Source organism: Pinus tabuliformis, chromosome J (assembly GCF_031772625.1).
Source record: "Pinus tabuliformis cultivar Carrire ecotype Pingquan chromosome J, CPIR1, whole genome shotgun sequence".
Lineage (NCBI taxonomy): Eukaryota > Viridiplantae > Streptophyta > Pinopsida > Pinales > Pinaceae > Pinus > Pinus tabuliformis.
The window spans coordinates 1,445,157,278-1,445,229,366 of NC_142295.1; positions in this window are offsets into that span (position 1 = coordinate 1,445,157,278).

The window sequence follows — 72,089 nt, forward strand, 5'->3', positions numbered from 1 at the left end:
TCTGAAATTGATCGATTTCGTAGCTGTCGAGTTCTTGTTTCTGTGACTGCTTCCGGTTCCAATATAATTTTTCCTTCCTCGTCAAGTTCTGGCAATATTGTTTGAACTGGGAGCTTGTCACCTATAACCTTCTTTAAACATGAAACATGGAAAACTGGGTGCAATCGAGAAGCTGCAGGAAGCTCCAATTTGTATGCCATAGTACCAATCTTTTGCAACACCTTGTACGGACCATAATACTTTGGTGATAATTTATTATCCTTCTTAGCTTGCTTGAGGGACATTTGCTTATATGGTTGTAGCCGTAGGAATACCCAATCACCTACATCAAAACTTCTTTCACTGCGATGTTGATCTGCCTGTTGTTTCATTCTATTCTGTGCCAACACGAGGTTATCCTTTAAGAGTTGGAGGACTTGTTGTTGATGTTCGATGTGATGTTCCACTGCCTGAACCTTAGAATTTTCTCTTAAATATGATGTGATGGATGGTGGTTGATACCCATAAAGTGCCATAAATGGGGTCATTTTTGTTGCTGTATGGAAGGAAGTGTTATACCACCATTCAGCCAGAGGCAACCATTTGACCCATTGTGTCTGTTTATCAGATACAAAGCAACGAAGATATCCTTCCAAACATTTGTTTACTATCTCAGTTTGCCCATCAGATTGAGGATGATAAGATGAGCTATGAGCTAACTGAGTACCAAGACAAGAAAATAATTCTGTCCAAAAATTTCCAGTGAAAATGGGATCTCTGTCACTTACAATAATCTTTGGGTTTCCATGTAGCTTTTGAATTGTTTCCATAAATGCAGTAGAAACTGTACTGGCTTTAAATGGATGTGATAATGCACAAAAGTGTGCATACTTGGTAAGTCTGTCAACTACCACCATGATGACACTCTTTCCCTCAGACTTGGGTAAACCTGTGATAAAATCCATTGAAACCTCCTCCCAACATTGGCTTGGAATGGATAAAGGTTGTAATAGACCCGGTGTCTTAATTGTTTCAACTTTATTTTGTTGGCAAACCAAACATTCCGCCACAAACTTTTGAATATCTGATTTAAGGCCATCCCAAAAAAATTCCTTCTTAACCCTGTGGTAAGTTTTTAAAAATCCTGAGTGCCCTCCTAAGGGAGAAGTGTGCAATTCCATAAGAATCTTTTGTTTTAGCTGGGAATTCTTACAGAGGTATAAGTGATCTTTGTACCATAACGAATCATTTAGCCAGCTAAATGTATCAGATGTACTGGAATCTTGTTGTAACTTTCGAATAAGTGCCCACACTTCTTCGTCATTCTTCCAATCTGGTTGGATAATAGAAATGGCGCTCAACAATGCTTCCACATCCTCATCCTTTCTTGAGAGTGCATCTGCCACCACATTTTGCTTCCCTTTTTTGTAGATGATTTCAAAGTCATAACCCAACATCTTTGTGACCCACTTTTGTTGCTCTTCAGAGGATAATCTTTGTTCTAAAAAGTATTTAAGGCTATCATGATCCGTTTTTACCTTGAAGTGTCTTCCCATTAGGTAGGGTCGCCATTTCTTAAGTGCATGGAGTATTGCCAACATTTCCTTCTCATAAATAGCTTTGCTTAAAAACTTTCCCTTGATTGGACGACTTTCAAAAGCAATGGGTCTTTCATCTTGCATTAGAACAACACCAATTCCATTTCCTGAAGCATCACATTCCACAATAAAGGTTTTTGTGAAGTCCGGTGTAGCTAAGACCAGTGCTTGGCACATTGCCTCTTTAAGATGTTCAAAGGCCTTTGTTGCTTCCGGAGTCCATGAAAATGCATCTTTCTTCAATAATGTTGTTAGAGGTGCTGCTATTCTCCCATAATTCTTAACAAACTTGCGATAATACCCTGTCAACCCGAGAAATCCTCGCAGATGCTTTATGGATGTGGGGATTTTCCATTCCTTAATGGCTTTAATTTTGCTAGGGTCTACCTTAACTCCTTCATGAGATACAATATGACCCAGATATTCCACCTCCTGGACTCCAAAGAAACATTTGGATCTTTTTGCATATAATTGTTTCTCCTCCAATAGTTGTAGCACCCTGTCAACATGTTCAACATGATCCTTCCAAGACTTGTTGTAGATTAGTATATCATCAAAAAATACTAACACAAATTTTCTAAGGAATGGTTTGAAAATTGAATTCATCAAACCTTGAAATGTTGAAGGTGCATTGGTAAGGCCAAAAGGCATGACCAAAAATTCATAATGACCCTCATGAGTTCTAAATGCTGTTTTCGGAATGTCTTCAGTCTTCATTCTGATTTGATGATATCCTGAACGAAGATCCAACTTGGTGAAGTAAATTGATCCATGCAATTCATCCAGTAATTCATCAATGACAGGAATGGGGAACTTATCTTTAATAGTGAGCTTGTTGAGCTCCCTATAATCCGGACACATGCGCCATGATCCATCCTTCTTGTGCACCAATACTACTGGAGCAGAGAAAGAACTTTGACTCGGTTGAATTATACCAGCCTCTAGCATTTCTGCAACCATACGTTCAATTTCACTCTTTTGGACATAGGGATATCTGTACGGCCTGATGTTTGGAGGAACACTTCCTGGAATCAGATGAATAGCATGATCATGATCACGCATAGGTGGGAGACCTTTGGGAGTCTCAAATACCTTGGAATGATTGTCCAGGACTTTTTGGAGATCTGGAGAAATAGATGATTCCGATGTGGAAACATCTAGCGAACATAATTGTGCAATTACACCTCTTTGCTCCTTTTTTAGAAGCTTTGTCATACCATTAGAGCTGATTATCTTTCCTGGTTTCCCTGCAATACCCCTTAATTCAACTTCCTTTCCTTCCGTAGAAAATTTGATGAAAAGTTCTTGAAAATTAAAAGCTATTGTACCCAAGGATTGTAGCCATTGGACTCCTAGTACAACATCAGCACCTCCCATTGGAATGGAAAGCATTGGGCTAGTCAATACATATTCTCCCATGGATAGCTTGATATTATGGCACTTTCCAAAGCAATTTATTGTTCCTCCATTTGCAATCATCACTTGACACTCTGGTGCTGGATATAGGAAGCAATTCAATTCTTTTGCTACCTTACAATGAATAAAATTGTGGGTGCTTCCTGAATCAATCAACACTATTACCTTTTTCTTCTTGATTTGTCCTTCTATCTTGATGGTTTGAGGAGTGGTAATTCTCGCAAATGCATTACAAGATATGGTTGGATTTATTTGTTCTTCATCTAGGCTTTGTTCCTGGAGTATATCCTCTTCTTTTGACCTTTCTTGCTCCTTTTCTTCTTCCTCTTCACAATCTATGTAGAATAATTTCTTCTCAGCACACTTATGACCTTTAGTGTATTTTCTATCACAACTGTAACAAAGCCCTTTTGCTCTTTTTTCTTCCAATTGTTGTGGTGTCAACCTTATAGGTTGTGGAAGACTAGGGGCAACAACACTTCCGTCTTTATAGTTGTGAGTGGTATGCTTCCTGGTTGCCATAATTTTGCTTTCCATTTTTCTTGCTAACCTGAATGCCTTCTCTAATGAATCAGGTTCCCAAAGGCGAACATCATGTTGGATATTATCCTTTAAAGACCCTATGAACACATCAATCCTATGCTCCTCTGGAATATCTTTTACCCTTATGTTCAATTTTTGGAACTCCTCAATGTGCTCCATTATTGAACCCTTTTGTTTGAGACTTATCAATTGGCTAAAAAAAGTGTTGCTTTTTGTATCCTCATAATGTGCTATCAATTCTTCCATAAAAATTGCCCAAGTGATAAATTGTTTACGAGAGCAAAGCCATTGATACCATACAAACTGATTTGGTTCCAAATATAAAGTTGCCATACGTACCTTTTGTGTGTTTTGCACATTATTGAGATCGAAGAATTGCTCCATCTGTAATATCCATGTGGCGGGATCCTTGCCATCAAACTTACTCATATCGATTTTTGGAATATGGTGAGTCTTCGATCCAACATTAGAGTCTATGGAATCATGATTAACATTTCTTTTGTTCTCATCATGAGTTTCCTTTAGTACCCTTTCACCCTTAGTGACCATTTCTTGTAGCAACTTATTCATATTTATCTTCAATTCGTCCATGTCTGTCTTCAGATCTATCTTCAAATCGTCCATCTTAGCTTTTACGCCTTTCTTTAAACCATCCATCTTATCTTCTACATCTTTCTTTAAACCATCCATCTTAGATTCTGTTCCTTTTTGTGCAAGTGACAATTGTTGCACTTGGTCTCGTAATTTTGATATATCATGTTGCATTTCTTCTTCTTCTTCATGGGTCATGCTAGAGCTTTCAGGTTGCCCACTAGGTGTTTGCATTTTCTTTCCTTAGGGCATCAATTACCAATAATAATGCTTTACTATGCCCTTTGAATTCCTTCAAACTAATTTTTCAAACCAATCCTATGCAAAAATTTTAAAAAACTACACACCTTTTTTTCACTTTGTAGGAGCTCGATATTGCCTCTGATGTATCTCTGTACTTTCCGATCATCTAGTTCTGAATTTGTGGCCTGCAGTAGCCCTTTGTGTCCTCTTTCAAATTCCACAAGTCTGACCCAAATTGGATTCTCCAAGGAAGAGTTATGCGAAATCTCCCACAGTGACTTGATTATAGACTAGTTCAGTAGAGCGAACTTGTATGACATGCCACGAGTCACCGTTTCGACCTTTGGATCTGAAAAATGCATACAAGAAACTACAGTCCATCCTCTTTCTATACCTTCTTACGAAATTTCAATCTGATCCCCAGAGAGAAAGTTATGACGATTTTCCCCAAGTCACCTGTTTGGAATGTAATTCAGGAGTCTGCAAAAAGACCAACTTCCTCAGATCATATTTCCGCAAATATAGTGCGAAAAGCTCTGAAATTCAGACCCGAGGTTCAGCGCGATTTCTTCTCAAATGGGTTTTTTTTTTCAACTTCTGAAACGTCGCAGAAAAAAAGTTATAGTGAAAATGCCACGAAGACCTGTTTGGAGCAGCGAAACCCTAGAATCCAAAGCTCTGATACCAAATGTTATGAAACCAGCTCAAGAAAAGATAGAAAAGATAGATCAATGCCTTAGAATTCAGCCTCTTTGAGGGGGAAACCTCCTTTACATTACATAAATGAACAATTCTTGGATGATTCAAATGACAAAACCTCCTTTCTATATATAGGAGTCTAAGGAGTCACAATATAATCCGGCCGACCTAACAATAATAATATAAAGCCACAAAAATAACAATAGAGGGATTCTATGGGGCACATTAATAACAATATGGGGGCAATAGGGGCACAACAATATTAATAAGGGGTATAACTATAATAGTAATGGGGTAATCACTAGTATTATAGGGACCCAACAGCCACATGTTGGAGGCTCCATCCAGAGAAACATCTTAAGGACAAAGTACCCATGCATGAACCAATTGAAAAGGTCGTTCGAAAAGCGAATCCACCATAGGGAAATGACCATTCAATTTTATAAGTGAGAGATGGTTTTTGTAGATTTGTTAGCTTGTCATGGCCATATTTTGTAAATCATGTATTGTGACTTAAAATGTAAAAGTGATGATGTGTTTTCCATCACTTGGTGAAGAAACAATGATGTTTTGGCCTTGTATTGATAGCTGGGGTATTGTTTCCATTTCGATGTAAAATTGACCACTAAGTATGTGTTATAAACACGTGGCAAGTATGGGATGCTTAGGTCATTATTGTTCATGTAATTGAGCATGTAATTTGCAAAGATTGTACTATAGGTTTTCCGTTAGGGGAATTTTGAGGTCTAAAATGGGCCTCCTCAGAAAAATGTACAACCAAAATAAACTTTATAAGAACCAATAGCATTCAAGATGATGATGTCAACCATGGGGGATGGTTCACCATTTTTGGAGTAAAAAAGTAAAAAGATTAAAAAATAATAAAATAATAAAACTAAGTTTTCAACTCGTATTTTTAATTTATCTTCATAAGGTTTTATTTAAATTTCTAGTGGGATTCCTCGTTGGATGCAAAATTTAATTCTTTATCTAAGGAGTACCCATGTTGCATACTTTCGATGGACCCTGCTACACAAAAAATGAGAAATACATGAAAAATCGTGATTGCAATCATGTTTTTCATGGAGTATTTCTCATTTTTCGTGTAGCAGGGTCCATAAAAAGTTTGAAACATGGGTACTCTTTGGACGAGTAATCAAATTTTGCATCCAATGATTGTTTCCGCTCGAAATTTGAGTAAACCCATAGGGAGATAAGTTGAAAATACAAGTTGAAAAAATAGTTTTTTTTTCTTTTTCCCTCTAAAATTTGATGATGTAATCTATTCTTATTTTTTTATTTCCACTATTATTTTATAATTTTCTTAGGAGGCCCATTTTAGACCTCAAAACTCCTCTAATGAGGGGATGCAATTGTGGGCTCATCGTTTATGGCTCCGAAGGACAAAGGTGAAGGAGAAGGAAGGGTGACCTATAAGGACACTTGTGGTGTAGATGATGTACAAAACATTTGCAGATTAATTCATGCTTTTGGATGATCAAAAGCTCTTCAATGGGAGGAATGATCTAGGTGGCTCCAGACACACTTAGAGGTCAAAAAGGGCTTATAATAGCTCAAAATTAAAAGTTGTTATATTTCTCTCAAACCAGAACCAGATTGAAGTGCTCGTCGCCCTGATTCCAATGGTGCGAAAAACACTCCAATTTGAGTTCGTATGAAGGAGATAGAGTTGGTCAAAGTGGGTATGTGGGCCAGGATTAATGATCATACAAATTGGCTGAGTCCGTGGCATGAAAGTTGGCTCTTGAAAGCAGGCGAATTTTTGGAATGCTTAATTTGTCTAATGACCTTTATTTTCGGCCAATTTGACAAAATGACTATATTGGATTAAAAAAAAAGAAAATTTAAATTTTTGGGGTGACGGGCCACCAACTCCACCACCCCCAATGACCATCATATTAATATATATAATTATGGTTAGGGTGGTAGGTGGTCAAACCCCACTACCCCCGCTCTTTGTAAATGCGTTGCCCAAATACATTAGATGGGACACATGCCGTAGACCCTGCCCACAGTTCGATGGAGAGAATCGATGGACCAACGAAGTGGAGGTAGAACATGGAGCAAAAAATGGGCGGTGTGGAAGCACGAAGTGCGGAACTGTGATAGAGCGGAACCTTGACTAGGCAGAGAGGGTGGAACCCTAAACCTGAGAATCTCTAGATGCTGAATGATTCCTTGGGAGATACAATTTTACAGTGATATAATTTTATTAAATTTATAGTCATTTTTCTTAGAATTTCGCAGGGAGAGTGATGGTGAAGTCAGATTCACTATTTGAGCAGTAGAATTGCAGGTGCCTTTCAGCAAGGAATCTCCAAAGAATCTTGAGGTACCTTTAGATTCCCTTAGAGACTAAATTTTTCCAGTGTTAGAATGTAGCTGAGTTATACTCATTATTCCCAGAATTTCACAAGGATCCTGATGGTGAGATCAAATTTGTCACCAAAGTATTATATCTCCAGTCATCCAGTGGAGATGAATCTTTGGGAAATCTTGAAGATTCCTGAGGGTCCAAAATTTGGCGGTGTCAGAATTGGACAAGTTCATAGTCAATTTTACAACACTCATCGCTAGGAATTCAGTGGTGCAGTCCATTTCAACCATCGAGCTTTTCATTTTTTGGTCATCTTTGAAAGTGGAGGTATATGATGCACTTATGTTATGCTTCCTTTTGTCTTGCTGTGATGATGTTTTATTATTGAGATCCCTGATTACCATCATGTTGAGGGATGCTTGTTGCCACATTATTGTGAGAATGAATGATTTGTAATTGGTTTAGAAATCTGTGATTAATTCAGTGATATGTAGTTGGTGAAATGGTCCATGAATGGTTCAGTGATTAATGATTCACTGTTCAATATTTTGAGATCTGTACACATGTGTTATACAGAGAAAAACACGTATATGTGTGAGTCTTATTTAGTACAGTCATGTACACAATTTGATATTTGTTGTTTCTGGTTGGGTTCTACATGCAATGCCTTGATGCTTCAAAATTTGATTTGATTTATAGTGTGGCGGTATTTCAGATTCATTTTTTCAGTTTGTTTGGGTTTATGGTTAATATAGGTCTAGTTTGAAAATTTGATGAAAGGTGACCTACAGGTTGTGTGATGATCGTTTTAATGGTGTAATCAATCTACAACATTATGAATAACGGTTCACAAGGAGATGAGTTTAGCAACCTTCAGAAAGGGAGTAGGAGCTTCCTTTCGGTAGGAGTCAGTAAACAAGTTCAAGGGGTTGTAGCTCCCTTCGAGTGGGTCCTGGAAAACGAGAGAAGATTGTAACCTTCTGTAGGCTGGTGCCTGTGTACTGACAAGAGTATGCATCAATACAAATGTAATATTTTTCTTTATATCATAAGAAATAAGAAAAAGACAACAACAACGGTGGTTTTCTCCCACATTGGGTTTCCATCTAAAATCCTAGTGTTCTATGTGTGCTTGCTATGATTTCTTTATTTTCTTTACTACATACTAAAAGTAATTAATCTACTGATGTACTGATTAAAGATAATTTTCTGATAGAATACATAAAAATCATTAAACTGGATATATGCTAGTTTCCTTCTCTGAAGTAGTGTACATACACAAGTTGCCTTAATAACAGTAGCATATATTTTTTAGAATACAAAATTTGGAAGCTTTGAATTTAAAAAAATGATTCAACCCCCACCGCAGTGTTTCTTCCTAACAAATGCATGTAATGTTTCACTTGCCAACAATGGCTTTTGAATCCATCCTCTTTAATTTCCCAAATTCAACCTTCATAAGCTAGAGAACTACTAAAAGCCAAGTACGCAAAGCTAAACTCCACATAGTGTTTTCCACAATGACCAAAGGGAGGAGGTGGCATGAAAATTCGATCACCTCAAGCCAAAAAACCAAAGCATTACAAGCTGGTCAAGTCTATACACAAAAAATAACTATCATGGGAATCAAGGGGAATAAATTCAACATCAATGTGACTTCCTTGAGCTTGAAGACCACCATAGTGCAAACCTGTAGGGTCAAAATACATAGATAGACATGATTTACCAAAGGGATAAACTACAACATCATTGCCCTCAAGCATATAACACTTCCTCCCATTCCCTTGGAGTTCCTGGGCTTGTGGGAGGTGTTTCTTTTAACTAACCCAACCTCCATGGTCTCACTATGAAGATGGGGCTACAAAAACTATTATTCACAAAATTTTGTAGAATTAAATTCAAACAACACCATCACATCCAACTCATTGAGAGTTTTCAAGAGATATAAATTTTACCTCAATCAGACTCTCAGATTGAAAGTTATGTCCTTTTAAATATTATTTAATTAACTCTAGCCATGTCATCGAGATGTTGCCATGTGAAACCCACATGACCCTACCACATCATCCACAACACCTACGCGGAACCCACATGGACTCAACAGTGCATCCGTGGTGCTTGCGACCTCAGCCTAGCTTGTGGATCCCACTGGGCCTGACCTCTTCTCATTTTGCAACACCTCTAAATTATATCTAGTGCCGAGGAAATTTGGTTGCACACCAAAATTCCTAAGTGGCATCTCTCCTAGACCCCCAAAATTCTGAATCTTCAAACCAAGAATTCAAGGAATCCATCCCTGGCCCACATTTGGGGTTGCATGCATTTGTTCCTTTCCCTCACCCCTGGATGTCCTGGATTCCAGATGTATTTTCCACTTGTGAGGTAATTCAGTCTCATGCTGATATGCCTTTCTAGGGGGGCCACTTCAGATACTCATATTAAATCTAGCTTTGTGTCTTCGATCACCAAAATGTGCCCTACTAAGTATAATTCCTTTTCACTTTCTTCTCCATATGTTATCGAGGTCATTTCGAATTTAGTGCATTTCAAAAAGTTCAAAAGTGCACACCAACTGAATGCTTGGACTTTTGGATACATCTACCAATCTTAAAGTACATCCAACTTGCATACCAAAATCTTGTCAGTGACTTATCCGATCCTCGATAAAAGTCTGATTTATGTAGTGCTTAGACTTATAAATTCTAAGGGATTTTCAGGGACTCACCCAACCTTTCCTTAAACAAGGTGTTACTCAGAACACTAACTTTTATAAGAATGAAACCATCATTTCAACACTAACAATCCAAATATCTTATCATAAGAATACGAGATCAATGAAGGTATTAACATGTCCACTAACAAACACTGAAACAAGCCAAGCCATGGATAAATCTACTTTACAACTTAAATACAAGAGTAGCATATCCTACCTCAAAATGAGTACCACATCATACTATGGGATTCATTGATAAAAAATACTTTTCAAAACCATTAATCCTTTACTGGGAAGGGAAATCAACTAGTCTTAAAAATTTAAAGATCCATGAGATCCATAGCATGCGAAATAATGGAATGCACACATTGTAACAATTTAAATGGGTACATCAAGAATTCATACAAGACTACGTAAATAAATATGTAACTTAAGAAAGTACCAACAACCATAGAGGCCTCCAAGCCCCTCATAGCCATGAGTAAATTTAGATAATATCTCGCCAGAGACAAACAATAATGTTGAATTCTTCCATGAACAATGTTGATACATTCATTGTTACAACACATAACAACATCATTCATTATTCGCAATGCAACACACGTAAAAGAAAATAAAATTGTCTGATTGACTTAAATGATTGAAAGCCGAGGGAGGGACTTCAACTCTCCACCCAACCATAATCCAATTGCATTGCAATCTTTCTTGCAATCGATCACCCTCGCGTTGGATTCAAAGTTTAAGGAGTTACATGCTCAAGGGAATTCACACCAATACAAGTCAACAGATAATCAAGAAGAGAAGCTCACTATCCATGTGGTTTATCCACTGCCTCCAACAATAAAGACCATAATGACTCAATATATCAACAAAAAAATATCATATGGATTCACTCGAGGCTCAGTAAAGTATTTTTCAATTACGGGAGAATGAATACACTATATAGGTAGCTATCAACTGGGTTTTCCAGACAAGCATTGTAGGAGTCCAGAGCCCACACTCTAGGTGGTTTATTAGCTTATTGAGCAATCACACAAGTGGTATCATCCCCAAGGCAAGAACTTAATGGTTTATCAGCTCCTTTAAGGAAGCACCTGAGTGTCTTATATTTTCAAGTGGTTTATCATCCTTCTAGAAAGCACCCCAAGGTTTTATCAGCTCCAAGGTAAGCACTAAGTGGTTCAACTTCTCGATTGAACTGTCAATGGCTAACCAATTCATAAGTACACACCACGATCCTTAGAAAAACATAGGAAGCATTGTCCCAATCAAAGAGCATAGGATAGAAAAGATCATTTCTCCCTTGCAAATCCACATTCACTACCAATCCCATGGTTGACACTCTTTTACGCTCAATATTCCTTGTTTTTTCTTCTGTGAGCTACGTCTCACTCCCATACTACGTTGCATGCATGTGTATATTCTTACATAATTCTCAACATACTACAATATCATCTCCCATAATCCTTTGCTTCATATCCCTTCTTTGGCATGTTGACCACACCACATGCCACACGAGAACTTAGACCATATGGGATCTTCCTTCACTCAAGAATCTCATACATGAATTCATTGCTTGCACCAACAATACCATAAATTAATAAGGAATATAGGTGGTAAAATAAATGCAGTGGCTTGGGTTTAGACTCAAGACAAGAAACTCCTCCTTCTCATACCTCTAAATCAATGTCCACTCCTCCAACCCAATCATTGTTTACATTTCCACAATATCTACATGAATTACAATTCATAGTGACATTTACAAGAGGGGTAGAAAAAATGGTTGTCACAGACCCCACCCCCTTAGAGGAACACCGTCCTTGGTTTTCTATACCCAAGTACCAAATTCAACAATGTTCTACACCCATACACAAAATTAAACAATGTTATATAATCAAACTAAAAATTCAATAGTGTTCTATACTCGAGCACAAAATTCAACAATGTTCTATTCCCCAACTCAAAATTAAACAAAGAGATTTATATATACACAACTTTTTTTACATTTACTTACACAGTTAAAAAAATATGGGTATAATACCCTCATCTGATCAACCATTTACCAAGTTTCCTCATCTGGTCCAAAGTGCTTCCAATGCACCTTGACCTACTCGATTACTCGATTCCAAAGCATGGTTTGCATCCCATCTAGAATGTACTGTGGTTTTGGATGGAATTCTGTCTTGGATTCCACTTGCACCACATACCAATGAATGACATGGTTAACATCATACACAATATTTTTAAGCAAATAAATATGGAAAACACGATGTGCTTAAAAATTCATGTGCTTTTACTATGGGTGGGCAGGCTAGTATGTAAGCCACCAACCTCACTCTTTCTAAGATTTGAAATAGTCCACAAAATCTTGGTGGTAACTTAACACAAGAACCAATTCTTAATGAAATATTCCTTGGTCTAATATAGAGGTAAACATATTCTCCAACTTGGAACTCTTTGCACATTCTCTACTAATCTACATAGCTCTTTTGTTTGTCTTGAGCTACTTTTAATTTATGTCTAATAGTGATTACTTCCTATTCCATTTCCTTTAGCATATCAGGTCCAAGAAGCACCATGTTCACTAGATCATTCCAAATGATGGGTGTATTACACTTTTTAACATACAAAGCCTCATAAGAGCTCATATTTAATGATTCCCATACCCATTGTTATAGGAAAATTCTAACAAAGGTAAAAACTCTTCCCATCTCTCAGGCTGATTCATGACACACATTCTTAGCATATCTTGCAACACCCTGTTTACTCATTTAGTTCATCCATCCATTTGATGATGATACATCGTACTCAATGCTAACTCGGTGCCAAAACCAATAAACATCACTTTCCAAAACTTTGAGGTGAACTTGGCATTGTAATCCGAGATGCTTTTTTTGGGTATACCATGCAATATAAATAATACTTTAATGAAAATATAAGCAATATTAATTTCCTTGTGGTTAGAATTGACAACTATAAAATGAGCTACTCAAATTATCTACTACCACCATTATGTCATCATGATGTCTAAATGTCCTTGGTGGTCTTGTGAGGAAGTTCATTGAAATTACTTCCACTTCCACTCAAGAATAGGGATTGGTTGAAACTTTCACTTGTTAATACTCCAAGCACTTGGAGATATACTTGAAAACATACTTTTTATGCCCAACCAATAGTAAATCCTTTTCATAGTTGTTATGATTTTTTTATAACCAAGATGACCTAAATAAGGTCTTCTGTGAAACTCATTAGAAATGAGCTTCTTCAAGCCTCCCACACAAGGTATATTCTACCTACTTTTAAACTTCAACATACCATCATTTGTGAATGATTGATTCTTATTCAATGTCCCTTCTGGATCCTACTGCAAGCATTCCTTCACTTGATGGTAATGATCATCTTGATGCATTGCCTGTTTGATCATTTCCTTAATATCAACTTCACAAGCACTGATGGCCGCCACATGAGCCACTTATGGCCTTCTGCTAAGTTCATCCACCACTTTGTTTTCCTTGTCTTTGATATACTTTATTTCAAATCAGATTGATTAATCAAATCTAGCCACCTTACTTGTCTTGCATTAAGATTGGTTTGGTCAAATAAATACTTCAACCCTCCATGATCTGACATCCAAAAAAACTTCCTCCCCAACAAGTAGTGGTTCCACATTTTCAATGCGTGCAATATTAATTATAGCTTAAAATCATGAGTGACATAATTTCACTCATGCTCATTCAACTTCCTTGATTCATAACAAACTAACTATCCTTCTTGCCCTAGTACTCCATCGAGCCCCTCTTTACAGACATCGATTCAAACCACAAACTCCTTTTCTAGATATGCTATTCTCAATATTGGTGCATGCATGAGCATATGTTTTAGTTTCTCTAGACTGGTTACAAATTTTGCTTTCCATTGGAATTTAATTTCTTTCCTATGCAATGTTATGATCAGATGTCTAATCTTTGAAAAATTCTAAATAAACCTCTAGTAATACCATGCCAATCCCATAAAGAATCTAACTTCTACAACATTCTAAGGAGTAGGCCACTCCATTATGACTTTTATCTTCTCAGGATATAATACTAATCCTTCCTTGGGAAACAATATGGCCCAAGTGCTAAACTTGTGATTGGAAGAATTCACATTTTTTGAGCTTGGCATAAATCTTGTGCTCTCTCAACAATTGTAAAATTGTTTCCAAATGTTCTTAATGTTCTTCCATTGTTTTAGAATAAACCAAAATGTCATCTAAAAATACCAACACAAACTTGTCCAAATATGGACTGAGAATGTTGTTCATCAAACACATAAATGTTGTTGGAGCATTGATTGGTCCAATTGGCACCACCACAAATTCATAATTCCCATAGCTAGTTTGGAAGGATGTCTTGTGGATCTCTTCATACTTGATTCATACTTAATGGTACCCATACCTCAAGTCTATTTTTGAAAATATTACAACTCATCTCATCTTATCAAAGAAGTCATCAATCCTAAGAAATTGATACTTATTCTTTATTTTGAGTTTATTTAACTATTTGTAGTCAATTCACAGTATCAATTTATCATCCTTTTTCTTCACAAATAATATTTGAGCTCCCCAGGGTGATACATTAGTTATGATTTCCCCCTGTCCAAAATTTCCTTTAATTGTAATTTTAGTTCCACTAGCTCCATTGTGCTCATGTGATACAAATCTCTTGACACTGGTGTTGCTCCTGCTATTAATTCAATTGAGAATTCAATTTCTCTTTGTGGAAAACCTAGACTCTCCTTAGGAAAAACGTCGAGGAGCTATTTTAATATTGGGTACTCTCCATTCTTTCTTTATCAACCTTTGATTCATTGGTTACTTGGACAACATATAATTCAAATCCTTTCTAGTTGCACCTTTTCATCTACAGTGCTGATATTTTCCTAACAATCATAGGTTTCCTTATCCTTTGTAGTGTCACACTTTCCCCTTTATTACTGAGACAATCTACTGATTTATTGTAGTAATTGATTTTTGTCTTATGGTTTTCCACACAGTCTATGCAAATTAACACGTCATATGAACCCAATGGCAATAAGTTCAAAGATGTGCATGTGAGCATACCACTTATCAATACTAAGCATGAACTAAGCATGTCTTCAACTTGCCTCTTAGTCCCTATTGCTATCTAGACTAACCATGAATTTCCATGGGTTATCTTCTACAGTGCACACTTCTCTGCAACTTTTGGGCTAACATAACTAAAATTAGAACCTCGGTCATTCAAAATCGAAACAGGTTAGTTATCGACCATAACTTCTATTTCAATCACTAATTCTTAGTGATTGGATTTCCTATCGTCCAGTGAAACATAGATTCCTAGTACATTCTGAGCTACATCGTCCATCTCTACTTCGTGTATTTTATATAGCTTGGTATCCCTTCATAAGCAGTTTTCTCCACATGTCCAACACTGTGTGGGACCCCTCTGAACCCCTTGGTTCCCTCTCTTCTTGCATTAGAGAATTGATCTCTACTAGAAACAATTGATTTATGCTAAATCTCACCTATTGCAAAAGTGGTGAGCTTCACGTTCCTTCCTCCTGAATGATGTCCTAAATATTTATGCCCTTTCCCTCTAAAGTTGATATTACCTCTTACTTTCCAGTCAGTTCATAATTCAATTTTATGCTTGGATTGGTCATAGAAATACCTCATTTTTTGGATGGTGTCCTTCAATGTTTCTGGCTCACCAAAATCTATTCTATCCCTATAAGCCAATGGAGATACATTTAAATACCTATGGATCTTAACCTTCTCATCTTTGTTGTAAGGCACATAAGGCACATATCTTAACAACTCCAAGAATTTGGTTGTATATTCATTAGTTGTTAATTTCCCTAATTTGTGCTCATAAAAATCCTTTCCCTTGCTGTCATAGTACATTTTAAATAGGTACTTCTCTCGAACATATCTCTTAAATCTTCTCCATGATAGCTCCTCTGCTTTAATTTTCTTGACATTCCTCAAGTATTCCCTCCAGATATCAACTTTTCCTTTCAAACTGAAAATGGATACAGTTTCCTTCATATTAGTAGAGTTTAGGCTTCTGTGATCCATATCAAGTTTACAAAAGATTTTTCGGCGAAGATCACATGAGACATCATTTGTCGACGCGTTTCGAACCAACCAGTGTGGTTCATCGTCAGGACAAGTTGAAGAAACAGATCCAGCTTAGCAGGTTAAATAGACAGAGCAAAGCCTCCAACGGCTAAAAAGACTAACAACTACTTTTGACTAGGTACCGGGATCAAAAACCTTATTTTATAAAAATGTTACCCTAGGGGGACCAGTCCTTTAAATAAAAATAATATTATGATAAAAAAATATTAAAAAATAATTAAAATATTAAAAATAATTAAACAGTTATGTTCAATTATTACCTAAAAATAATTCATGTTACTAGTTAGTTAAAGACAAATAATTAAAAATTATATCTAAGGGGAAAAATTACCCTAGAGGGGGACCAGTCCTTTAAAAAAAAATAATATTATGATAATAGTTAGATAAAAATATTAATAAATAATTAAAATTTTTATTTAAAATATTAGAAATAAATAAACAATTATGTTCAATTAGTAAAAATAATTCATGAAAATAGTTAGTTAGAGATAAATAATTAAAAAATTATATCTAAGGACAAACTTTTTTTATTAATAAAAATTATATGATAATAGTTAGTTAAACATAAATAATTAAAATTATATTTAATTATTAAATTATATTTAAGATTAAATTATATTAAAATTAAAATTATATTAAAATTATATTTAAAATTAAATTATATTAAAATTATATTAATAAATTATATTAAAATTATATTACCCTAGGGGGACCAACCCCTTAAAATAAAATGATTTAAGGATAATATTTAATTAAAAATTAAAATTTTAAGTTAAATTAGTAATTAAAAATACTTTGTGATAATAGTTAGTTACAAATAAATCATAAAAATAAGAAGGAATTAAAAACAGGACCATTCTTGTATGAAAACATGAATATAAAAGATAGAGATGAGAAAATTAAAATGAGTCATCCTAAATATATATATATATATATATATATATATATATATATATATATATAAAATAAATAATAAAATAAAATAATTAAAAAAAATAAAAATAAATAATAATAATAATAATAATAATAATAATAAAATAATTCAGAATAATAATAAATAAATAAATACGTAAGTTAAAAAAAAAAAAAAAAAGACTAGGTCGAGAGTGCTGGGACCCAACACCGACTGATTTTCCAGCCATCATCTCTATTGAGATTACTCGACCTCTTTTCAATCTCAAGCGCCTCCCTAAATTTCCGATGATGGAAGTGCGAAACCTTAGCAATAACACTAGCTTCCTCAATACAAACATGATGATTGGTTTTCTCGGCGTGCTCAGCCAAAGCGGAAGACTTAGTACGCCTATGCTTAAGATCTGCTGCATGCTCACTAATCCTCTGATTAATGGAGCGACCAGTTTCCCCAATGTAGGGGGTCCCATAGGAACAGAGGATCAAGTACACACCTTTCATATCTTTAGGGTCGATAGGATCCTTCGCTGATCTGAGGGACATGCGAATGGTGTTCAGGGGCCTAAAGGTCACAGGAACATCATGCGACCTGAGAATCCTACCAATCTTATCAGTAGTCCCCTGAACATACGGAAGAAGGACACCAGGAACTCGCTCCTTTGGTTCTTAATGAGACAGCGAATTCTTCGAAGCTTTAACGAAAGCCCTCTGACCCAGGAATCTACTATAACCATTCTCAACAAAGACATCAAGGAGATGGGATTTTTCTTTCTCAAAACTCTCCTTATCCGAGATCCTTAGGGCCCGAGTAGCCAGGGTATTGAGAACACCCATCTTTTGAGCCCTCAGAGTGATCATGTACTTTGAAGTACTTCTTAATTCCTAGTAGCCATGCCTCTTATTCCTCATCCTTCTTCACCTCTCTATCAAATGTAGGAGGTTTTTCCTTAAATTATTTTGGCATCAAAATTTTTCCTTTACTTTCTTATTGATAATGTATCTTAATTTTAGCACTAGATAGTTTCTCATGAATTCTTGTTCTTTTGTTTGGAGTAGTTAGTGGAGTTCCACCTCTCACTATATCTTCAATTTCTTACCGATTTCTTTTCTTAGATATGCTTCCTTCTACACCATTAGTCCTCAATTCATTCTTTCCAAGCCTTAATGGAATTTTCCTGTACTTATAGCTTCCTAGGTAGTTGGAACCTAGCTCATGTTGCTTCTATCTTTGCAAATATGACATGATCTATAATACAAATGCATTTACTTCTGCTTGCCTCTCCTGAGCTCTGAAAATCTTCTCATTTTTGGCCTTTCAAATTCTTAATTCATCCCTCATACTTCTAGGGGTGTCCAAATAGAAAGTGGATCCTTCCTCTCTCCTTTTTACCATTGACTCTTCTTCTTGAAAATGTTGGGGTCTATGAATGTTGTACTACACCATTATGTTGTTCAACCCTTTATTATATTGTTGTTTTTTGGTGTCTTCTTATGTGTTGTTACACACATATAACTATTATCCAAACCATAGAATAAAAAAACATATTTATACATCACCTTAGCATAATTGCAATAAGCATGTTGTTGTGAGGCTATCTAAAACATCAAATCTCTAGTTAGTATGCCAGTTAGAAAATAGACTAACATATCAGAATCTACTAGTCTCGTCATTTCACAATTCTAATATCAACACATTCATACAACACACAAAATACTCCAACCAATACACATAACTAATCATCCCTTAATTACCACACTCTATAATAGAGTGTCAATTTCATCCTCCTATGCTCATTTAGTCTGACTGTTGAACCTAGGTGCTCTGGTACCACACTGTAACGATCCATAACACCCACTTGGAATTCCCAAGTTGATGGCAGGTGTTACATTTAATTAACTTGACCTCCATAGTCTCACAATGAGGATGGGGTTACAAAATTCCTTCTTCACCATAGTTTGTGGAATTGACTTTGGACAACACCATCACATGCAACTCATCAATATCTTTTGGATGATATAAATTTTGCCTCAATTTGATTCACGAATTGGAAGTTATTCCCTTTTAAATATTAACCAATTAACTCTAGCCACATCATAATGATTTTTCCATGTGACACCCACGTGTAACCCATGTGGCCCTGCCACATCATATGCAACACTTATATGGCTCCCACATGGTCTCAATGGTGCATCGGTGGCACTTTCCACCTCAACCTAGTTTGCGGGTCCCACTGGGTCTAACATCTTCTCGTTTTGAAACACTTCTATGTTATATCCAATCATGAGGGAAATCTACGTGCACATGAAAATTCCTAAGTGTCATCCCTCCCGAGCCCTCAAACATCCAGATCTCTAGACCAAGCTTTTGAGGAATCCAACCTTGGCCCACATTCAGGGATGCATGCATTTGCTCATTTCCCTTACCCTTAGATGTCTCAGATTCTAGATACATTTTCCATTCATGATGTAATCCGGCCTCCCAAAAATATACCTTTTTGTGGGGCCCACTCCGAATAATTTTATGAAATCAATCTTTGTTCCTTTGGTCACCCAAATGGGCCCCACCCTCCTCAAGTTGACCAGGTCATTTCGAATCTAGTGCATTTCCAAAAGTGCACAAGTGAAAACCAGCAGATGCCGAGACTCCTGAATACATTAGCCAATCTTAAAGTACATTTGTCTTAGATACCAAAATGTCGCCAATGACTTATCTATTCCTAGACACAAGTCCAATTTTTACAATGTCTAGACTTAGAAATTCTAAAGGATTTCTAGGGACTTGCCCAAGATTTCCTGAAATAAGATGTTACTCAAAATACCAACTTTTACAAGAATGAAACCCTCATTTCAGTGCTAAAAATCCATATATCCTTTCATAACCATAAGACAACAGTGAAGCTATCAACATGCCCACTAATAAGCACTAAAACAATCCAAGCCATAGCTAATAGTGCTTTGCATCCTAAATACAACATCAACATATCTTACCCTAAAATGAGTACCACACCATACTACCTGATTCACTTATAAACCCTACTTTGCAACATCATTAATCCTTTACTAGGAATGAAAATAAATTAGTCTTAAACATTAAAAGATCCATGAGATCCATAGCATGCCAACAATGAAATTCACACACTATACCATTTTAAATGAGCACTTCAAGCATTCATACACAACCATGTAAATGGCTCTGTAACTCAATAAAGTACCAACAACCACAAAGGGCCCTGATTTCCTCATAACAATAAGAAAATTTAGATAACATTTCACTAGAGATAAACAAGAATGTCAAATTCTTCCATGAACAATGTTGATACATTCATTGTTACAACACATAAAAACTTCATTCATTATTCAAAATGAAACACATGTACAAGTAAATATACTTATTTGATTGAGATAAATTATTAGAAATTGAGGGAGAGAATTCAAATCTCCACCCAAACATAGGCCAACTACGTTGCAATCATTCTTGTAGGTAACCACCCCCAAGCTGGAGTCAGAATCTGAGGAGTTACATGCTTAAGGGAATTCACACCAATACAAGTCAACAAATAATCAAGAATAGGAGTCCACTAATTGATTGGTTTATCGACTACCTCCAATATTAACCACCACAATGACCCTATGTATTAATAGAAAACAATCTTAGGGATTCTCCTAAGTCTCACTGAAGTATTATTTGGTTCTAAGAGAAAGAATACACTATATATGTAGTTATTAGCTATGTTTTCTAAGCAAGCACCGTTGGAGCCTTGAGCCTAGTACCCAAGTGGTTTATCAACTTAGCAAGAACATAATGTTGGCATTGATGTGTGTTGTAGTGTTGAAAATGTGTAGTTTATTATCATTGATGTCAACTTGGTTGCTTGGGCTGTAGGTGCATTGGTTATGCATGGGTATGTGTGGCTACAGGTGGCTTATGTATGGATGAGTTGTAGATGGTCCTTAGTATGTCTACTTGCTTGGACTAGCTTGGAGATGGCCCTTAGCTTGTCTACTAGCTTAGACTATCTTGGAGATAATGGTTGAGGTGTAGATGGTCCTTGGTTGGATGATGGTATGTTGCACTAGCTTGGAGATGATGGTTGAGGTGTATATAGTCCTTGGTTGGATGATGGTATGTTGCACTAGATTAGAGGTTGGATGATTGTATGATGCACTAGATTGGAGGTCTTCCCATGATGATCATATTCATGGTCATGTTGCTGCATATAGATATGTTGTAGTGGCCACAACCACCCTCCAAAATTTTGCCTTAACCTGTTTTGGAGCCTCCCTTACCAACCTTACACAACACTTTGTCTTGCTTCATCAAGTAGTCAAGCTTCAGTGTTTTCCTCACACAAAGGTAGCCTGTCGATCACAGTTGATCCATTCCCCTCACAGGCTGCTTACCCGGACTTGGTCCAGCTGTAGGTTGAGTGTTAGGTTGTGTTATATTCTTTCCACGATTGGCCTATTTAGTTTATGGGGGGTGAAGCCCCCCCTTCATTGTTCCAACTACGTAGCGAGGGGGTTTGAGGGGGGTGGTTAGCCCCCATCTACGGGGTCTGGGGCAGTGCCCCGGGGAATTTTTTTTTGGACCCTATATTAGGCTGGACGAACCTCCCTATGGTTTTGTGCATGGTTTTCACACATGGTTTTGGTCCATGGTATTGGATGCTTCAACATGTATAAATATGTATTGTAACATTGAAAGGAACATAATGAAAAATCAAGCTGGTAGTCCCTATTTTGGGATCCAGGGGAAAATATCTATGTATATGTGTTTTATGTGTTATGCTCTCGCATTGTTTATTTTCTGTGTTTTAGAATTCGTATGCAGGTAATTTCTGTACGAGTTAAAACTTACATTTGGTATCAAAGCTGTTTTGGCTTCAAGGGGATGCCTTTGTTGCTGAGTGGTTTCGCTCGGGCCTGTGGTAGACCCTGTTCAATGGGATATCTGCGCAATCGATTATGGTGGTGAAAGAAGATGGTGAGCAGTGGAAAGATAAAGATCGAGAAATTTAATGGTCAGAGTTTTGAGTTGTGGAAACTCAAGATGGAGGATCTGTTGGTGGATAAAGATCAGTGGATCATGGTAGACCTAGGTACTAAACCAACGGGAGTGTCCGATGAAGAATGGAAGAAGTTGGATCAGAAGGCTAAGAGAACAATACAATTGTGTGTCTCAGATTCAGTATTGTTGAATGTATCAGGGGAAGCTACATTGAAGGCTTTGTGGGACAAGTTAAGGACTTTGTACCAATCTAAGTCTCTGGTGAATAAATTGTTCCTAAGGAAAAAGCTGTATAACCTGAGGATGAAAGATGGAGGCTTGGTGACAGAACATCTGAACGCATTTAATACTGTGGTAAGTCAGTTATTATCTGTTGATATTAAAATTTCCGATGAAGATAAGCACATCAGTTTGTTGTTTTCTCTACTAGATTCGTGGGATAGTCTGGTTATTGCAATAGGTAGCAATGCAACTACCTTGCAGTTTGATGAAATAGTCTCATCCTTGTTGACAGAGGAGATGAGAAGGAAAAATATGGAGATCCAGAATGGTGATGCCTTGTCTGTACGAGGATGGCCCTAGAACATAAACAAAATAAGTCATCAAGTGGGAGATCTAAATCTCCAGGAAAACCTGTAAAGGTGGTGTGCTAGAAATGCGGAAAGGAAGGGCACTGCAAAAGGGGACTATAAATCTAAAGCTCCTGACAAAGGAAAGGGATCTTATGATGCTCCTTCTGCAGAGGTGAAAACCACCTCAGATGAAGGTGGGGATGTGTACTTGGCTTCTTCAAGTACACATGTAGATCATGCGGCATGGTTGATTGACTCAGGTACATCCTTTCACTTCACTCCCCATAGAGAGTGGTTCTACGAGTATGAGAAATATGATGGTGGTGATGTCTTCTTAAGGGATGATAGGAAGGCTAGAATCATTGGTTGCAAAAAAGTAAAGTTGAAGTTGCAAGGTGGAAGGGTTAGAACACTTCTATGTGTTCCGCATATTCCTGCATTGGTCATAAATATGATTTCCGTAAGCAAGCTGGATGATGCAGGTGTAAAAATAGTGTTTGAGAAGGATACCTACAAGATGGTTCAGGGAGCACTGGTATTGATGCAGGGAGTTCAGATGGGAACTCTATACAAGTTGCAAGGTAGCACTGTTATTGATGGGTGCAATAGTTTTGTGGTTCTTGAAAGTGGAGCAGAAAATCTAGTGGTCTCTGGAGAGAAGACCATGCTATAGCATCAAAGGCTTGGACATATTGGAGAGAAGGGCCTTCAAATACTTCATGGTAAAGGTATGGTAGAAGGTATGAGTAACAACTCTCTAGATTTTGATTTCTAGGAAAATTGTGTATATGGGAAGCAGAATTGAGTGAGTTTTCCCTTCTGTGGTAAGAGGGCGAAACATATATTAGAGCATGTGCACAGTGATGTGTTTGGACCTGTGAAGGTTCCATCACTGGGTAAGTTTGTGTACTATGTATAATTTATAGATGACTTCTCAAGGAATACATGGATATATTTCCTTAAGAAGAAAACTGAAGTCTTTGACAGGTTTAAAGAATTTAAGGCCCTGGTGGAAAACCAAATAGAGAAGAAGATAAAGGTGCTGAGGACAGATAACGGTGGAGAGTTTTGCAGTAGGAAATTTGAAGAATTCTATAAGAAGTGTGGTATAGCACGGCAGAATACTACTCCATATACACCTGAGAAAACTGGAGTTGTAGAAAGAATGAACAAGACGTTGATGGAAAGGGCAAGAAGCATTCTCAGTGGTGCCGGTTTAGGACAGGAATTCTGGGCAGAGGTGGTGGAGACAACATGTTACCTGGTAAATAGATCACCTTCAATAGCATTGGAGGGTAAGACTCCATAAGAGGTATGGATTGGTAAGAAACCCTCTCTTTCACATCTGAGGGTATTTGGACGTGATGCATATATACATGTTCCAAAGGAGAAAAGAACCAAGTTGGATAGTAAATCTGAAAATTGCATATTTATTGGGTATAAGGATGGTTTAAAGGGTTATAAGATTTGGAATCCAGTAACAAGCAAAGTTGTGTACAAATGAGATGTGGTGTTCAGAGAGGTGAAAGATGTTATTAAAGATGAAGTCCCATCAAAGGAACCTGAGAAGATAGAGTTTGAGCTAAAGGAGGAAGAATAAAACTCTACAACAGAAGAGGAATCAGAAGATGAAGAGCCACAAACTCCAGTTGTGAGAAGATCAGTTCGAGAAGAAGGAAACCATAAAGGTATAGTCCATCTACTTTCTGTTCAAATTTTTCTTTATGTATTACTGTTGACAATCTCAGAACTGTGAAGGAAGCAATAGATTCAAAGGATGGAAAAATCTGGAAAGAGGCCATGGTTGAGGAAATGGCATCTTTGCATAAAAATGAGGCTTGGGATCTAGTGGAGTTGCTAGCTGGAAGGAAACCCTTTGGTAGCAAATGGGTGTTCAAGAAGAAGAAAAATGCAAAAGGAAAGGTGGAGAAATACAAAGCTCGGTTGGTATCAAAAGGTTATTCCTAGGTGTCAAGAATTAATTTTGGCGATATTTTTTCTCCTGTTGCCAAGGTAGCTTCTATTAGATTACTTTTGTCAGTTGCTATTGCTTTTGATTTTGAGGTAGATCAGATGAATGTGAAGACAAAATTTCTTTACGGGGATTTGGAAGAGGAGATCTACATGAAGCAACCTGAAGGCTTTGGGATGAAGGGTAAGAAAGAATTGGTATACAAGTTAAATAAGTCTCTGTATGGGTTAAAACAGTCACCAAGGATGTGGTATTAGAAATTTGATACATTTCTACAGGGACTTGGCTTCACCAGAAGAAAATCAGATCACTATGTGTATTTTAAATTAATTGGTGACTATGTTATTTATCTGGTCTTATATGTGGATGATATGTTGTTGGCTGGAAATGACAAAGAAATTATCTAGGATTTGAAGACCCAATTGTCCTCCAAATTCGACATGAAAGATCTTGGTGCTGCAAACTATATTTTGGGCATGGAAATTAAAAGAATGAGAAAAGAGGAAAATCTGGTTAAACCAGAGGAAGTATGCCAAGACAATACTGTAGAGGTTTAATACGCAGGATAGTAAACTATTCTTGTTGGTGTAAAGTTATCTGCTGAACAGTGTCCCAAGACACAAGAAGTGGAAGAGGACATGTCCCGTGTTCCATATGCAAGTGCAGTAGGTACCTTGATGTATGCGATGGTCTATACTAGACCAAACATTGCACATGCAGTGGGAGTATTAAGCAGGTTTATGTCAAAACCAAGAAAGGAGCATTGGATAATAGTGAAGCGGGTTTTTCAGGTATTTGCGTGGCACTAGTGATTATGGTTTGTGCTACTAAGGAAGACCAGGATTGGACAGAGTTTTGAATATCCGTGGCTTTGTTGATGTAGACTGGGCTGGAGATCTAGATCATAGAAGATCTACAACTGGGTATGTGTTTAACCTATTTGGAGGTGCAATTAGTTGGATGAGTGAGAAACAATTTGTAGTGGAATTATCAAATACAGAGGCAGAATACATGGCAGCCACTCATGCAAGCAAGGAAGCAATTTGGTTGCAGAGATTATGTTCAAGTATGGGGTTGGTATAGGGACCTATAAGGATAGACTATGATAGCCAAAGTGTAATTTTCTTGGAAACTGCTTATCATTCGAGGAAAAAGCACATTGATGTTCAATATTACTTTGTGAGGGATATGATAGAAGACAAAAAGGTGTTGCTGGTAAAGGTGGACACTTGAATAATATTGTATATGCATTGAAAAAATATGTGAGCTCTGAGAAGTTCTCTTGGTGTAGAGAAATAATGGGCATTTCAGGGCTAGATAAATGACTAAGCTCTCCTGTGGCCCCCTATGGAAAGAAAACAACAAGTGGGAGAATGTTGGGCTGTGTTATATTCTTTCCACGACTAGCCTACGTAGTTTACGGGGGGGTTAGAGGAGGGGCGGAGCCCCCCTTCACTGTGCCAAATGCGTAGCGAGGGGGTCATAGGGGGTTTGAGGGGGGCAGTTAGCCCCCATCTACAGGGTCTGGGGCAGCGCCTCGGGGAAATTTTTGTTGGACCCTATATTAGGTTGGGTGGACCTACCTATGGTTTTGTGCATGGTTTTTGCACATGATTTTGGACGCGATGGTTTTCAATCCATGTTATGGGATACTTTGGCATGTATAAATATGTATTGTAACATTGAAAGGAACATAATGAAAAATTAAGGTGGTAGTCCCAGTTTTTGGATCCAGGGGAAAATCTCTGTGTATATGTGTTTTATGTGTTATGCTCTCACATTGTTTATTTTTTGTGTTTTAGAATTCGTATGCAGGTAATTTCTGTACGGGGTTAAAACCTACACTAAGGATCTTCCCCTTGAAAATTGCGTATTCCTGGATGGCAACCAGCCTTCCCTCCAAGAATTGTGCAATCCTCTCTGACAGCCTGCTGGTCTCCAGGATTGCGTAATCCTGCCAACCAACCCTTCCAGCAAGATTTGCGCGATTTTTCCCAGCAGTAGGCTGTTCAGCCCAGGATTTGCAGAAATCTGGGCAACAGTCAGCTACTCTGCCCAGAAATTGTGTAATCCCCTTGGGTAGTAAGCCTAACTTACAGTCATGAATGCACATTTTTCCAAAGCAGTTAAGCATTGGCATACATGGACAATCCAGTTAACTAGTTCCACCCGGGACCAAGGAAACTTGACTTGCATGCATGCATGCATCACTTAATATTCCTAGAATAACAAGAGACAACATGAAAAAGGAATCCCATGATTTAGGGAACTATTTTTAGCATCTAGGGGTTACATGCAAAGTTGTTTTAGAAGTTTCCTTCCAAGTGTCGCTTTTTCCTAGATTTGTGGCATGCGCATCATGAGACCAAACTTATTTATTCGACACATCAAATCTCATTCATTCACATTGGTCTTGGAGCTCCGACATCCCGCAACACATCCAGGACTCTTTGAAACATCTGGCTCAACTATTCATGGGTAAGTGGCCTCAAATTGTCTTTTTGAGCATTTCTGATGCTTTTTGTGTATTTGCTTGTGTGAGTACTGATTTCTTGATTTCTTTGAACGCCTATTGTCGTTTACATATATTCTAGCTTGTCCTAGCTCTGTTTTAATTTTCATTGCTATCTCACTGTGGTCACATGCATGAAGCTATTTTGCACGGATGTTCACCCAACCGGCAAATGGCCTCACGCACATGCATGTTGATTTGTTTGCTGAATCTTCCATTCATGGTTTTCATGCACTGTTTATCACTTCTTCTATCACTTAGTGTCACCATGCATTTCATCGACTTACTTGCTTTTAGTTTCCCGTAGGCGAGTCAGGCTAACCTTGGCCCGGTTTCTACTTTCAACAAGGCTTCATTATGTAATATGGAGAAGGAAGGCTCACCTTCCTCCCCAGATTGCACATTTTGGCTGAGCACTGGCCTCCTAGACTGATTTGCACATTCCTAGAGGGCACTGGCTACTTGGCCCAAGAATTTCCGCAAATATGTCCCTAGGCCAGCAGTCCTTCCCAGCTGGGATTGCGCATTGCGCAATCCCAACAACCAACTTCCCAACTGGATTGCGCATTTCATAGATCTAGCAGCCAGTCCAACCTCCCAGTTAGTCCAGTCTACCTTTTTCGCAGTTTTGGTAGCCAGTCACTTAGCCTCCTAGTGAAATTTGTGCAATCTTCCTCATCAATTTCCTAGGTATATGTTGTGTCCTTCCCCGGATTTGCTTTGTTTTCATTGACATATTTTGTTCCATGCATGCTGATTGCTTCCAGATCTTTGAGGCGTTCATCCATCTCAATGGCTTATAAGAGAACAATATCTTAGGACACTGATGGTATGGTAGTTGAGCAGGTGTCTTCTGATCTGCCGATTTATGAAGATACGAAGTTGTATCTAGACAAGGACATCAAACTGAAGTGGAACATGTGAATGAAACATTCATAGGTACTTTTGGGGAAGACCTTGAAAACCGTCAGGTGTACGTGAACATTCATAAGTCTAACTTGTAATGGATTGCATGTATATACCCCGTGTTCCCATGCGCAGACATGATTAACTGGATTGTCTCTCACACTGACCCTGAGACGATGATCTTGAACAGTGTCAGTGGGAAGAATCTTGCAACCTTCTAGGCACAAGATTACGATGAGATGTATGAGATGGATGAGCCCATGATTGTCATGACCCCACCATTCAGCTTGCCCAATAGTAGAGGCCACTCCAGAGACATTCTAAAGGATTGGGTAAAGGAGCCATCTCATTTCAGGATGACACCCAATCAGATCTATAAGACGAAGATATTGAGGAAGGCATACCAATACTTGGTCATATTCACATGTCGACTAAGTGGCTAAGCAAGCACTAAGACCTTCCCTTAGAGTTGGGTGGTCGCGCTGGACCAACTGGCTAGAGAAGGAAGACCATGCAACTCGTCCGACATACTCGCTCATCAGCTGAAGGAGCAAGTCACGAAGGCTTGACAGTTGCCTGAAGGCATGCATGCAGAAATTTACATGTCCGCCTACATTCTAGATGTAGTCTGTGCCTAACATGCATTCCCAAGCTTAGAGTGGGTATGGTCACCGATGTAGACTGTTGTGAACACGTATTTCAAGCTATTCTCTGAATGCAGTTTTAGAGGAGTAATCATACGACTGTCCGACCATCTTGTCACCCCAGTGTACAGGTTGACATTCGAATAGGATCCACCCCGGATATTAGAAGAAGCAATGAAGGCATTGTTAGGCCTTGCGGATTGGTATGCCTCACCGAACGACACGTTCATTAGAGTGTTCAGTGCGAAGAAGCCTCTGGATGTTGTGCCAAATTTTGATTTGGACATGTTTTTCATGCAGGAAGTAGCGTATCATATCTCAATAGGATTAACAGTTAGGCTGCAGTGGAAGAAGAAGGCACCTTGGCCCACTCTTTCGTTACAAATTGGGTTATACGAGATCCGGAGCATCAAGCAAGAAGATGTTGAAGCTGAATAGATGAAGAAGTACCTGTTCGACCTCCGAAGCTTCAACCCGTATGACCCAAATTGCATTGTGAAGGTCACTGCATGAGAGTTCAGCTCAATTGGATCCATGGGGCATGTCATTGGGCTGAGGAGGAATCATGGAGGTATTGCTTCAATTCCTCTAGACCTAATGAACAGGTCAGTTTTGTCGTAGAGTGGTTAGCACAATAGCGTGAAGTAGCATCATGGAGAGCACTAGCAGTAGCAACAGTAGAAGAAAAAACGGAGCGAAGCATAACTACGTGTGACAAAGGAAAGAGAAATATTGTCCACCACATGGAGGAGGAACAAAGATGCAAGTTTTGAGCAGATCCATTTGTAGAACAAGTAGCTATGGCTATTCAACATAAGAGGCAGCAGTGCGACTAGCGAATCACGTGAAGGTAGAGGGATAAGAAGAGAATGGAAGAAGAAGAGAAGGAGTTGCATGAGTTGAGGGAGGAACTATGGAAAGAAAAAGAGATATGCCAACATGAGAAGGAAGTGAACATCAACAGATTCAGCAGGGGGTGCATCATGTGTAGACAGACGAAGCAGGACCTGTACAAGTAGTTGATTCTTCTGAACAACTGGCATCAGGGGAAAAGGGTGAACCCTCTCACGGGAAAGACTTTTCTCATGAGATAGCACAGGCTCTTGAACAATTGGATGCAGACATGGAGCAGTAGGAGTTGGAACAAGACACTGACCTCATGCCTCACCAAAGAGAGGTCGACTCACCTACTTCAATGCACCCAGATGATGAGCAAGTCTAGAATGACCAAGGAGGTAATGAGATCCTTGGTGGTCAACCTGAAGCAGAGATTCACAACATCTCCTTTGACGAATCTCATCACAGAGTTGTGCAGTCTTAGAGAGTACCAACTCTGGAAGACCAAACATCCCCTGTGAAATTTGAATAGAAAGTGATTGTGCCTAATGTGTACAAGCATCCAACTGCATTGGCCAATGCAACAAGAGTGTATGTTGAAGCCACTAGCTCAAGTGTTTGTTTTCTCATAGCTGACAATGAGGGAATGGCGAAGGAAATACAAGTGGCCGAGAAGGGAGGATACTTGGTGAGAATGTTCGACCAAGCTGAACTAAAGAAGGTAATACTGGATGAAGTTTTGTCCTTGGACACAATTATGCAAGCATTGTACTCCAAGTTTGGTACCATGCATCAAGCAGTCGTTCATCTCCATGGATGGCAGCAGTGATGTGCAAGAAGAGTACGCATCTTGAAGAACATACATAATACCATTGATAATATGCAATCATGGATGATGAAGTACAAGGGAGCCCCGCTTCACTTGCCAAAGATGATGAAGGTCAATGCGGTTGAGTTGCAAGCACGTATCCAGAGTCAAATCTAGAACTATGAAGACCTACCGCAGCTCATCACTAGCATAGAGGCTTCCCATGCATGAGTATTCAAAAGCATGGAGGTTATAGTGCACATTGATGCGATCCCATCACTTAGGACCCTCACTTAGGTGAAGACCAAGAAGTAGGTCCAACATGAGATTGACTCATACTTCAACGAGCTGATGCACACCACCACCAGCCCAGACTTGCCTATTAGTGTAGACATCACACATAAGTAGTTGCTAGTCCAGCCACAATAAATACAATGATGCGTATGCTCACATAAGAGTTGGATAGAGGAGCTCGAGCAGTGTTCCCGGATGCTATGGAGGCAAGGTTCAGTTTTCAGACGAATATCACAGTAGAACACACGGACACTTTCAAGGACTACCAATCTTGGCATCAATATGTCACTGTTAATCAGCATGAGGATGTCGAGCAATTGGACTTCTATGGTTTTCTAAGTCCGAATGATGTCTAGTTTGGCTTGTCCAAGCCATTGTTCACATGGGTACATGTGCATTGTAATGTTGAGTCATGTCAAGTGTAATTAAAGTGTCAAGAGTGGATGTAACAGTCATAGAGTAGGTGAAGAGTCATGAGGGTAGTTGAATAGTCACAAAGGGGAATGTCAAGGGTCACCCAACCCTTTGGTATAAATAGTCCCTCATAACTCATTGTATAGGCTTTTGGTCAGCCAAGCTTCTACTAAGACTATTTTGAAGAAGGCTTGAACAATATTGTAATGCACCTTGGCTTCTCCACTACACGGAGCTAGTACATCTCCTTGGAGGATCAAGCAGATGTGGTTGTAACATTCCACTATTGGGGCTAGCAGATTTACATGGATGTATTGTATGATTGTGACTTACACTTATTTATATAATAAGAGCCAACACATTTTCATGCATATGTTTTTATTGTAGTTGGAATTCTCTAGTTGATTTAATGACACGTGTTGTTTAACTTACGTACTTGAATATGAACTGATTCACATGCAATTATATGAATATTGTTGTTAATGTGTTGCATATGTTGTTAATGCTATCCTCATTCGTGTCGATTGCTCTGCCGGATATCACACAGACCTTTCACTTGCACCTTGCTATAACAACCATCACACTCGTCTCAGACTGATCCATGAGTTTTGTACGTGTTATCTTACCTTGTATGATGTGACTACCGCATCTGAGAGGACTGCTCCACCGGAAGCTGAGCATGTCCTTTGTGTTGTGTGTTCCTACCCGAGTTGGGATTGCTCCCTTTCAACCTACAACTCACCTTCAACTTCTTCCCCTTTCGAAGTGTTGGAACCTCTCATACACCTTCCTTGACTCACTGCATCAGTCACACCCTTGCTACTGACAGAGTTATCTTACTTCCCTCTAGGAGACATCGCGGTCAAGGCATTACCTTACAACCCACTACTGGGACTCCTACACCAAATGTTCTGAGGTCTAATTGGGACTTATTACGGGGTAGATCCCCTTGACATGTTGGCGGGTCTAGCACCATCAACATTTCTGGCACTAGAAGGAGGTCCTGATGACAAGTAGTGTCCTCTCATCCAGTTTTGAACCTTTGCATATCTTTCATGGAGTATTGAATTCTTCTTCCCCTGAGGTGTTTTTTGAATCGTGAAGATGTCTCCATCTCGGGGAAGATTTTCAATCTCTTGTCCACTCACACGTATGATGGTGAAGGTGAAGTGGCCTGGCCTGAGCAGTTACATAACTTTCTTTCCATGATTTATGAGGAAGATGAGGTTACTCACGAATAGGCCGGGTTGTTGCTTGCATACACACTTCGTGAATCTCCATTTCGTTGCTGCTCAACCTACCACCTGACACTGTGCACTCAAGTGAGCACTTCTATGATATTATTGAGGACACATTCTATCATTTTGATCCAGACCATCTTGACCAAAAATTGTTACAACAACAGAGCGCTCTGCATGAATTTGTTAGTGATTTTTGGGAGTGCTTCCGTGACTTATAGTTTCAAGCTTCGAGGAGCCAAATGAAGTTCACTTCTCTTTGGGATCAGTTCGAGTACTGTCTTAAGAAATTTGCCTGTTCGAGGAGAAACCTTGATGTCAATCCTCACTCAACCTTATTCGATGATGGAACTGCACAATCCCATGTGGGAGTAGGCACTGTCTTAACAGACTATTTGCTTCCCTCTCATTCAACAATTCCACCATTGCCCAGTGATGCTGAGGACCATGTTCACACATATGTTCATCCTTCACAACCTCCCAACATCACTCCACTCAATTTTCGCGCAGAGTTGGTTGTGAATCCTTCGAGTTCCCATATGTATTATTTTCTTCGACCTCCATCTTCGCACTCAGGTGTTCCTCCAGATTATGCTATCTTGTGTTCGTCCATTCCAGACTCTTCACTTGTTGTGAACGAGGAACAATTCATTGATGGAGTTGGTGTTGCACAACCAACATGCACTATCATTCATGAAGAGTATGAGTGGGAGCTTGAACATCAACACTTGACAAAGGATGACTCCCTTCCATCCGAGCCCCCTCCATTCTTTCCTAACCTCTTTGGTGAACCTGACATCCATGATTTTTCATGTGTGTCTTCATCTACAGATGCACCCATTGTTGATTACTCATAGGACTCATCGGATGTTAGTCCGTCATTCGATAACAGAGAGGATAAGTTACTCATTGAAAATATACTTGATCCTTCATCTTTCTTTTCCAGAAACATAGAGGATGAGTTCGTTCGCTTTTCATCTACCCCTCTGTTTGGTTCATCTGATCATGAGGATGCCAAAGAATTCATTTATTTTTATGATCATGGTGGTTGTGATCCATTTGATTCCAGTTTTTATCACGATCATGAATATATTGCAGTTGATCTTTCAAAGCCACCGGTTTATGGTGATCTACCTTATGATGAAGTTGAGACACCCAAGACTGTCGAGGCACTTCAGCCCAAGCTGATGGTTATTTCAGGCCCTCACTCTCTTGGGGTTTGTCTCACTTCTGATCATGAAGTTGTTCAATCACCCAAGGCTCCTCATCACTCGTCTGTATGCATTGAAGATCCATCTCACTCACAGATCGCACTTCCTCCACTTGAACTGCACGATCCCATTGCTCATGCATTGGAGGAGTCTTACATTGCAAGCACTTGTTCGCAACACAAGTTATCTTTGTTTCTTTCGTTTTCTTGCATGTCTCAGTCAAGATTGTGCTTCTGCTTCAAAGTTGCACGTAGTGTCACATAACACCATGATAAGTCCACAGATTGTCCGTCATGCACATGCACTCACTTATGTCCCATGGGAACTTTGGAACATGAAGTTTGGTTGTCTTCACTATTATATCTTTCTTATATGCTGGTTTACATGACTATGTTACTCGGGGACCAAGCCTTCACCCACATGGGTCTACCAATGCGCCGATGGTTGCATTGGAAGTACCACTTCACGTGACCATGCCCATGCACCGCTAGTGTAGGAGTAGGAGTAGTTCTTTCTTTTAGTTGTTTTCTTGCATGCTTGTTTGCTCACATGCTTTATTTTCTTGTTTGTTTGTTTGCTTGCTTCGCTTTCATTTTTTCTTCTGCTCATGCTTTGCTTTGTTGATTGCTAGTTCATTTGCTTGTTTCATTCGTAGGTTAGTTTTGTATGAAACCATGTGTGACTCATGAAATGAGCTTGGTAAAGTACAAAAGGTTTTGTACAACTGTCACTACTTGGTTATCTTTCATCTCACCTCTATATTATGAGCTTGTTACTTTTAGTCCATGATACGCTAAAGGAAAATATGTACTGTTCGAAGTGAACCTTGGTGAAAACACAACACTTTCCCACTAACTAGTGTCACCTTCTCTAGTTGTTTGTTTTTGGGTTATTACAACCCTTGTCAGCTCAGTCAAGTAGAGTAAGGTGAGGGGGAAAACCTTAACAGGCACATTAGAGATACAATAAACTACTTCTCTGCCGGAACAACCTCTTGTGCTCTCAATAAATCGGGATCCCTCTTCTGCCTCTGAAAAGAATAAGTGCTATGCACAGTGAAAATGAAAAAAATAAAAATGTCAAAAAAATCAAAATGAAAAATGAATAAGGCAAAAGAAGAGAAAGGCTTCTTGCACAGGGAGGTGTTGCAAGTAACTCCGCCAGGGTATTGACTAGGCTCACTGGCAACAGAGCCATGCTTGTGTTCCTATGTGACTCCATCGGGGTACTGTCCAGGCCTGTTGGTAGTGGAGAAACACTAGAGATGAAACTAAGACTTTGATGACTATACTGCTTGTGCACCTATATACCACTCAACCCCAATTGAAACATTTGTCTTGCCTTGGCTTGGAATCTGTGTCAATCGACCAAGAGTTTGTAATATGCTACATCTTTCATCAAGCTAGTGTGAAGCGAAGATGAGCTGAGGGCTGAACAATACTTCTGGAGGTGTTAGACTTGTTTTCCACGAATAAGGTCCATTCAGAGAACTGGAGTTATACAAGTGTGTTGCCAAGTGTTGTAGCAGATACAACCACCCTCCAAAATTTTTCCTTAGCTTGTTTTGGAGCCTCCCCTACCAACGTTACACAACAATTTGTATTTCTTCGTCAAGTACTCAAGCTTCGGTGTTTTCCTCGCACAAAGGCAGTCTGTCGATCACAGTCGATCCATTCCCCTCACAAGCTGCTTACCCAGATTTGGTCCAGCTGCATGCTGAGCAACTTCCCCTTGAAAATTCTGCATTCGTGGAGGGAAACCAGCCTTCCCTCTAGGAATTGCGCAATCCTCTCTAACAGCCTGCTCGTCTCCATGATTGCGCAATCCTGCCAGCCAACCCTCCCAGAAACATTTGCACAATTTTTCCTAGCAGCAGGCTGTTTAACCCAGGATTTATGCAAATTTTGGCATCATTCAACTTCTTTTCCCAGAAATTATGTAATCCCCTTGGGCAGTCAACCCAGATTACCATCAGGAATGCACATTTTTCCCAAGTAGTTGAACATTGGCATGCATGGAAAGTCTGGTTGACTAGCTCCACTTGGGATCGAGGAAACTTGACTTGCATGCATGCATGACTTGATCTCCTTGGAATAGTAAGAGACAACATGTAAAAGGCATCCCATGATTTAGGGAATTATTTTTAGCAGCCAAGGGTTACATGCAAAGTTGTTTTAGAAGTTTCCCTCCAAGTGTCGTTTTTTCCTAGATTTGTGGCATGCGCGTCATGAGACCAAACTTATTTATTCAACGCAACAGAGCTCATTAATTCACATCAATCTTGGATCTTTGACATCCCACAACACATCCAGGACTCTTTGACACATCCGGCTTAGCTTTCACGGGTAAGTGGCCTCAACTTGTCTTTTTGAGCATTTCTGTCACTTTTTGTGTACTTGCTTGTGTGAGTTCCGATTTCTTGATTTCTTTGAACGCCTGTTGTCATTTACATATATTCTAGCTTGTCCTAGCTCTATTTCAATTTTCATTGCTATCTCACTGTTGTAACATGCATGCTTCTGTTTTGTACAGATGTTTGCCCAACCGACGAACGACCTCACCCACATGCATGTTGATCTGTTTACTGAATCTTCCATTCATGTTTTGCATGCACTGTTTATCACTTCTACTATCACTTAGTGTCACCATGCATTTCACCAACGTACTTGCTTTCAGTTTCCCGTTGGTGAGTCGAGCCAACCTTGGCCCAGTCTCTGCCTTCACTAAGGCTGAATTGCGCAATCTAGAGAAGGAAGGCTAACCTTCCTCCCTAGATTTGTGCATTCTGGCCCAACATTGGCCTCCTGGACTTATTTGCACATTCCTAGAGGGCAGTGGTTGCTTGGCCCAAGAATTTGCGCAAATATGTCCCCAGGCCAGTAGTCCTTCCCAGCTGGGATTGTGCATTGCACAATCCCAGCATCCAACTACCTAATTGTTTTGCACATTTCACAGATCCAGAAGCCAGTCCAGCCTCCCAGTCAGTCCAGACTTCCTTTTGCACAGTTCTGGTAGCCAGTCACTCAGCCTCCTAGTGAAATTTGCACATTCTTCAGTTTCCAAGGTATGTGCTGTGTCCTTCCCCGAATTTGCTTTGTTTTCACTAACATAGTTCTTGCCATGCATGCTACTTGTTTCTAGATCTTTCAGGTGTTCATCTGTCTCAATAGCTTCCAAGATAACAGGATCTCAAGACACTGATGGTATGGCAGCTGGAGCAACAACTAAGCAGGTGTCCTCTGATCTGTCGATCTATGAAGATACGAATTTGTATTTAGACAAGGACATCAAACTGAAGTGGAAAGAGGTGAATGCAACATTCACAGGTACTTTTTGGGAAGAACTTGAAGACCGTCAGGTGTACGTGAACATTCATAATTCCTTCTTGTACCTGATTGCATGCAGATACCCCACATTCCCATGCACGGACATGATTTAATGGATTTTCTCTCACATTGACCCCGAGACAATGACCTTGAGCAGTGTCAGTGGGAAGACGCTTGCAACCTTGTAGGCATGAGATTATGATGAGATGTATTAGATGGATGAGCCCATGACTATCATGATCCCTTTGTTCAACTTGCCCAACAACAAAGGCAACTCTAGAGACATTATGAAGGATCGGGTAAAGGAGCCAACTCGTTTCAAGATGACACCCAATCAGATCTATAATATGAAGATATTTATGAAGGTACAACAATACTTGGTCATATTCACATGTCGACTAAGTGGCCAAGAAAGCACTGAGACCTTCCCTCAGAGTTGGGTGGTCGTGCTGGACCAACTGGCTAGAGAAGGAAGACCATGCAACTAGTCCGGCATACTAGCTCATTAGCTAAAGGAGAAAGTCATGAAGGCTTAACAGTTGCCCGAAGGCATGCATGTAGAAATTTACATGTCTGCCTACATTCTAGATGTAGTCTGTGCCCGACATGAGATCCGGAGCTTACAGTGGGCATGGTCATCAAAAAAGACTATTGTGAACACGTATTTCAAGCTATTCTTTGAATGCAATTTCAGAGGAGTTATCATACAGCTATTCGACCATATCGTCACCCTAGTGTAAAGGTTGATATTCAAACAAGATCCACCCTGCACGTCAGAAGAAGCGATGAAGGCATTGTTAGGCATTGCGGATTGGTATGCCTCACCGGACGACACGTTCCTTAGAGTGTTCAGTGCAGAGAAGCCTCTACATGTTCTGCCAAAGTTTGATTTGGACGTGCTTGTCATGCAGGAAGTAGCGTATCATATCTTAGCAGGATTAACAACTAGGCTATAGAGTAAGAAGAAGGCACCTTGGCCCACTCTTCCATTGCTGATTGGGTTATATGAGATCTAGAGCATCAAGCAAGCAAGTGTCGAAGCTGAATAGATGAAGAAGTACCTGTTTGACCTCCGATGCTTCAACCCGTATGACCCACATTGCATTGTGAAGGATCACTGCATGAGAGTTCAGTTCAGTTGGATCCATGGGGCATGTCATTGGGCCGAGGAGGACTCATGGAGGTATTGCTTCAATTCCTCTATACCCAATGAATAGGTCGGTTTCACCGTAGAGTGCTTAGCACAGCAGCATGAAGCAACATCATGGAGAACACCAGCAGTAGCAACATCAACAAAAATAGTGGAGCCAAGCATACCTACGCGCGACAAAGGGAAGAGAAATATTGTCGACTGCATGGAGGAGGAACAAAGCTACAAGTTTCAAGTAGATCCACTTGTAGAACAAGCAGCTATGGCTATTCAATAGAAGAGGCAGCAATGTGACAATCGAATCACGTGAAGGCAGAGGGATAAGAAGAGAATGGAAGAAGCAGAGAAGGAGTTGCATGAGTTGAGGGAGAAACTCCAGAAAGAACAAGAGCAGCGCCTACATGAGAAGGAAGCGCAATAGTAACAAATTTAGCAGGGGGCACATCATGTGCCGACAGACGAAGAAACACCCGTACAAGTAGTTGATTCTATTGAACAACTGGCATCAGGTGAATAGGGTGAACCGTTACAGGGGCAAGACTTTTCTCATGAAATAGAAGAATCTCTTGAACAGTTGGATGTAGACATGGAGCTGCAGGAGTTGGAATAGGACACTGACCTCATGCCTCACTAAAGAGAGGTCGACTCACCTGCTTAACTGCACCCAGACGGTGAGCAAGTCTCGGATGACCAAGGAGGCACTAAGATATTTGGTGGTCAACTAGAAGTAGAGATGCACAACATCTCCTTTGACGAATCTCATCACATAGTTGCAATATCAGAGAGTACCGACTCCGGAAGACCAAAAATCCCATGTGCAATTTGAAGAGCAAGTGATCGTGTCTGATGTGCACAAGCATCTAGTTGCATTAGCCAATGCAACTAGAGTGTATGTTGAAGCCACTAACTGAAGTGTTCATTTTCTCATAGTTGAGAATGAGTGAATGGCGAAGGAACTATAGGTGGCCAAGTAGGGAGGAGACTTGGTGACAATGTCTGCACGATATGAACTGAAGAAGGTAATACTGGATGAAGTGTTGTACTTGGACACAGTTATGTGAGCATTGTACTCCAAGTTTGGTACCGTGCATCAAGCCATTGTTCATCTCCATGGATGGTAGCAGTGATGTGCAAGAAGAGTACGCATCTTGAAGAACATAGATAATGTCATTGATAATATGTGAGCATGGACAATGAAGTACAAGGGAGCCCCGCTTCACTTGCCAAAGATGATGAAGGCCAATGCGATCTAGCTGCAAGCACATATCTAGAGTCAGATCTAGAACTAGGAAGACCTACCAAAACTCATCACTAGCATACAGGTTTCCCATGCATGAGTATTCAAAATGATGGAGGTTATAGTGCACACTCATGCGATCCCATCACTTGGGGCCCTCACTCAAGAGAAGACAAAGAAGCAGTTCCAACAGGAGCTTGACTTGTACTTCAACAAGCTGATGCGCACTGCCACCAGCCTAGACTTGCCTATCAGTGCGGACATCATGCGCAAGTACGTTGCTGGTATAGCCACACTAAAGACAATGATGTGCATGCTCACAAACGAGTTGGACAGAGGAGCCTGAGCAATGTACCCACATGTTATGGAGGCAAGGTTCATGTTTCAGACGGATGTCACAACAGAACACATAGACACTCTCAAGGGCTACCAATCTTGGCATCAATATGTCACTATTGATCAACATGAGGATGTCGAGCAGTTGGAATTTTATGGTTGTCTAAGTCCAAATGATGTCTAGTTTGGCTTGTCCAAGCCATTGTTCAAATGGGTACATGTGCATTGTAATGTTGAGCCATGTCAAGTGTAAGTCAAGTGTCAAGAGTGGATGTGATAGTCATAGAGTAGGTGAAGAGTCATGAGGGTAGTTGAATGGTCACAAAGGGGAATGTCAAGGGTCACCCACCCTTTGGTATAAATAGTCCCTCATAACTCATTGTATAGGCTTTTGGTCAACCAAGCTTCTACTAAGACTATTTTGAAGAAGGCTTGGATAGTATTGTAACGCACCTTGCCTTCTGCACTGCATGAAGCTAGTACATCTCTTTGGAGGAGCAAGCGTATGTGGCTGTAATGTTCCACTGTTAGGGCTAGTAGGTTTACATGGATGTATTATATGATTGTGACTTACACTTCTTTATATAATAAGAGCCATCACATTTTCATGCATATGTTGTTATTGTAGTTGGACTGCTTCGGATGCTTTAATGATATGTGTTGTTTAACTTACGTACTTGTGTATGAACTGATTCACATGAAATTATATGAATCTTGTTGTTAATGTGTTGCATATGTTGTTAATGTTGTCACCGTTCATGTCGACTACTCTGTTGGACATCACACAGACCTTTCACTTGAACCTTGCTATAACAACCATCACACTCATCTTAGACTGATTTGAGAGTGTTTTACGTGTTATCTTACCTTGTATGATGCGACTATCGCATCCGAGCAGACTGCTCCGCCAGAAGCTGTTCATGTCCTTTGTGTTGTGTGTTCCTAGTCGAGTTGGAACTTCTCCCTTTAAACCTATAACTCACCTTCACCTTCTTCCCCTTTTGAAGTGTTGGCACCTCTCATACACCTTCCTTGACTCACTGCATCAGTCACACCCTTGCTACTGACAGAGTTATCTTACTTGCTTTTGTGCGACTTCGCGATCAAGGCATTACCTTATGACCCACTACTGGGACTCCTACACCAAACTGTTTGAGGTCTAATTGGGACTTCTTGGGGAGATCCCTTTGACATGTTGGCAGGTCTAGCATCGTCAACAAGATATTGATGGCTACTTTAGGAGTTAGAGTTGAGGAGCATTGTTGATTAGGTCTTCTAGTTTCCTTGGTCTGCATATTCCTAGATTAGGTATCTTATGATGACATGTTATTATTTGGGCTTGGAGAGGATAAACATGTGGTAGTAGATGCTTCAAATGGTTTTTAAGGTGTTGGATGATGTTTGACAGGTGTTGGAGTTGCATACATATGGCAAAGATGTTTGTGGAAAATTTTGATGACTCAGTTTCTTAGTTTGGTTGTTGGTTGACATCCTAGTCAACCTAGTTTGAATTTGGATGATGATGGAGTTGTTGCAGAGACTTGGTGAAATGTGGCAGAGGTGTTGGAGACTTCCATAGGACCTACAGAGTCTTTTCTAGCTCTGGAAGAAGTTTCAACTATTTTTGAGGTGATTTGACTGAAGTTTGACCATCCTCTTCCCTAGTCACATGCTCACTGAGTCATGGGAGTGGTTTTAGAGACCTAGTCACATGAAGAGCATCCTATGGGAGTGTCTATATCTCCAGAGGCTAAATTTGCATGAATAGAAATTTTAAGGGAGTGATTATGGGTTTTGAAGAGAAAAGCTCCCCATTCCTCACGTTGCTTAACCTATTTTGATGTTGTGAAGATGTTATTGGTCGGGAATTTTCAACATATGGTCAGAAAAAGTTTGTGGGCCCTCTAGAAGCTAATAAAGGTTGAAGATATAAAATGGCTAGAGGAATTAGTGCTTGATTTGGTCAAGATTTATTACTCAACCAAATATAAAGCGTGTAAACAATATTGTGAACCTTCCATAACCTATTGCATTTACTGAGTTAATGACCTCAGGAATTTGATAAATAGAAGAAGGTTGTGAGTCTATTTGGTTGGTTTCTTGGAGAGTGAGTGAGGGTGTTATTGTGAGAGAATTGGGATTGTGTAGAGTATGAAACAACTGCTCACATATTTCATGCAAAGATATATCCTATTTTTGTGAGCAAAAATCAAAGACATAATTGAGGAGAAGATTCATATTTTGTGTGTAGTTTGTGGGAGAAGATTTGCATCTTGTTGTGTGAATAGAGATAGGTGTTATGGTGTGTGAAGTACTAAATAATTCTCTTCACAGGATCATATTTTTGATTCAATATTGATGAGCTGAATGCTAGAGCTGTTGGGTTTCTCATGTTGAGAGAATTGAGAACCCAATACGAAATATTGTGAAATGAGGTTTGCAGGGAGGAAGTGAAGGCATGGAGGCTTCAGTAGAGACAGAGATTTGGTGAATTCAATAGTAGGAAGAGTTATCTCCATCCAATAGGAGTTGGATAGTCCAATGGTGGTTGGGTGAAGATTGTTGGTCGTGTGAGATTTTAGCGGATGGTAGTCCAAAGATCCACGAGAGAAACAAATTTGCTAAATTGATAGTGTCATCATACTGTAGAGAAATCCAAGTCTTCCAGCTATTAGTGTAGCTAATCCATGTAACAATTTTCTTAGGAGATAATAAAAATAATTGAGCAACGCAACAATAGTATGGTGGCTTTCTCTCGAAAGGGTTTCCACCAGAAATAATTGTGTTCTTATGTGTGCATACTTGTGCTTATCATGGTGATTTCTTATGTTGTTATGATTTTAGTTTAGTGTTGCATATATGTTTTTATGAACTAATGTTGTAGATGTGCATGGATAATTAACATTGAAGACAAGTTTACTTTGGTGAAAATTTGTATAAGGGCTATCACTACTGATTAACCCCCCCCTCTTAGCAGTAAATATATTTCGAACACATAAATGGTTTATCAACCCCTTATTAGCTCCTTTCAGCATGCCCCTGGGTGTCTTAGCATGCAAAGTGGTGTATCAACCTTCAAACAATAACCCCAAGTGGTTTATCATCCCTAAGGAAAGAATTAAGTGATTCAACTTCTCCATTGAACTCTCAATGGCCAACCAATTCACAGGAACACACCATGAACCTTCGAAAAATATAGGGAACAATGTCCCAATCATATAGCACAAGCTAGAAAAGGTCATTCCTCCCTTACACATGCTAGAAAATTTCATTCCTCCCTTGCATATCCACGCCCGCTACCAATCCCACTCTTTGCACTTGTTTACGCTCAACATTCATTGATTTTCCTCTATGAGTTACCTATCACTCCCATACTATGTTGTATTTATGTGCATATTCATGCATAATTCTCAACATACCCCAATATCGTCTCCCATCTATCTCCTTTTCTTCATATCCCTTCTCTAGCATGTTGACTACACCACACACTACACGAGAAGTGAGGTTGTATGGGCTCGTCCTTCACTCAGGAAGCCCATAAGCGAATTCAATGCTTGCACTAGCAATTGGTAAAACCTATTTTACCCACATTGAGTCAGTGAGAAGGACCTTTGACTTGTTGACCAAGATGCATGCTTTTTCCTCCTAATTCTTCCTATTTTATAGCAAAAATGCTAGTTTCAACTTGATAACATATGTATAGACTCTAGCTTCTAGTGTGAAACTTGTATTCTTAAATGTGAGTTTCTCTTGTACAACTTGCGTACTGGTCAAGGCTTCTAGACCGTGTCATTCATAATAAGATAAATTCAATCTACTTGTTCTTGAGTTGGATAAGGGATAATTATTGTAGAATTTTCCTAACTTCTCAACCCCTTAGGTGTCCAAATACATTCTTCTAGAGAGGGTAAAGGGACTTTATAATTTGATTAGGTTGAGAGGAAAAGAACTAGTCAAAACTTATGAGAGAGCTCTACTGAAAGGTTGAGGAGGAGGCTTCATTTTTTTTGTTGGTCTAACCCAAGGGGATTTGAACTTTGACTCTTTCTTTACATATTACTTCATAACAAGGCGATCACCAATTGAGACACACCCCATGGGAAGGAGAGGAGGCATCATTACTAAAAGGTATATAATGTATTTTTTGATTGATTAATGAATATTAATGTTCCACGCCACATGCATTGGATTTATTTATGTTGTTATTGTTTAATGTAATTATCTTTTATATGTGGTAATACGCCTTTTGTTGAAGGAAACCTTGTTTCTATTTGTCATCGTTTGCATGCAGAAATATATATCTAGGTAGGTGGGAGAAAGATATTCATTTAGGAGAAAGATCTCCAACATCTTATTTAGATCTATTGGTATGCACCAATCTACAAGGATTACAAGTGCACATTTTCTTGAATTCTCATCTATAAGTCTTTGTTTGTGTGGTAATTGCATCTAGGGGTCATCTTTATTTGATGCTCACATGTTCACACACCTGTTTGGTAAGTCTTGGGAAAGAATCATGTAGTGACAAATCCTTGTGAATGAGTTACTTTGGTTACAATAGAAATGGAAACTCCACTAGGAAGTCTAACCTTAGTATTGTGTTTTTCCTCTCTTTGCTTTAGATATGAGTTTTATGTTGCTTTCTTGGTCTTTCTTGTTTGATTTCAACCCAGTATGAGTATTCTTTGGGGAAATTTCTCTTAGGTATGAAGATATATGTGCTTGATTGATATTTATATGCATTTTTGTCCAAAGGCACGAGTCTATAGTATAAGATAGAGTCTTTTTCCCTAAAAGCCCAAGTTTCCCATTGGAGACCTATGTTTGGAAATGCTACCTTCACATAGGAAACTTGTGTCTAGTTGCAAAAAATGAGTTTTTTTAGTGTTTTTTCTCAGATATTTGTGTCGGCTTATGCTCTATGTATAGGTTCATAGATGTTTCCGTAAATTTCTCTTTGCTTCGAAACTAATTCGTTTTCCAATTTTGGTGTGTCCATCAAGGTTGATTTGCTTCATTTTGCTTGCTTTCATTAGCACTTTTTTTTTTGTTTTTTTCTTGTGATTTTGTAAAATCAAATTTGAGAGATATAGTTATGTCTTTTGATATGTTCATTTGATCAGATCATGAAAAGTACCTTTTGTTTTCCAATCTCTCATGTCTTGGCCTTGAATCTGGGTTTTTTCTTTTACTTTTGTAGATCATTGTTGCTGCATGATTTTGTTGTTTCCATTGAACTACAATCCAAGAAATTTCTTTGCACTTCCTTTTTCTATTTTTCTGCATGTAATAATCTACTATTGGGTCATATTTTTGTTTGCAAATCCAATTTTCAGCTTTTGAATGTTTGGTGTTCTTGCTTGGTTTTTGTTTGAAACTTTTTGGTGTTTCTTCTCAAGTTGTTTTTTGGATCAATTTTTATTATGAATTTAGAGAATTTCAGGAGTGAAAATTAAGAGTGTGTGAGTTTGTTGTATTTCTTTTGAAAATGAAAAGGACTCTCTTCCCTTCTGTAGCTAGCTTTCATTGAACAAAAAAGAAAAAAAACATTTCCATATAGCTTGCATTAGGATTGGGTCTTGATTCTTTACACACTATATAAGTTGCACACCGCTTCCATTTGAGTAAATAATAACCATATAATAAACACTTAAAAAAACTAAGTCGGTATTTTTTGTTTTAACGGGTTTCACACCAATAGTAGCTCAGGTTAGGATCTTGGATTAGTGGGGTGAGGTAAACTCTCCAAGACCATGGAAACAAACCTAGTATCTCGAGTTAGGGAGATAAAATCCATTTGCAGTGGCACATTTTTTGGGAAGCCCTTCTCACAGAAGGGTTGATCACAAGGTCCCATCGAGGCCAACAGAGTGATCTACCCTGCTTCATTTAGTATTGGTGGTGTTGGATGCATGTACTTGGGGGACGTAGTTGATAGGCATAAGACTCACTTTGAGCAGTCTCTTAGGAGGTTTCAGTTGTAGTTTCCCTACCCTTGCATGAAGACCCGAATAACGATTGTTCCCCTAGGTGGGGTTGTTGTACATGGAATACTTAGTGACCATATTCCTAGGTTTATTACATTGGTGAAGATAAGGGGGACGTTCTTGCTATACCTGAGGTGGACATTGCTCAAACTTACTCAGACCTCCTGAGGTGTACCCCACAACCAATAAGGGTACTTATGCCAAGTCTAAAAGAACCATTAAGTAGGTTTCCAACATAACTGCCCCAACCACATCTTCACTATCAATTTGGGCCCTAATAAACCAAGCTCTGGAAGTGGGAAGATCCCTTTCTCTCTTTTGGTTTATGTGTGCTTGTCTCCTTAGATTTGTTAGCATGTGTTGCTTGGTCTGAGTCTAGTTGGCCATAGGGATCTCTTAATTAATTAAATTCAATAATAAAATATATTCACTATGGTTGACCAAAATATTTGGCGCTCTCACATAATTTTAAACCTTTAGGAGACGTAGGATAACTCTGAACAAGGAGTTCTTAGACCATACTCAAGTTGAAGGGGATAACCTTGGTCCTTGGGGGGAATATATTTTCACTATTGGAGTGTTTGATAAGAGTCCATTACTACACATTTATCGATTTTTGACCAAACCTTTTGGCCCTATTCTAGTGCAACTGATACTTTACGGTACTGAAACTTTTTCTTTATTCTCACATATATGTTTGGTGAGTGTTATCACCTGGATTGAACCTCAGGCTGAAGGAAGGGAATGCCAGGGTAACCACAAATGATGCTTAGCCAAGTAGCTAGTCCTACTAGGCCAGGAGAGGGCTCTCTCCATAAGGATCTCAGCCAAGATGACTCAATCAGGAAAAGGATATTATGCTACGTATAGTAGCACAAGGTTTGATTTGATTTTGAAGGGGTTTTGCTAGATCAGGAGGAGCTAGAAAATTAAGGCTAGGGAATTAGGTCAAAATTGCAGGGTGTTCAATGGGGCAAGGTAGGCATAAGGTTTAGCACTCTAGGGCTTGATGGGTGAGGTGTTTTAAGACTGTTGAGAAGCTAAGAAGGGCATGTGATTACCATGGATCCTTCCTAAACTGTAGAAAACATATAATGGTGAATATTTCCCCAAAGTAGAGCAGTGATGTTATGAATTTTGCTTATCAACTTGAAAACATTCACTTAGAAGCAATGAAATGATTAATGAAGTACACAAAACATATTAACATATGATCACAAGAGAAGAAACTGAACTAAACTTCATACCACATGGATCCCAAAGAAATAGTTGCAATTTTTATTAATCTCCTGCCAAATTGCTACAAAATGATGTATAATCAAGGCATAAGCATGTAGCTGAGTCCAACCCTTTACAATGAGAAAGAAGAAGAGGATATAGGATTTGTTTCAACCTCCTCCCATCCTTAGGGGTCAAATCCCTAATATGAGGAGCTAATCTAACCAACTCTGAACAAGAAACTGGAATATAGGCATCTTAACAACTTGCCTCTAAAAGTGAAAAAACTGATTCATTTAAGCTCAAATTGACTTTTAATTTAATGAATCTACCCTTTACTACTAATTATCCATCATATTTACAAGCCAAGTCATCATTTACATCAGTAAAACATCCTCCATGAGAGAAAATCCATGAGCACAGTCAAAACATAGAAAAATAGCCATCTTTTGCAAAATTTGCCATATGCACAGCGTCACTGGCCCAACACACAGCACCAATTTCAGGGCCTTTTTGGAAGCCTTCCTGGCATCCAAATTGAGATCATAATAGCTCATTGGAAAGGCCTTCAAGTATGCTTTCCAAAACACTTATAATTGCTTCATTTGAAGCTCATTTGACCCCTCAAAAGTTGATTCTCCCTAGACTGCTTATGTGTGTTCAAAAAGTGGTAGAAAGGTCATTTTTACGGTGTTTTTTGACCTTTTGGTGGACCTGTTCTGCCCAAAAAACTTAGAAACTCCATAGGGTGCATGTACTCATCCCTCTGAATCCAAAAATACAAGCTATTTGTCCATTGGGTGCCCCTAGGAAAAATACAGCGCCACGGAGCCAGATTTTTTGTGTGTGCAATTTCCAAAATTTGCAAAAACAAAATCTTCTCCAAACCTGACCAAAATTGGTGAGTAGCACCACCATCAAGCATCTTGATGAGTCAAGGAAGCTTCATCAAGCAACCTAAGCCTATACTCCTCTTTCCCCTTTAGAGCCCGCCTTAGCCTAGCTTTCATCTTTTTGACCCTCATGTTACAAATTTTGTTTCGGGTCATGTAGTGGTAGGCCATGTGCGTGACGATCTGGTTGTCCCTATTGGCCTTTTGCAACAGCTTCTCTAGGTAAAAATTGACTCTTTCAAGCCAAATCTCTCTATCATCCTTAATTTCCTTCTCAATAGGATTCAAAGAGACCAGTGCCTCCTTGTCACCTTGTCGTTTTATCTTGAGAAGTTCCAGCTCCATGAGGACCTGCTTGTCACTCAACTGCTTGTTCTCTTGTTCCAGATATGTGATGAAATACTTGGCTCCCTCCAAATTGTTCATCAATGCTTGGACTTGAGCCTCCTCTTCCTGTATGATGATGTCCTTTATTGTTTCTTCATCCTGAGCCTCTAAGTCAATTGTTCCCATGCCATGATGAGTATAATGCTGCTCTGCATCATGATGCTATGTCAAATAAAAGTCTCTTTCCTCCTCATCATCAAGATCTTCCACTTGCATCTTTTCCTTGCCTTTGTGCAGCTACTGCACTCATACCTGTTGTGTTGATGAAGAAGGAAAATCCCCTTCCACATCTTGTGGAGCAAGCATTTTCCTATGAGTTGATGAAGAAGGCAAGGTCCCTTCCACATCCTATGGAGCAAACACTTTCCTATCAGCTGCAAACAATCTCCTTGTGCCCCTCTGATATGTCATGTAGGTCTCAGGCACCTCAATGGCTTTAGTCTCTTTGGCCTTCTCATCTTTCTTTACCTGAGCACTGCTAGAAGGTCCTCTTGATTCTTGAGACACTAGTGGAGGAATTTAAGGACCCTTGAAGATTTCATGAGCAATAAATGTCTCCCCTGTCCGTGTTTGCAAGTTTTGAGGCTATGCATTCCTATAAAAGTGATGGAGGGAGTGAGCAAGAGTGATTAGGAATAAGGGAAGGGGAGGTGATCTTGTGAGGTATTTGGTGGACTAGGGAAACATGAAAATGAGTGGGAGGGTATGAACTATGAAAATGAGGGAGAGGGGCTAGGGTATTGCTTTGGAATGAAGGAAAAAAGGGATATGGAATGTTATGGAGTGATATAGGGGAGGGGTTCATGGCTTTAGTGATAGGTGATGGGAGAAATAATAGGGATTAGGGTTTCTAGGGTATAATTGAGGAATAAATTAGGGTTTCACATTTTTCATGGTAAATTCCTTCAAACACTTCAATTGTAATTCAATGATGAGGTAGAGGGAGTGCACTTACTTGTTTGAGAGATGAGAGGTTTCTTTGGAAGATTTTATGAAGTTTGGAGGCTTTCTGGTCTTTGCTAATCAATGCGTAGTGCCAACTATAGACGCGCAACGCCACTTCTCAATGCGCATCGCAGTGTAATTTTGCACTGCTGAAACCTCCCTATGCACAACGCTCATCTCAGACACGCAGTGCCACCTCCTGAATGCGTAGCGCCACTTCAATCCAACTTTTGACTTCCTTGCTTAGTCTAAATTGAGCATTGGATAGCACATTGGAAATCTTGTCAAGTCTACTTTCTATAAAATCTTGAATTTATCAATTTGGAGTTGACTTTCCTTGTCAAAAGCTCAATATCTAAACACTGGTCAAAATGTGCAGAATGAGGCTGCCAAAATGTAGAGTGTTGTTGTAGTAAACTTTTGGAGGTCTTCCTCAATTCCAAATTGAGCTCATCATAGCTCATTGGAAATATCTTTGAGTCTAATTATCATTTGACTCATCAAGCAAGTCAGTTGGTCACTCCTTCTAGGAGAAAGCGTGATTTTTCCAAGGTCACTCCAGAAGTGAAGCAACTCTCTTGTGGCAAATGATTGTTTGGACATTTCTCCCAAACCATGAGACTTTTGTAAAAAATGAAGGAGGTTTTTCTTATTAGGTCTATTATGGACAGAAACCTCTCTCAATTATGTCAAATACATATTTTCTTGCTCAGAAACATCATTTGAATAAAAACTATCCCGATATGTGGAACAGGGGATTTGTAGAAATGAAGGGAAATGAAGGGGATAAGGGGCTTCTAAATTCTTGAGAAAATTTTGGGAAGTAGGGAGGGATGTTAGGAAGTAGGGGAAAGTGGAATTTCAAGGATTGAGTGAGGGGAAGGGGTCCAAAAGGGAAAAAACAGGCCTAACCTGCAAAAGTGTCAAATTGTAGCAATATGATAGGGTTTGTGGGGAAATGATGAATTTGAGGGATATCAGTGATGGGAAGTGTTTAAAAATGTATATTAAGGATACGGGAAGGTGTATGAGCATCAGGAAACAAGTTTTGTTGATGATTTGACCATCCAAGAAAAATTACCTTCAAAACCCTAGGAGAGGTAAATGAGCCTTAACTAAGCACAACTGAAGCACAAACAAGGTGTAAAATGACCCTTTGGAACCTGAAAAAATGATGACAGCTATTTGAATGATGGTACACTCAGCTGAATGGTGACATGGTCCAATACTTGGAAAACTTTGGAAGGAGTGAAAACAGTCCTAGACCTAATACCTAGTGACCAAATTTTACTTGAAGACTCACTAAAGTGACAAAATTTGACTTTGACACCCGAAGACCACTTTGTAAGAGCATGTTTGATCGTTGGTGGAAGGCTACAAAGATTGACACTAATAGTGAGAGCAATACTTCTACCATGGGTGGGGGGTGGGGGGGTTCCCCCATTACCTTCTACATTGGCAGTCTCTTCTGTCATGTCTTTGTTACTGTTGCTTAGTGTGATATGGTCCACTCCTATTTTGACAACACTGCTATCCACTTCATAGGGAATTCCACCAGTTACTTTTGTGAACCTTACAAATTTCCCAAATTTGTCTGTGTCTATGCTTTCATCCACCTTTGTGTTTGGAATGGGGGAAACCTTAGTCAACCAACGCGAGCTGGGATATTTACTCCTAGTTCATTTATACCTATGTTTGATTTACCTATTATGGGAATATATACTTTTGTGAACATCTAGTGAGGATCTACAGTTGTCTCTAGCTAGGCTAGGGGAAATAATGTTTTTGGAGGAATATATCTACCTTTGAATAGTTTTATGTTAGGAATGACACCTTTCTCTGAGGATTTCTTTTCCTTCGGAGGGGCTAGTTTACCTAGGGGCACTAACCCCAATAGTACCACTATGCCAACAAGTTCTAATACTTATGGTAGTGATTTTGCACATGGAGCTCCTTATTTTAGTGTTGGGTACAACCCCATGAGTAGTCATGTCTTGGGAGTCCCTTTTTCTCTAAGGTAATTTCCCTTGGAGGGAAGTATCCTTTCAGCACATCTATTGGTCTAGGAAATCAATTTATTGGGATGAACTATAACCTTTTACCATCTTCATCTTCCATTAACTATGTTATGGGGGGACCATATGGTCCTGTTGTGGTACTCAAAACCCCCCATTTTCGTTAGACTTAGGATAAAGAAAAATGGGGACCCTTTAAATTTTTTACGATAGAATACTTCTTTGTATAAATAAAATAGGATAAGTTTTATTTTTACTCTTTAGTTTTTGAACAAAATAAGAAAGTCTATGAATAGGTTCATAAAAAATTTTAGAAATCCTTGTATAGTCTTAAAATATGAATTAAAAGTCTAAATAAATCTCAAAATTAATGAAAAATCTATAAAAGAGTAGGTCCTACTAAAAGATACGCATGATGTCAGCGATTTCAAAGGATAACCACAAAGCTAAACTGTGAAAAGCCGAAATGTGAAATTGTGAAATTGCGATAAGCGGTAAGCCAAATACCAAAGTTGATTGCGAAATTGTGAAATGCAAAATTATGATTAGATGAATTGCAAAATGACGAGCCGATATTGCATTTCGTCAAGAGCCGATATCAACTGCTGTCAATTGACAGATGTCGATATCGCATTCTATCAAACTCCGGTATTTCGCTAAAGTTGACCCCGCGCCTATATACTTTTTCGCAAATCGCAAATCGTTGAACTTTGTAATGTCACCCAATACCACACACTGATAAAACATTTTCTAATATAATGACAAGTGTCAATATCACGTGAACAAACATTTGGAAATTTAATGACCGCTCTACAAAGTTCTAATTTCGAGGTTTTTATTGATTGGTAATAATTTTTAGTTAATGTTAAAGGATTTCCATATAACTTGCATTGAATTGATATGAACTTTTGCATCCTTCGAAGCTCTTGCTTCTTATCCTGGTTTGTTTCTTTATAGATAAATTCTAATAAATAGAAATTAAAGGACATGTCAAGAATAATCAAGGCAAGGAGGAGGTCTATAACACAACAAGAATCAGTCTTGGCACTTGAAGAATGTCCAAGATGTCACCATTGTTTACAAATACTACATACACTCCAGACAAATGTTCCGCCTCCTGGGAGGTGATATACAAACTTTTTGAGGATGAAAATATGTGGATAATTGTGAAATAGACTGCTACTACTGATGATTCTCCTCCAAGTAATGGCATCCCATCGAATGATGTGGCCAATTCATTTCTTCACAGAATTAATGCCCGCCCTAAAATTCTACCATATACAGAAATGGTGAGATGGGTTGTGGACCAGCTGGACATTACAGACAGAACGTTTATAATGTTGAGAAAGAAAGTTATTGGGTCTTTTAAAGCTGAAGATTTAAGGAAAATGTATCATCTACCTCCACCTCAAAAGAGGTATGATATGCAATTCATCCAAAAATTCATGCAAGAGAATCTGAACCCTACAAACTTGATCAAAGAAACGAGAAGGAACTAAAACAAACACAAGCAAGAGGATAGGGGTATGTATTCATTAGCCTCCATTGTTGGCCCTTTCTCTCATATTGTTGTTATGTTATGTCGCCTCTATGGTTATCCAAATACACATAAATTCTCTAAAGAATGGGTTCCATTGATAGAAGCCTCTGTTGATGGCTATATCATGGATTGGGCGACTATATTATCCAACAATTTGACCGCCAAAATCCAAAATTATAGACAAAAGCGCAATGTGCTTGAAATAATGGCTCCTTCTTTCTTTATGAGTGCCTTTGTCATGGACGCAATTTGTTTTTCTTATGATTTTCCATCTCTTGGATGGAAATGGACAGACCAATTTCCTAGCCCTATTTCTGTTTATCTCGATATCCTTTGGGAATCGAAATACCATGCTCATTTCTACAAAATTTTTCATGAATTCATGCTCCCTATCCACCAAGAAGTCTTTGGCAGGAAATCCCCTAGACTTACTGCAGAAACCAATAAAGACCTAAAGCCTATAGGAAAGTAGTTTGGGGAAGAATCATTTACCTACATTCATGTTTTTGGTAGCCTTGACCATCCTCTTGTTTTTCCCCTTTTTGTCCTAGATAGGTTGTTGGCCAAGGAAGTTGCTTATCAAAGAGTTGGTAAGGGCTTAACTAAAGTACTTAAATAGGCCAAGAAATTCGTGTGGCCATGTTTTCCCATTTCTTGTGGCACCTATGCCTTCGAAAATTGCAAGAATTCTTCTATTGAATTTGACCAATTAAAAGCCTTTAATTTTCTAACCATATTAATCAGACCATATGAATCGCATGGTGTACCGAAAGATGTTACAATGCAGGCTAATCTTAAACCATTTTTAAATGAGCATGACAAATTTGATGATTTGTTTGAAATGATTCCAGAATATTATATGGTAGAGAAATTAGCAGCAGACCGTCTAATTCTTACGAATTGATTAGATTCAATCAATATTGTTAGTGAAGGATAGCCCATTTACTTGAATCTCTATTAAAGAAATTCTGACAGAATTCAGAGACTTCAGATGCACCAACTTCCTCCTCAAAAGGTCAAATTACTTCCCAAGCCTCTGAAACAACTAGTGTTGAAAATAATACTAAGAGGGGGCGGGGGTGAATCAGTATTATCAAATTCTTTTCACTATACCTTCCAGATTTATAATTTAATTTATTCTTTAGATGTTGATCATTAATTTGTATGTCAGTACCATATAATAATGAACAGGAACAAGAAAAATAGACAGTCACACCAAAGAACACCAGATATAAGGTGGAAACCCAATGTGGGTGAAAACTACCTGCTGCAATATATCTCTATCTTCTTTCAATTAGAAACTTCTTTTTACAATGATTCTGTACTGGTGTAGTCCTTTACCAGTACGTAGGCTACAACCTGCAGAGAGCTACAACCCTCTCTCATTTTCCAGACTCTCCTGGAAGGGAGCTACAACCCCCTTAGCTCTTGTACTAGCTGAGCTACTAGTACGTAGGTGTTCACCTACTGAAGGCTTCAACCTTCTCTTTTCTTAGGGACCACGTTTCATAAATTTTCAGATTGGATCCATGAACATCAAACAAACATCAAGTACATGTGTATCAACCAATCTCATTTCTACAATCAACTACTGAATCAACCACTATCCTCTCAGAATGCAGTAACCAGAGAACAATACCAGTAACCAGACACATATTCTGAACCCAGAACACTGCAGTAATAAACAAAAGTAGCTAAAATAAGTTTCAAGAAAAGTCCGCAACTTCACCAATAGAAGCTTGCGGATATCCGCACTTCGTCTATGTTGAGCCTGCGGACCTCTGCACCTGCACCTATCGCTGAACTGCGTACCTCCGCACTGAACCCGTGTCTGAACTACACACCTCCGCATTGAACCCGTGTCTGAACTGCGTACCTCCGCACTGCGCCCGTGTCTAAATTGCGCACCTCCGCACTGAACCTGTGTCTGAACTGCGTACCTCCGCACCTGAACCCGTGTCTGAAATTCGTACCTCCGCACCTGAACCTGTGTCTGAACTGCGTACCTCCGCACCTGAACCTGTGTCTGAACTGCGCTCCTCCGCACCTACGCTGTGGTTCGCCTGCGGACCTCTGAATAGAGCCAAATTATCAGTCCTCCAATATGCCCCAGACTGTCAGATCCACAGATCTGATCATGCATCAAAGTAGATCTTCCTTCTAGCGCTCAGGTCTCTCCTTGATTTAGCTATCACCCTCCAACCAATCACTAGAATTTTAGATCTTGATTTTCTTTTGATATTTCACATGCAAGAGTGCTCAGCCAAATGATCTCCTTTCCTTTTTATAGACTAGCCCTTACTCAAACCATGGTCCAAAACCATAGAATTCCAATACAAGGGACCCAAAACTTGGGTTCAATACTTTAGAAGCAAAACCACGGACCAAAACCATAGGATAAAAAACGACGGACTAAATACCAAGGATCACCCGTAAGTTTTCCCACATGCGTGCGCTTTTCTCTACATGAAAGTCTGTGAACTTTAGGTCCGCACCTTTTTTTCGGAACGCCTACGAACATGTCCGCACCTTTTGAACGACGCACCTGCGGACCTAGCCTAAGGCCACATCTTTGTGAACAGGAACTTGTGGGCCTTTCATTTTCTACATTCTTTGTAGTCTGATCATCAACTTTTTGCTACTGCCCTGCTGCACTATGATCTGTCATCTGTGTGAGTTTCCATCAAGGACAATACTTGTATCATAATGCCAACAATCTCCCCCTTTGGACGTGATGGCAACAACACTAAATCACTCTCCCCCTTTGACATCAAGGGCAAAGGGCGGACCAAGATATTCTCTTTCCTTGATAACCACCCCACTGACCATACTCCCCCTGAGAACCTGCTGAAATCTCTTCTTTTGCTGAAGTGTGCTGAACATGCTCCCCCTGACTGTAAGCAAGGTCTGCAAAAAGATGTTCAAGAGAGAACATGACTTCATACATGATAAGAGACCTTCCTATCACCTAAGACTCATACATACAACTCCCAATCAATTGGGAATACATAATAAGCACATTACATTATCCATCCCAGGCATAGCGGGGCAACCAAGATAGGCCGTTACATGACCTTGACAAAGGAAATATAAGACATAGAGACAAAATATCAGCAACATCTGTCAATCATTATTCAGATCAGCATGCATGTTCTCCTTCTGTACTTGCTCCTCCAAGATCTTCTATAATAATGCCAACAATGCATTAATTAGAAGAATATATGCTCCCCCTGAACCTATGCCAACTGGTCTCTGACCAGTCCATGTACGCGTATACCCCATATGAAATTTGCGTACAGTAGACAAGATTCAATAGCAAGATGATGCATCAACTACTCCCAGCTTTTGTCCGAGGTATTCAAATGTTTCCTGGGTAGTGGTTTGGTGAGTATATTAGTAACTTGTTCCTTAGAGGGAACATACTCCAACTTGACCTTTTGTTCAAGCACTTGTTCCCGAAGAAAATGATATTTGATAGGTATATGCTTGGTCTTTGAATGCATGACTGGGTTCTTTGAAATGCTGATTTCACTTGTATTATCACATAGGATGGATATAGGTGGAGTACAAGTGATTTGAAAATCCTGCAAAGTTTGCATCATCCAAAGAAGTTGTGTGCAACAAGATGTAGCAGCCACATACTCTGCTTCAGCTCTAGATAATGCTATTGAACTCTGTTTCTTACTGAACCAAGATACTAATCTGGAACCCATAAAGAATGCACCACCACTAGTGCTTTTTCTGTCATCCACGCTTCCGGCCCAATCTGCATCTGTATAAGCATGAAGTGTGAGATCTGTATCTCTAGGATACCATAAGACATAGTTTTGAGTTCCTTGAAGATACTTGAAGATTCTCTTAACTGCCTAAAGATGAGTTTCCTTTGGATTTGCCTGAAATCTTCCAACTATTCCCACTGCATGCATGATGTTTGGTCAGGTACCTGTCAAATAAAGCAGACTTCCAATCATGGATCTATAGGTTGGTTGATGCACTGCTGTTGATTCATCATTTGCACTGAGGCTGCATCCTGTAACCATAAGGGTACATATGGGTTTCGAATCCTCCATCCCATATTTCTTCAAGACCTGCTTGAGATACTTGGTTTGTGATAGAAAGATGCCATCTTTGTTTTGTTGGATTTGTAAACTAAGGAAATATGTCAGTTCTCCAAGCAAGGACATTTCGAATTCCTTCTGAGTTACCAAGGCAAAGTCTTGACTCATAGCTTCTTCATTGCTGCCAAAGATGATATCATCAACATACACAACAAGTATTAGCAATCTGTCATTTTCAATTTTTATATCAAGGTTGCTATCTGCTGATCCTTTTGAAAAACCTTGTTGATGAAGGTATTTCTCCAAATGATAGTACCAGGCCCTTGGAGCCTGTTTAAGACCATAGAGAGCCTTCTTAAGTCTGCATACAAGTTTTGGATCATTTCCAAGAATGAATCCATCTGGTTGCTCAATGTACACTTCTTCTTCTAAGTCTCCATTCAGAAAGGCAGATTTCATGTCCATTTGAAAAACTTTGAATTTCTGAAAGCTAGAGAGAGCAAGGAACCTTCTGATGGCCTCAAGTCTAGCAACGGGAGCAAATGTTTCTTCAAAGTCAATTCCTTCTTGTTGAGGATACCCTTTACAAACCAATCTGGCTTTATTTCTAATAACTTCCCCATTTTCATTCAACTTGTTTTTGAATATCCATTTTGTCCCTATGACATTCTTATCTTTTCGTCTAGGAACCAACTCCCAAGTGTTATTTTTCTCGATTTGCTCAAGTTCTTCATCCATTGCTTTGACCCAACATTCATCTTTGCATGCCTCTCTTACATTTTGTGGCTCAGTGGAGGAGAGTAATGCCAAGTATCTTGAAGCTTCTGCAATTGTTCTTCTTGTTTGTATACCAGCCTCATTCTGCCCCAAAATTTTAGATTCTGGATGATTCTACTGAACGTACCTGGATGGAGTCTTTTCTTCTATCCTTATCTATTCTTCTGGCACCTCATGGGTTTATTCTTCATCATGAATCTGATTTGATGTCGATGGATAGTCCTCATCATCTTCGAAATCTTCAGACGTTACCTGCTTAGGAGTGCTTTCTTCTTCATCAACCACTACATCAATACTTTCAACAAATTTTCCAAGCCTTTTATTGTGACACTTGTATGCTTTGCTGTGGGGAGAGTAACCAAGGAGAACGCCTTCATCTGCTCTAGGTTCAAACTTGCCAAGGTTTTCATCAGTATTTTTGATGTAGCATTTACTTCCAAAAATTTTGAAGTATTTTACCGAAGGAGTCTTACCATACCATAGTTCGTGAGGAGTCCGAGTGCTGTTCACCTGGACATTTGCCTTGTTGAGAATAACAACTGCAGCAAATGCAGCTTCGCCCCAGAAAGTTGCGGGAGTTCCAGACTCATCCGTCATAGCACGAGCCATTTGTTGAACTGTTCTGTTCATCCTTTCCACTACTCCATTTTGCTGAGGAGTCCTTGCAATAGAGAATTCTCTTCTTATTCCATGTTCTTCACAAAAATCGAAAAATTCATTTTAGGTAAACTCCCCATCTCTATCAGACCTAAGGCATTTAATTTTGTGATCTGATTCATTTTCAACCAAGGCTTTAAAAGATTTGAACTTTTCAAAGGCTTCATCTTTGTGCTTCATAAGTCCTATCCAACACATCCTGGAAAAGTCGTCAATGAATAATATAAAGTATTCTTCTCCTCGAGGTGACCTTTTCCTAGATGGACCACATACATCAGTATGGACTAGTTCAAGCGGCCTCCTAGCTGATCCTTCCTTCTCAGGGAAGTTAGTTATGGCTTTCTTACCAAACTGACATGATTTGCATATTGTATTGTCTGGAATTTTGATGTCTGGAAGACCACGCACTACCTGGTATTTTCATGCTTTCCTTATCTGTGAGAGGCTTAGATGCCCCAATCTTCTATGCCATAGCCAGTGTTCATCATTCTTGCGTAGATAGCATTGATGTTGTCCCTCTTTGAGTATGTATAAATTATTTGGAGTTCTTATGCCTTTGATCACTGTTTTTCCTATATCAAGATCACGCACACTACATCCATTTGATCGAAATATTACCTCATTTCCTTGATCGCACATCTGACTAACAATCAATAGATTATGCTTTAAGCCATCAACATACATGACATTTCCAGCTTTGACCTTTTCCTTAACTGAACAGAACCTTTACCTTTTATGAGAGCAGGGGTTTCATTTCCAAAAGAGACCTTCTTCTCCTTCTCTAAGGCACTATATGACTGAAGTTTTTCTTTATCACCCGTCATATGTTTCGAATGTCCACTGTTGATGTACCATTGATTTTCTTTCCCTTCCACATATAAAGCTATACCACATCTCTCTGGTTGTGATTCCTTCATTCTCCATGTTTTGGCACTTGAGACTTGCTCCTTCTGAGTTGTCTGCCGAAACCTGCTCCTACATTCAAAATCTTCATGACCGAAATTGTTACAAATAGAACATTCTATTTCATTTTCAAGAGCAGAAAAGTTATTGTAGTTTCTTTTCATGATCCCAGTCACACTCCTCTATTTTTGAGCTTCTCTAGTCATGATTGTCTTATAGGCAACACATTGAGCTTCTTTGTGACCAAAGTTATGACAAGAGAAACATTGGCCATTGAAGAAACTCCCGTGATTATCAAATCTACCAACCAACTGATTGTAGTTTCTACTGACATCCATTCTTGAGGCAAGTTGAGAAGGTTTTATCTGTGGCTCGTTGTAGCTTCTGTTCATCTTTAAGGTGGATTGCCCCTGGTTTATCTGGTAGTCTTGGTTCATTCTTGAGGTAAATTGTCCCTGATTTACCTGGTGATTTCCATTGGAACTTTTCTCACTCCTGCTTACTACATCAAGATAACTTTTGGAGTGGTTTCTGCGTTTGAGATGCTTCTTCATTATATCCCAGACCTGTCTTGATTAGTGGAGAACGTTGCACATTGATAATCTCATCTAGAGTTTCAGATCCTTTAACAAATCTAAGATTAAGAGCTTTTGTTTTCTCAATCTCTTTTCTAAGACCCACAATTTCACATTCTAACTTTTCATGAAGTTTTTCCTTTTCAGCCAGTTGGAATTGCAGAGTATCAATAATCATATTTTTCTCTTCTAAATAAATTTTGAGTTTAGAAATCTCTTCATACAGACCTTCTTCATCATAGCAACGATGAAATCATCATCTTCAAAAGCCATTAAAAGTCTATAATTATTACCTTGTTCATCTTCATCACTATTTGAAAGTCCATCACTGTCTTCATGAGTGTAATAGCTTTTCTTATTTACATTCTGTTTCTTGTTCCATCTAACAGGTTCCTTACCTTTGTCAAGCTTATCTTTATGAGGACACTTGGCAGCATAGTGATTGAATCTTCCACAAGCAAAGCATTTGAAAGGCAACTTACCTCTGAATCTTCCAGCACCCCGTTGAAGGTTCTTAACAAAATTTGATTCTTCCTCTTCTTTTGACATATATCCTGACTCATAGTAATCTCCTTTGCCTGAAGCCTTGAATGCAGCTTCTCTCCTGTCTGATGGTCCTCCTTTCCTCATTTCGTAAGCAGTTAGAATTTCGTGTAGCTGTGACATGGTAAGGTTTTGTAGATTCAGTTTTTCTTCTATTACAGAAACTTTTGATTCAAACTTAGAGGAAAAAGATCTTAGAACCTTTTCAACCACAACAGCCTCTTTTATTTCTTCACCCAAGTTTTTCATACAATTAACAATCTCATCTATACGTAGGAAATAGTTAGCCACACTTTCATCATTGTACATTCTGAGATTTTCATACTCAATTCTGAGGGTTTGAAGTTTTGCTTGTTTTACCTATTCATCTCCTTCATAGCTCAGAACGATCTTATCCCATATTTCTTTTGTGGATTTGTACTACATAACCTTTACAAATTCTGATTGAGATAGACATCCTAATAGAGTATTGACAGCCTTTGCATGTGTTTTATATTGCTTCTTACCAGCCGGATCTGTAGGAGTTGCTGAAGGAAAAGTGTACCCTGTATCTATGATATCCCAGACTTCTGTACCAAGAGATTGAAGATAGGCTGTGACTCTTACCTTCCAATAGACGAAGTTGGTCCCTTCAAAAATTGGTGGCCTGATCGATGCTTCTCTCTCGTAGTTGCTCATGATGATAGATCTTCCTTCAAGCGATCAAGATTCTTCTGAAGGACATGCTCTGATACCAATTGTTGAAAATAATACTTAGATGGGGGGGGGAATCAGTATTATCAATTTCTTTTCACTATACGTTCTAGATTTATAATTTAATTTATTCTTCAGATGTTGATCATTAATTTGTATGTCAGTACCATATAATAATGAACAGGAATAAGAAAAACAGACAATCACACCAAAGAACACTAGATATAAGGTGGAAACCCAATGTGGGTGAAAACCACCTGCTGCAATATGTCTCTATCTTCTTTCAATTAGAAACTTCTTTTTACAATGATTTTGTACTGGTGTAGTCCTTTACTAGTACGCAGGCTGCAACCTGCAGAGAGCTACAACCCTCTCTCATTTTCCAGACTCTCCTGGAAGGGAGCTACAACCCCCTTAGCTCTTGTACTAGCTAAGCTACTAGTACGTAGGTGTTCACCTACTAAAGGCTTCAACCTTCTCTTTTCTTCCAGGGACCACGTTTCATAAATTTTCAGACTGGATCCATGAACATCAAACAAACATCAAGTACATGTGTATCAACCAATCTCCTTTCCACAATCAACTACTGAATCAACCACTATCCTCTCAGAATGCAGTAACCAAAAAATAATACCAGTAACCAAACACCTATTCTGAACCCAGAACACTGCAGTAATAGACAAAAGCAGCTAAAATAAGTTTCAAGAAAAGTCCACAACTTCACCAATAGAAACTTGTGGATATCCGCACTTCATCTATGTGGAGCCTGCGGACCTCCACCTGCACCTGTCGCTGAACTGCGTACCTCCGCACTGAACTGTGTTTGAACTACGCACCTCCGCACTGAACCCGTGTCTGAACTGCGTACCTCCGCACTGCACCCGTGTCTAAACTGCGCACCTCCGCACTGAACCCGTGTCTGAGCTGCGTACCTCCGCACCTGAACCCATGTCTGAACTGCATACCTCCACACCTGAACCAGTGTCTGAACTACGTACCTCCGCACCTGAACCTGTGTCTGAACTGCGCTCCTCTGCACCTGCGCTATGGTTCACCTGCGGACCTCCAAATAGAGCCAAATTATCAGTCCTCCAATATGCCACAGAATGTCAGATCCACAGATCTAATCATGCGTCAAAGTAGATCTTCCTTCTAGTGCTTAGGTCTCTCCTTGATTTAGCTATCACTCTCCAACCAATCACCAGAATTTTAGATCTTGATTTTCTTTTGATATTTCACATGCAAGAGTGCCCAACCAAATGATCTCCTTTCCTTTTTATAGACTAGCCCTTACTCAAACCATGGTCCAAAACCATAGAATTCCAATACAAGGGACCCAAAACTTGGGTTCAATACTTTAGAAGCAAAACCACGGACCAAAACCATAGGATCAAAAACGACGGACTAAATACCAAGGATCACCCGTAAGTTTTCCCACGTATGTGCACTTTTCTCTGCATGAAAGTTTGTGAACTTTAGGTCCGAACCTTTTGTTAGGAACACCTGCGAACATGTCCGCACCTTTTGAACGGCGCACCTGAGGACCCAACCTAAGGCCGTATCTTTGTGAACAGGAACTTGCAGGCCTTTAATTTTCTACATTCTTTGTAGTCTGATCATCAACTTTTTTCTACTGCCCTGCTGCACTATGATCTGTCATCTGTGTGAGTTGCCATCAAGGACAATACTCGTATCATAATGCCAATAACTACTATAGTTGTTGAGGAAACAAGAGATAAAAGAGGAGAACAAATTAGATGAATCATGGGAGGAGTTCAATCATGTTTTGACAACAGAAGAAGCTTAGGTTATAGATGTCTCGGATGATACACTAGTAGAGAAAGTTGCAGTCAGTAAAGAGACAGAGCAGGTTCCAGAGACTACAGGGACGACCTCGTTTACTATTGAGGTTTCCCAAGAGGATACTATTCTTAAAAATATGGACAATAATATTAATGCTGAGATTGTCAATCAATCAACTATTGCTGATGATATGGAGATAATTCCTGCATTTCCTACTACCGAGATAGTCCTCAAGATTGAAGAAGTCCTAACCTTAGATGTATTTTATAGTCCAAAGCATAAAGCGGTAATGAGTAGGTCAAGGAAGAAAATAAAGCTATAACAGTTGCAAGTGCTAGTTACAAATGAGACTCCTTTTCAAGTTCTTTTGAAAGGAACTCAAACAGCCCTGGACGAAGAATTGAACAGATGATCTCAGTTCACAAGAGCTTATGCTAGTGCTACCATCAACAAAGTTGCAGAGGTACAATTTTTAATGAAGGAAAAGTACCAAAGAATTGTCCAATTGGAACAAAAGTTTTAGATAAAAAATCAAGCAATTGAGCAATAGTGGCAAGCCAATATTACTGAGATGCAAAGGAGATTTAATTATTTAAAGATAAAATTTGAAGGTAAAGTGAAGGATAAAGATGAACAGATACTACAATTGCAACAAAGAATATAACAACTGAGAGTAAATCCAGATATAAAGGAAGTCCACAAAGAAGCATCAGAACTAGACATACTCTTAGCAAAGCAACAGGCCATCTTCTGTCACAAATTAGCCTTAATTTATGATTTTTTAAAGACCATGAATTCTTTAGTAAATCAACTGTTTGACTTGAGGACATTTTATGAAGATATCGACGCCAAAATCTCCAAGTATATAGATTGGCAAGACAGTGCTCAAGGGAGATCATCTGATCTTCCTCGAATTGAAGAATCACAAAAGGATATCATGTTTAGTGGCTGGGATATCAACATGAAATGGGCATAGAGGGCTATTATCAGAGCCAGAAATCTTGCCTCAAACTTCACTGAATACATCACAGATACCTTATTGCAAGCCAATCTAATTTAGGAATGCCCAACGGACACCTTGCCATATGTCACAACTTTGAAACAATCTTGGCAAGAAACATCTAAACAAAAGGTTCAAGACATTCAGAGTTTATCGCAAGCGAACCTTGAAAGTTATTGGAAATTTCTAGTGAAGCCTCATAGTTAGTGGCTTGTGCCGAGGTGTCTCTCAAACACAACAATACAGTTTCTTCTAGCACTTAATGATGAAGTTTTTACGAGACAAATGTGCATGCGGCCGATACATCCCCCCCCAACTGAAGACACTCATTGACATATACAATCTCGGAGAATAGAAGAATAATCAATCTGGAGCATAGTCATGAGTTCTTGTTGCAACAAATCACAAATTTAGTTGTCCTTATCTTAGCTTAATTTGTTAAATTTTTTGAAGACTTTTATTTTAAGTTTACTATTTTTGTAATATTGATAGGTTATTTAAACCCCTTTCATGCATTTAGAAAGGGGTCTAGAATTTTGAGAAGACAACTTTTGAACTTGCACTATTGTTTGATTCAGAGTTATCTAATTAAGAAGCTGAGCCTAAAAGCTATCTTTTTCATAAGCAGAGCGATAATGCATTGGGTACTATTATCTTTGTGATATCGTTATGTATTGTTTATTTAGATAGTGAATCTATTATGCATTATTTTGTTATATAAATGCTTTGAAAACAATCAGTCATTGTCACTATTGATGTGTATGATTGGATAATTTGTGGTTATGTATGAAATAATGAAATCTTTTTATGTGATTGAGTTTTAACCAACTAAATTAATTAACTATTTAATTAAGTTAGTTTATCATATATTCTTTCTATTCATTAAAGTATTGAATGATCTATATCGTTATTTACTTTGTGAAATATTTCTATGAATCACATGTGAAGATCTACTATACTAGGAAATAATTAGAATAATTTTATTCAATGATTTTACCACTAGGTATAAAACCATTTCATAAGTTTTTCAATATATTACTATATTAAATCTCCTTAAAACGGGAAATTGGTCCCTTTATATCCAGGTGGACTTGCTAATTTCAACGGAAACAGAGTTTCTTTAAGCTCCCGACTGGGTGGTGTTCCTTGATGTTGAGGCAGTCAAGTTCCAACGATTAACATTTTTGGCGCTAGAAGGAGGGCCCCTGACTATGAATGGAAATAAAATCTAATATCAAATCAAAAGGTCATCTTAAGAGTCATTCGACCTCAAAATCTCCCTCGACCTCCAGACCTCACTCGAAATATCCAACCCCTTGACTGGAAGTTGTAACCAAATCTCCTAGTACACACCCTAAGACAAGCGATCAACCTCCTTTAGAGGAGTTACCTGAAGTTCAAACTTTAATTGAGAAATTAGTGGGAATCTCTATTTCCCAAGAAAAGGCTTAACATTCTAAGTTATCTGAAGGTAGCGTATCTTCATCTTTTCCCACTTCATGTATTTTGACTCGTTCTCAAAGTGAGAAATTCAAGATAACTCCATTTGAATTCCCCTTACCTTATCACCGAAGAAGAACCAAAAAATATGAAGTTAAATCCTCCACTAGTGAGATTTTATCATCATCTCCACCAAAACACCATTATTTCATTCTGCTTCATAAACTTCTTCTCATCCAACCAATCCATTCATCCCTATCGTTCATTCCCAACCAACAGGTGTTAGTTCAAGTAGTGCTAGCGTAGGGACTAGTTCCTCCACATAGTCAACCTCTTCTACCACTACAACTTCTTCTTTTCAAACTCCCATACTAGTAGGTAGGCAACAAAATCCACCAGAAACTAGACCATGGACTAGTCCTGGAGCTGTTCAGACGGAAGCACCTATCCATCCTCTATCTAAGCATCCTGAAAAATGGTTACCAAAGTTCAATCATGATGATGGACTTCCTATTGAAGAAAATATCCATAATTTTATGCTCGCCATTAACATTAATGGAGTAGTAGAAGAATATTGTGTAGTGCTATTATTTCCATATACCCTTGAAGGATTTGTAGGTTTGTAGTACTTCTCATTACCATCAATATCTATCACTAGTTGGGATATATTTAAAGAACAATTTTTGACCAAGTTTGGTGATGATCGCACAACTGCTACTCTAATCAATGATCTATCCAATCTTAAAGACAACCCTAATGAGAAAACCAAATATTTCAATTCCAGGTTTAATAAGTTGTTAAATAAAATTCCAGATACCCCTAAACCTGGTGTTGATGTTCAAATTCAATGGTATATTTCTGTTCTTCCTTCTAATATTGTAATTTTTGTAGATTGGGCTAATAAATCCACTTTAGTTGATAATATGAAAGAGTCGATAGATGTAGAAAAAATGATTCTTGCCTTAGAGAAGAAAAATCCTCAATAAGAAAGGAAATCTAAGAAAGTGACTTTTAAGAACCAAAGAAGAAAACTCCTAAATATCCTTTTGATCTTGAAGGATTACAAAATGTTCTTAAAACTATGTCAAATGATATGGTAGATATCAAAAATAGGTAGTTGAGTCTTCTAAAAAACCTTTCTGATCTTTTAGGAGATCATAGACAACAAACCCTCAACCTCCTAATGTCATATCAAATGCTAAATCTGATCAAGAGGAGGAAGAGGAAGAAACAACATTATCTACCGATGAATGCCAAGAAGAAGAAGAGCTAGTCGAAGCACATGGATTATGGGATTTCATCCTCACTACATCAAAAAATGAAGAAGAAGAAGAAGCCTTACCTATAGAGACTACAAGTGAAAAATATATTGATTCACCTTCTTCATGTGAAAGACAAAGACCAGTTACTCCTGTCAATAAGTATAAAAACACAGTAAAGAAGTCTCTTCCCAAATCTACTGAATCCATCCCATCCTCTTCCAATTCTCCTTCTACATTGAAAACTATTATTATTTCTGATACGGATATAGAGTATAATATTGTAGAAGATATCAAGAAATTAAAAGCCAATATTTCCATGTATGAGGTAAGTAAAGTTAAGCAGCAAAAACAATTTTTTCTAAAATAATTAAATGTTGTCCTTACATCTCCTTTGCCATACGCAAAAGCCTCATTAGGAAAAGGAAAGCCTCCAAATGATACTACTAACAAGATTGATACCTGAAATGAAATTCTAATTCGAGATCTATCTAACTCTGATATCCCTCATTTCTTCTTGACCTTTGAGTTTTTCAATAAAAATGTTTACAATTTCCTTATAGACTTAGGTGCTGCCTCAAATATAATGCCATATTCAGTTTGTCTCAAATTGAACATAACACTTGAAAAATCTACTGTGAAAATTGTGCAATTAGATAGAACCAAAGTCAAGGTCTTAGGAGAATTAAATTATGTTTTAATAAGATTATCGTCAAATCCAAGGGTTTGTCAGATTATTGATATATTGATTGCTGATATTCCTAAATTTCATAGTCTTATCTTAAGTAGGGATTGGTCTAAGAAATTACATGGTTATTTCTATTTTGCCACATATTGGTCGCATATCTGGCTTCCTTATAACGATAAACCCAATCAGATTCAGGTAGACAGATAAAATCATATGAAACACTCCGTTACTGATTTGGATGAAGAGAATGAGCCTGTAGTTTGTACGAATAACATCCTTGGAAATTATTCTTCAGAATATTTCTTTGGAAGTTTTACAGCTCAGGAATCTCCTTTTTTAGAAATTTTTATTTCTTCTCAAATTGAAAATTATTCGCAAATAGATTTGACTCGATGTATTAATTATGTAGATATTGTTGTAAATAAACATGAGTATTTATTTTGGACGCTTTATTTTGATGGTTCTAAATGTAGTGAAGGCACATGAGCTGGATGTATATTAATAATCCCTACTGGTGAAAAAAAATGCTAGCAAGTAGCCTAGAATTTGAATGTACTAATAATGTTGCAAAATATGAAGCATTAGTGCAAGGATTGTATAAAGCGATAAATATTGGTGTTGAATATCTTCAAGTTTTTGTGATTCTGAAATCATTGTAAAACAAGTCAGAAACAATATTCATTGTGTTTCAAATCACCTTAGACACTATCAATCCTTAATTCAAAATCTTACTTCACATTTTGTAGCATTCAATATTTCTCCAATACCAAGAATACAGAATGCTAGTTTTGATCTTTTGGCCAACGTTGCATCCAAATTAATCCCTTCTGAAGATTTTAGTCTAGATAGATTTTCTCTAGAATTTGTTTTTCGTCCATCTATTGCCGACAATGTCACCAATTGGCGAGTATTCAATAATGATAGATATATCCTAGATTTTTTAACATCCGAAGAATCATATCTTGACCAAGTAATTGATGAATACAAACATGATTCTCAATTGAATAAATCAAAAGAAAAAATGATCTGCTGAAACCTGAAGTTAATATTGAGGATCTTTATTATCTTAAATACAGATTTAGAAAGGTCAACAACTACAAACTTCAAAGCTCAACTTTGAGATTTGAATTAGTTAACCTAGAATATCATACAAAACCACAAAATATTAACTTGGGTCTTGGTCTCTTATCTGAAGAAAGAAATGCATTTATTCATCTATTAAAGAAACATAAAGATATCTTTGCTTGGAATTATCAAGATTTGAAAACATATTATTCCTCCATCATTCAACACATCATCCCAATGGTACCAAATGTTAAACCCATTCAACACAAACTTAGGAAGATACATCCGAATTTGGAAACTCATATTAAAAGCGAGTTGAGTAAACTTTTAAAAGCTAAAATCATCTTTCCATTAAGACATTCTAAATGGGTTTCCAATCTTGTACCGGTTAAAAAGAAAAATGGTGATATTCGCATTTGTATTGATTTCAGGAATCTAAATAAGACATGTCAAAAGGATACTTTTCCTCTCCCATCAATGGAACAAGTTTTGCAATCAATTGCTGGTTTTGAATTAATGTCTTTTCTAGATGGATTTTCAGGATATAATCAAATCCTTGTTCATCCAGAAGATCGTTTAAAAACTAAATTCAGAACGAAGTGGGGAACATATGCATATCAGGAAATGCATTTTGGATTAATGAATGAAGGAGCTACATTCCAGAGAGCTATGTACATTGCTTTCAAAGGGTTGATTAATAAAAATATTGTGGTATATCTTGATGACATTACCATATATTCAAAGAAGAGAAATAATCATTTACACGATTTAAAACAAATCTTTGAAAGGTGCATAAGGTATGGAATTTCTCTAAACCCCAAGAAATCATTTTTTGCCCCAAGTGAAGGTAAACTCGATTTGATTGTATCCAAACATTGAATTTGTATTCATCCAAAAAGAATTAAAAAAATTTCATAAATTCCATTACCACATATCAAAAAATCAATGTAGTCTTTTCTTGGCCAAATCAATTTGTTAAGCAATTTGTCCCTGAATTTTCTCAAATTGTCCTACCATTACAAACAAAAATAAAAAAATATTCAGCTTTTAAATGGGGTGATAATGAAATAGAAGCATTTAAAGAAATCAAAAAAGTTGTTATTGATGATCCTTCTCTATCAACCCCCAAATTTTCTGATCAATTTATTTTGTATACTTTTGCCTCTAAGTTATCATATGCAACAGTCTTAACGCAACCAAATCAGTAGAAAGTAGAAGCTCCTATATCTTTTTTCAGCTCAAATTTTCATGGAGCCGAATTAAATTATTCAGGAGTAGAAAAGCAATTCTTTGCAGTTTACAAAGCTATCAAATATTTTAGAACTTTTCTTCTAAAAACTCATGTTAAAGTTACTGTTCCTTTCTCAGCAATCAGGCAATTGCTTATTCAAAAGGAGTTAAGAGAAAAGAGACCTAACTAGGTGAGTGCATTACAAGAATATGATCTAGAAATCAAACCTTTAAAATTGTAAAAGGTCAAGGTTTTTGTAGGTTAGTCACAAGAATGAATGATACATTAATAGATGTAGTAACACGTAATATTGAACAAATCACAGAGGTACTCCCTCCCTGATAGTACTCAGTCTCAATGTGTTGACTTAATCTTTTATTTAAAAATGGTTACGCTCCACTCGAACTAGATGTTAAGAAAAAGAGAGCCTTGAAATTGAAAGCCAATCAATATTAACTCATCAACAATGTATTATTTAGAAAAAATTATGATTATGTTTTATTAAGATGTTTATAAAAAACTAAAGTAGAAAATGTTCTACTGGAATTGCATGATGGACCAATAGGTGGACATTATAGTGGAGATACAACGGCTCACAAAATTTTGCATGCTGGATATTACTGGCCAACTTTATTCAAATATATCCACATGTATGTAAGAAGATGAAAAATTTGTCAAACTGCTTCAGGAAGATAGAGGAAACCTACGATGCCCTTGCAACCAATCAACAACGAACAACCTTTTGAGCAATGGGGACTGGATATAATAGGTGAAATCATTCCTCATTCTTCCAAACAACATAGGTACATTTTGACTGCAACAGATTATTTTACAAAATGGGTAGAGGCAATACCTTTGAAGCTAGCCGATTCTAAGAGCACCATTGAATTCCTTGATCAATTTATTATTACCAGGTTTGGTATCCCTCATGCTCTCATTTTTTACAATGCTTCTTACTTTTTTGGAAATGCAATGATTGAATTTGCTTTAAAGAGAGGATTTAAACTTAAGTATTCTGCAAATTATTATCCTCAAGGAAACAACTTAGAAGAATCCACTAATAAAAATCTTATAAGGATCATCAAACGAACTATCAACCAAAATCAAAGCACTGCCACAAAGATTTAATATTTTCTTTATGGGCTGATAGAACAACTAAGAAAACCTCAATATGTGCTTCTCCTTTTCAGTTGGTATACGGGAAAGAAGCTATCCTACCTCCAAATCTAGTTATCCCCTCATCAGCTCTGGTTCAATTTATTGAAGAATAACCTTCTTTTGCTTTGAAATAATGAATGTCTCAAATCCTAGACCTAGAAGAAGAAAGAAATAAAGCTAAGCTAGTCCATGATCACAATCAACAATTGGTCAAAGCTTCATTTGATGTCAATCCAGTCAAAGATATTTTTTTTTGAAATTGGAGACTTAGTTTTGAAATGGGATCAAGTGCAAGAGGAAAAAAAAAACATACAAAATTTCAAAAACTCTCACTTGGTTCCTTTCAAATTTGTGAGAAGATATGTCCATCAACTTTTATTTTGTAATATTTACAAGGGAAGAAGGAGATTCTTCCTGTTAATGGCTTATACTCAAAAAATATTTTTCTTGAAGGAACGTAAGTTCTTTTGTACACTATGTAAATATTTATATATATCATTTCCTTTTGTTAATAAAAGCACTACACTTTTGAAAAACACATTGGAAGTTTCTCTTTCTTTTTGAATTGTTAAACTTATTTAAGGGATAATTGAGAAATAAAAACTTTAAATTGGAATCTAAGTATTGAATATGTTTTAAAGCTTTAAAAAAGACAATCATTTAGTTTTGAAATCTTTTGGTTTGAAAATCTTTAAAAAAATCTAATTGTTACAAATTGGTTTTGAAAAGTTATCTTTATAAAGTTAGAAATTACTATGAAGTCTTTAGTATCTTTTACTTAAAGAGGTTATCCAAGGTTCGTAAGGAGTAAATGAAACCTCCCCATCCATTTATTTTAAAACAATTTGAGAGTGTAATTCAAAAATATAAAATCCTTAAAAGTTAAGAGGTCTCCATGAGCTTTCTGACCATGATCATAGGAAACTAATAAGATTGACATTATCACTATTGGAAACCAAACCAAGATAGTGGCTCTTAGTCACCAGAATTTGAGACAAGAGATCTCATCACGAGTTGGCTTGTTCAATTATTACAACTTGTGAATGACATTATAATTTTCTAGCTAGCAAACCAAGATAATGACTTTGAAGAAAAATAAATAATAATAATAATAAAAGGATTTTCATTACCTCTAAAGAATTTTATTATCATATGGATGGGATACTGGCTCATTTTGGTTAAAGGGTAACACTGTCGAGGCTTGAATTCCTGCTAGCAGCAGTGTCTCTACCAATGACTTATAATTTTATTCAATACGCTAAGCTTCTAATAGTTTTTACTTTATCTTTTCAACCTATTAGCTACTAATTTACACAAAGAAGATTTTTGTCTATCACAAACCTTGAGAAGCTTTGCGATGAGACAAATTATTTCATTTCAAAGTTATCTATATCGATCTAGATTTCAATCATTTTAAACTGTCTAAAGGAATTTCTTGATAAAGATTAACATCTTACAAAGATTAAATGTTTCGTCTAGTGTGTCTCCAATTGTTATGGTACTCAGCATTACCCCATTTTCGTTAGACTTAGGAGAAAGAAAAATGGGGACCCTAAATTTTTTATAGGATGTAATCCTTCTTTGTTTAAATAAAATA